Source organism: Ruditapes philippinarum, unplaced genomic scaffold (genome assembly GCF_026571515.1).
Source record: "Ruditapes philippinarum isolate M1 unplaced genomic scaffold, ASM2657151v2 ctg692_1_1_1_1, whole genome shotgun sequence".
Taxonomy (NCBI): Eukaryota; Metazoa; Mollusca; class Bivalvia; order Venerida; family Veneridae; genus Ruditapes; species Ruditapes philippinarum.
In genome coordinates, this window is record NW_026853387.1 from 43 (window position 1) to 72,131 (window position 72,089).

The window sequence follows — 72,089 nt, forward strand, 5'->3', positions numbered from 1 at the left end:
AAAAGAGTGGAATTTTGTCATTTTTCCAGTTAATTTCCACCTTTTTACACTTAATGCCACCCTTTTCAGTGGAAATAGCTGGCAAGTAGTGGCAAATCTAGGGACGGGTTAGTAGGATACAGTTTTAAATGATAGAATAAAATTGACCTGCATTTAGTAGGGATACAGTTTAAATGATAGAATAAAATTGACCTGCATTTAGTAGGGATACAGTTTAAATGATAGAATAAAATTGACCTGCATTTAGTAGGGATACAGTATAAATGATAGAATAAAATTGACCTGCATTTAGTAGGGATACAGTTTAAATGATAGAATAAAATTGACCTGCATTTAGTAGGGATACAGTTTAAATGATAGAATAAAATTGACCTGCATTTAGTAGGGATACAGTTTAAATGATAGAATAAAACTGACCTGCATTTAGTAGGGATACAGTTTAAATGATAGAATAAAATTGACCTGCATTTAGTAGGGATACAGTTTAAATGATAGAATAAAACTGACCTGCATTAACTTGTAGGGATACAGAATAAATGATAGAATAAAACTGACCTGCATACAGTTCAAATGATAGAATAAAATTGACCTGCATTTAGTAGGGATACAGTTTAAATGATAGAATAAAACTGACCTGCATTTAGTAGGGATACAGTTTAAATGATAGAATAAAACTGACCTGCATTTAGAAGGGATACAGTTTAAATGATAGAATAAAATTGACCTGCATTAACTTGTAGGGATACAGTATAAATGATAGAATAAAACTGACCTGCATACAGTTTAAATGATAGAATAAAACTGACCTGCATACAGTTTAAATGATAGAATAAAACTGACCTGCATACAGTTTAAATGATAGAATAAAATTAACCTGCATTTAGTAGGGATACAGTATAAATGATAGAATAAAACTGACCTGCATTTAGTAGGGATACAGTTTAAATGATAGAATAAAATTGACCTGCATACAGTTTAAATGATAGAATAAAATTAACCTGCATTTAGTAGGGATACAGTTTTAAATGATAAAACAAAATTGACCTGCATTTAGTAGGGATACAGTATAAATGATAGAATAAAATTGACCTGCATTTAGTAGGGATACAGTTTTAAATGATAGAATAAAATTGACCTGCATTTAGTAGGGATACAGTTTTAAATGATAGAATAAAATTGACCTGCATTTAGTAGGGATACAGTATAAATGATAGAATAAAATTGACCTGCATTTAGTAGGGATACAGTTTTAAATGATAGAATAAAATTGACCTGCATTTAGTAGGGATACAGTATAAATGATAGAATAAAATTGACCTGCATTTAGTAGGGATACAGTTTAAATGATAGAATAAAATTGACCTGCATTTAGTAGGGATACAGTATAAATGATAGAATAAAACTGACCTGCATACAGTTTAAATGATAGAATAAAATTGACCTGCATTTAGTAGGGATACAGTATAAATGATAGAATAAAACTGACCTGCATACAGTTTAAAATGATAGAATAAAATTGACCTGCATTTAGTAGGGATACAGTTTAATGATAGAATAAAATTTGACCTGCATTTAGTAGGGATAACAGTATAAATGATAAAAATAAAACTGACCTGCATTTAGTAGGGATACAGTTTAAATGATAGAATAAAATTGACCTGCATTTTCTTGTAGGGATACAGTATAAATGATAGAATAAAACTGACCTGCATACAGTTTAAATGATAGAATAAAATTGACCTGCATTTAGTAGGGATACAGTTTAAATGATAGAATAAAACTGACCTGCATTTTCTTGTAGGGATACAGTATAAATGATATAATAAAACTGACCTGCATACAGTTTAAATGATAGAATAAAATTGACCTGCATTTAGTAGGGATACAGTTTAAATGATAGAATAAAATTGACTGCAATTTTAGTAGGGATACAGTTTACAAATGATAGAATAAAATTGACCTGCATTTGTAAGGAGTACAGTTTCTAAAATGAAGAATAAAATTGACGCTGCATTTAGTAAGGGAATACAGTATAAAATGAATAAATAAAAAATTGACCTGCATTTTAGTAGGATACGTTTTAAATGATTGAGAATTAAAACATTTGACCTGGCATTTAGGTAGGAGTACGTGTTAAATGATAGAATAAAAAATTACCTGCATTTAGTAGGGATACAGTTTTTTAAATGATGAATAAAAATTGGACTGCATTTGTAGGGGATACAGTATAAATGATAGAATTAAATTGACCTGCATTTAGTAGAGGATTACAGTTTTTTAAATGCAATAGAACAAAATTGACCTGCATTGAGTAGGGAATACAGTATAAATGATATAATAAAATTTTACCTGCATTTAGTTAGGGATACAGTTTTTAAATGATAAAACAAAAACTGGACCTCATTTTACTTTGTAGGGAAATCCCGGGGTTAAAATTAAAATTTTTTGATTATTTCCAAACCCCAATTTTAAATTTTTTTTGCATTTAAAATTTAAGAGAAAAATATTATTAAAAAAGAGTTTTTACCATGAATTTATGTATTTTTCCCCTAAAAATTGCAAAGAAAAAAGGGTAAAAAATTTGACTGCTTATCTTTTTGTTGCTAAATTTTTTTTCTTTAAATTCTTTGTCAGTTTTCAATTTTGAGGAAAGGCTATTTTTGAAAATTTCCCATTTTTTTTTGGTTTTTGGTTAATCCCCTGATGTCCAGTCTATTATCTTTTAAATTACCCAAAACAGTTTCTGTATTTTAACATCGGGCTTCCATTCCATACAGTAGTTTTTTGAGGGAAAATTTCCCCAAGCAATCATTTTTTAAATGTGCCCCTTAAGAATTTTTGGCAGGCGTTTTAGTTCTTATGTTTTAAGGGGTTCCACAGGATAAAAGATATTTACTTTTTTAAAAATTTTAAAAAAAAACAAAAGTTTTTGGGTATTTAGTTTGTATTTTTAAATCCCAGGGGTTTAATAAAGGGTTAACCAAAAAATAAAATTCGAATAATATGTTTTTCCTTCAAAATGATAAAAGTTTCAAAATTAAAAAAACTTACTTAAACAATTAAAATGAATAAAGGACAATTAGTTTTTATAAAAAATTGGGAAAAAACTTTTAAACACAAGATTTGGGGAACATTGCCCTGTTTTTTTTAAATATATAAAAACATTAGTTCTCTTTAAACCCCAAACAAGTTTTATACTTTATTTAGTATGCCATTAATATTGTTTGTAGGGAAAAATTCATTTATAGAAACATGATTTAAATTTAATATATTTAAACTTTGGTCAATGCGGGGTTTTTTAAAAAGCGTGTTAAGATGTTTTTCCTGAAAATATGGTTTTCTTTTTGCCTAATTTTATTTCCCTTTAAAATTTATCAAAAAAATTTAAAAGCTAGTTTTTTGTTTTTTAATTTTAAAAATCAAAATATTTCTAAAAAAATGTGTTCATCGGACAATTTTTTCTTTTTTCATCCCTTTATTTTTTAGATTTTTTCCTTAACAAAGGTTCACGTATTCCTTGGGTCAGCTAAAGGAACAGTTTAATTTATTAAACCAATGTAAAAACCCCAATTTAAAGATAGCCAGTATAAAACTTTAGCAAAGAAACAAAACGGGTTTTGATCTAAAAAAATACATTTGTGGGGGGGAATTTTTTTGGAAATTTTCAAGTTTTTTAAAGTTTGGATTTTTGAAAGGTTTTTTTTTTATATGTTTGAAAGTTGATTTTTTAAATTAAATTTTGGGAAAATTGGAAGTTGTTTATTTTTTTAAGAAAGTGGGCAACACATATTTTAATTTGTTATGTGTTTTATAAATGAAAAAGTGAAAAATGATGCTAGTTGTTTTTTTGTTGTTGTTTTTTTTTGGTAATCAGAAATGGTTTTAATATACATGTATACCTACAAGTTTTCTGGTGAAGTAGGGCCAATTTCAGCATGAGTAAATACCAACAACACACAATCAATTTGACTGGAACAACCATCAAAATATGAATATTTTCAAGTGGGATTCAGACAACTAATATTTGCTATACTTGTGTGATGCTCCAACAGTATGAACAATTAATGTGTTGGAGATTTTTTTCTCACCTTTGTGCAGCATGCAGTACAAGAAAACAGAAAAATAAGAGAGACACAAGAAAAGATCAAGCGAGCAAAAGAGGCCAAAGAAAAGGCTGAACGAGAAAAGCATGCTAGACAGGCACGACAGAGAGCACTTGTTGATATAACCACAGGTATTAACTTGAATTTATATGTGATTCTTATTGTATAAAATTGATAATGTAACATTAATGTTTGGTAAAATGAGATATTGAAACATGGAGCTTAGAAATTATTTGATACATTATTTATGTAAAGTATTGTGTATAATGTTTTGACCTTAATAAGGCCAAACTGACCCGATTGTTGATGATTTTTTTTTAAACCCGAACTGGGGTTTTTTGTGTGGTTTTACCCTATAAATGATTGTTTAAAGGTTTTTTATTTTTGATACTGATTTTTGAGGGGTTTTTCATTCTGAACTGATTTTTGAGTGGTTTATACCCCGATTTCTGATTTTTTGATTTGGGTTATTTTTCTGAAAACTGATTGTTGATGTAGTTTATTTTGATTAAAATTTATTGTTAATGTGGTTTATACTTTTTATTTCTGATTTTTTGGGGGGTGTTTAAATTTCTTTGGGTACTGGGGTTTTTGATGTAGTTTTTAAATCGAATATTTATTGTTGATGTAGTTTATACTCCCGAACTGATTTTGATGTAGTTTTTACTTTGATACGATTGTTTTATTAGTTTATTTCTTTTATTTCTGATTGTTTGATGTATTTTTATTCTGGGTACTGATTGTTTTATGTAGTTTATACTTTGATACTGATTGGGTTTATTAGTTTAAAACTTTTTTACTGGGGTTTTGATGTTTGTTTATTTTGAACTGATTTTTTGATGAGTTTTTACTCTGATTTCTTTTTGTTGATGAGTTTATACTTTGATTCTGGGTTTTTTGATGTTTTTTAAAAACCCCTTCCCATTGTTTTATGTAAAATTTATACTTTGGATACTGAATTTTTGATGTTTGTTTTTTTAAATTTTGGGGTTTCGGTTGTTATTAGTTTTTTACTCTGATACCGATTGTTGATGTAGTTTATACCTGATACTGATTTTTTGATGTAGTTTTTACTTTTGATACGATTTTTGAGTGTTTTTTACTCTGATTACTGTTTTGATGTGGTTTTTGCTTTTGATAATGATTGTTGATTGGTTTTTTACTCTGATTACTGATTGGGTTTATGTAGTTTTTTACACTGATTCTGGGGTGTTGATGTGGGTTTTTTTACTCTGGGGTACTGGGTTTTTGGGTGTAGTTTATACCTGATACGTTGTTGAGTAGTTTAGACCCTTTTATAATGATTTTTGATGTGGTTTTTAATTTCTCTTGGGGGCGATTTTGGGTTTATGTAGTTTATACTTTGTAATGATTTTTGAAAGTAGTTTATACTCTGATCCCGATTGTTTGATTTTAATTTTACTCTGATACTGGGTTGTTTTATGTGGGTTTTTACTTTTATAATGATTGTTGATTTTAAATTATACTCTGTACTGGGGTTGTTGATGGGTTTAAAAAAAACTCGATACTGATTGGGTTTATGTAGTTTATACTTTGGAAAACTTTATTGTTGATGTAGTTTATCCTGATACTAATTTTTATGTATTTTTTCAAAGGGTACTGATTGGGTGGGGTAAATTTTTTACTCTGATAAAAGGGGTTTTTGGTGTTTTTTTATACTCTGATCTGATTGTAGTTTTTTTACCCGTGATACTCATTGTTTTAAGGTTTTTACCTGATACTGGGTTTTTGATGTAGTTTATACTGATATGATTTTTGATGTATACTGATATGGGTTGTTGATGTAGTTTATACTTGGGGTGTAAATTTTTAAATTTGATACTTATTGTTGGGTGTAGTTCTATACTCTTGATACTGATTGTTTTATTGATGATTGTAGTAGGGTTATTAACTCTGATACTGGATTGTTGATGTAGTTTTTTACTTTTATAATATTTTTTGTCGTTTATTTCTTTTATAATGATTGTTGATTTTTTGTGAGTTTATACTTTGATTACTGATTGTTGATGTAGTATTATACTCTGATCTGATTGTTTGATGTAGTTTATTACTCTGATACTTGATTGTTGATGTAGTTTATACTTTGATAACTGAGTTGTTGATTGTAGTTTATACTCTGATACTGATTGTTGATTGTAGTTTTATACTTTGATACTGATGTTTGAATGTAGTTTATACTCTGATACTGGATTGTTGATGTGATGTTTATACTCTGATACTGATTGTTGATGTAGTTTTATACTTCTGATACTGAATTGTTGATGCTAGTTTTATACTTTGATAAGGAGTTTTGATTGTAGTTTTAAGCTACTTGATACTGGAAATTGTTGATGTAGTTTATACTCTTCGATACTGATTGCTTGATGTAGTTTATTACTCTGATACTGATTGTTGATGTGGTTTATACTTTGATACTGATTGTTGATGTAGTTTATACTCTGATACTGGATTGTTGATGTAGTTTATTACTTTGATACTGATGTAGTTGATACTGATGTTTTGTAGTTTATCTCTGATACTGATTGTTGATGTTAGTTTATACTTCTGATACTGATTGTTGATGTAGTTTATACTCTGATACTGATGTTGATGTAGTTTTATACTCTGATACTGACTTGTTGATGTAGTTTATTACTAGCTGACTACTGATTGTTTGATGTAGTTTATACTGGTTGATACTGTTGTTGATGTAGTTTATACTCTGATACTGATTGTTTGATGTAGTTTATACTGTGATAACTGATTGTTGATGTAGTTTTATACTCTGATACTGATTGTTTGATGTGGTTTTACTCTGATACTGATTGTTGATGTAGTTTATACTCTGATACTGATTGTTGATGTAGTTTTATACTACTGATACTGATTGTTGATGTAGTTTATACTCTGATACTGATTGTTGATGTTAGTTTAATACTCTGATATTGTTGAGTGGTTTATACTCTGATAATGAATTGTTGATGTGTTTTTACTTTGATACTGAGCGTTGATGTAGTTTATACTTTGATACTGATTGTTGATGTAGTTTATACTCTGATACTGATTGTTGATGTAGTTTATACTCTGATACTGATTGTTGATGTAGTTTATACTTTGATACTGATTGTTGATGTAGTTTATACTTTGATACTGATTGTTGATGTAGTTTATACTTTGATACTGATTGTTGATGTAGTTTATACTCTGATACTGATTGTTGATGTAGTTTATACTTTGATACTGATTGTTGATGTAGTTTATACTCTGATACTGATTGTTGATGTAGTTTATACTTTGATACTGATTGTTGATGTAGTTTATACTCTGATACTGATTGTTGATGTAGTTTATACTTTGATACTGATTGTTGATGTGGTTTATACTTTGATAATGATTGTTGATGTAGTTTATACTTTGATACTGATTGTTGATGTAGTTTATACTCTGATACTGATTGTTGATGTGGTTTATACTCTGATACTGATTGTTGATGTGGTTTATACTCTGATACTGATTGTTGATGTAGTTTATACTCTGATACTGATTGTTGATGTAGTTTATACTCTGATACCGATCGTTGACGTAGTTTATACTTTGATACTGATCGTTGATGTAGTTTATACTCTGATAATGATTGTTGAGGTGGTTTATACCCTCTTCCTGATTGTTGATGCTATTTATAACAGAAAATGTAGGACTGATATTTACTTTTAGATGAAAACCAGGAAGGTGTTATGGATAATTTGCTAGAAGCATTGAAGACAGGTTCTGCATTTAATGTTGGTAGAGAAAAGAGAGATGGGAAAAGGAGAACACCAAGGGCAGCAGGAGGTAAATAAATTATCTACCTTTGTAGGTACAGATATTCTGTATTTTTAGCTCACCTGAGGACAATGCCCTCAAGGTGAGCTTTTGTGATGGACCATTGTCTGCCATCCATCCTTCTATGTATGTGTGTCTGTCCATGCATATCTTAACAATTTCTTTATGGCATGGCAACCAAAAGATTATTTTACAAACAATCTTAAAAATCTTCTTGTAAAAAAAACAAAAGAGTTAGAGCTTAGATATTTGGCATGAAACATATTCTAGTGGATGTCTACCTAGTTTGTTCAAATAAATGCCCTCGGGTCAAAATTGACCCAATCCCAGGGTGGTCATTGATTTTCCTTATATATATAGTAAAAACTTAAAAATCTTCTTGTGACAATCCTAAAGCACTATAGATTAGATATTTGGCATGAAACATCTTCTAGTGGATGTCTACCAAGTTTGTTCAAATGAAAGCCCTAGGGTCAAAATTGACCTGGAATCAGGGATCATTGATTTTCCTTTTATAGATTTTACAGATTTGATATTTGGCATGAAACATGTTCTAGTGGATGTCTACCAAGTTTGTGCAAATAAAAGCCCTAGGGTCAAAAATCTTCTTGTGAAAATCCAAAAGAGCTACAGCTTGGATATTTGGCATGAAACATGTTCTAGTGGATGGACCAAGGCTGAACTGTTTAATAAAATGGCTGCCAGAGTTAAAATTAGAAAACAACATCTAAACAACATCATAGCCACAGGTTCAATTTTGAAAAATTTTACACAAAAAATTTTCTTGGTGACAGTGTACAAAATTTTTCAGATTAAGCTGTCCCTTGTTTTCAAATTGTGCTTCTTGGGTGAAAAGGGGCTCCGCTTTGACCATTTGACCTATTTCTCAGGTGAGCAATCCAGGGCCCTCTGGGCCCTCTTGTTTAGATTACAAATCATGCCGCTAAGCTGAAATATGTTGCAGCCCTTGGGAATGTAGGATGACTCTTACAGGCCAATTTAGGTCTCTTGTTTTAGAACAGTTTTCAAGAATTTGTGTGATTACTGAACTTTCTTCATTATTTATTCCCCAGACTATTTGCTATTTTAATGTAATCATTAGAGTATTTTACTGCAGTGCCCAGAATAGATAGTAAAAATTGGAGAGAAGTAATTTACAGTAGTTTATTGTTCTTTATACCTGACTGTCAATTCAGCTGTGAAATAAATATAGGATAATTTGATTTACAGAATATATCTTTAGAATAGCTAAAAGTAATACAATAGGTTATGAGATGCCCCAGGCATACAATGCATGGTTTAAATGTGTGGTTCTCTTCATCTTAAAGATATTGGTTTAAATATGTGATATTCTTCATCTTTTAGATATTGGTTTGAATATGTGATATTCTTCATCTTTAAGATATTGGTTTAAACACATGTATGTGCTATTCTTCATCTTTAAGATATTGGTTTAAATATGTGATATTCTTCATCTTTAAGATATTGGTTTAAATATGTGATATTCTTCATCTTTAAGATACTGGTTTAAATATGTGATATTCTTCATCTTTAAGATATTGGTTTAAATATGTGATATTCTTCATCTTAAAGATATTGAGATATTGAAAAATGTTACTGTTTTAGTATCTTAAAATAATATATTTATAACATCCCTCTTTTATCTTCAATTTTCTTTATGTGTATTTTTTGCTCATCTGTTTGTGCTCAGAGGTGAGCTTTTTTGATGGCAGTGTGTCTGATCATTTTTTTGCCCGTCTTTGTCCAAAATTTCTTTAATCATCTCCTACTTAACCACTGGACGGATTTTGACCAAATTTCACAGGAGTGATCCTAAGGTGGTCCTCGACAAAAACTATATTCATGTAAGTGACGATTTCTGAAATTATTCCCCTTGATCTTGGAATTTATGTTAACAATGTTATTTATTTACTATAACTTAATACATAATTATACATAATTGATTTTTCTTTCATAGTCTTAATTGTCTTCCTTTCTGCGTCCAGTATTTTATTAGTCGAGCTGCGCTGTCTCCTGTGACAGCTCTTGTTATAAACTGTACAGTTGTTCTTTCTCAGTATGACTGAAAACTAAAGTTGATAAGCCTTAATCATTAATAAGGTTTTCTAAAAGAAAGTACTTGTTATAAGATTGGATGAATTTCATGGACAGGCAGCCATAAACAAATTTACATTCCCTAGCAACCAGTGACATTTATAGGAAGCATTGACTTTCAATAGGAGCCAGTAATGTCCTTGGCAGCCATTGACTTTCCTTAACCACCATTGATTTCCCTAAGCAACAAGTGACTACCTAATGCCAGACGTTTCACTCCCAAGACATTTCACTATTGAGACGTTATAGTCCCAAGACGGTTCACACCTAGACATTTCACTCCTAATTTGTAATTGTATGGACGTGTCACTCCCATTTTTTAAAAATATTTATGATAATTTAGGAGAGTGAACAAATATGTTTTTCATTTAATATTTAGGGGAAATCAAATTTTATGTTTGATTTTTATTGATATTGAGGGTATTGTTAATAAGAATTTATGAATTTGAAGAAAAACAAATTATGAAATGTTACAGAATGTGTAAATAATATAATGCAAACAGTATAGTATCAGAAAAGTGAATTTTGTTCTGTTTAAACAGTGTTTTCAATTATTCATGTTATTAGTAATAGAAAGAGCATCGAAACACGAGGCTATCTGATTTGTACGAGGGGGCGTAGCCCCCAAGTATTAATCAGATTGCCGAGTGTTTTGGTGTTCTTTCTCTTTTGTATCATTGTCAAACATAAAAACACGTTCCCTGTTGCCACATTATGAAACCCCAGAAAATAAGTAACCAATGAACGAGCGTCTGAATATCATATTTCTGTCTCGCAGCCGTCACAATAAGTAAACCCCAGCAAAAATGAACCAATCAATGGGCGTGCTCTGGAGTGCGAGTAACTAATACCTGCACTCCAGTTAACGCACTTTGCATATATATGTATACGATTTAACTCTTACACATTTTCAACAGAAAGGTCCCAAAACTATGATACAAGTAATAGAAGGAGCATCGAAACACGAGGCTATCTGTTTTGTACAAAAAAGTAACCAATGAACGAGCATCTGAATATGATATTTCCATCGCTATCCCTTTCTCTGTCGTCACAATATGTAAACCCCGGACAAAATGAACCAATCAATGGGCATGCTCTGGAGTGCGGGTAACTAATACCTGCGCTCCAGTTAACGCACTGTGCATGTATATTTATACGATTTAAAAATCTGTCACATTTTCAACAGAAAGGTCCCTAAACTATGGTGCAAGGAGTGCATATATTGGTTTCAATGAGGACATATGGTAAATTATTAGAAGATTACTCATTTGATTATGGGTTGAATGATGAGAGGTTTAAATGAAAGAAAAACTTCTAAAATTTTATTTTTTAACCACATGAGAAAATTCTATTTATAATAGATTAAAAAAGATAATAGAATAACATAAAAATGAAAATTTATTAAAGATCCTGTATGTTTTGTAATTGTGGTTGTATACCACACTTGCGTGAAATTATATATGTATATATATATAATTATGCTAATACAACAATTTTTCAAACATCGAAGAATATGTTAAATATGTACTGCAAATATTTGAACATATTAAATGTAATCATTAAATTATATGCATTCATTTCTTATTAGAATTTATAGAAAACAAATTTCTAATTTATACCTCCCTTTATTTACATGAAATGTTAAATTTGGTAATATCTTTATAAATAATGCTGTTTGGAACTTACAATATTGATAAATCTTAATTTGAGCATCATATTTTTCATACAAAACCATAAACACTGAGACCATAAACTAACAGTTTGACATCACTATTAAATCAGTTGTATAAGCATCAACAGTTTACTTATCAGTTGTTCATTGGGCTATTAAAATTGTTTTGAGACAACAGCCACATATAAAAAAGGTATTGGGAACAAAAATTTATCTAAAAGTTTTGTATTTAATATATAACAAAAAGTAAAATAATATTTTAAATCAGATAATAGGATATACATAAATTATATTTGATGATCAAATCAAGAAAAATAGCTAAATAAACTTTAACAATTATGATATACAAACTTAAAGTACTGAGTCAAAGTGAAAATTTATCCCCTTTAAGTTTTCTAATTTAATAATTATTAAATTTAAGGTATATTTTAGTATAACACAAGTATCAGAATAATTTTGGCATAAAGAAGGAGTGAAACGTCTTGGTGTGAACCGTCTTGGTGTGAATCGTCCAAATAGTGAAACGTCTGTCTACCTAAGAAACCATTTTCCTTCCATAGCAACCATTGATTTTCCTTAGCAACTACTGACTACATAAACCATTGGTTTCCTTAGCAACAAGTGACTTCCATAGCATCTATTGACATTCCACCAAATCTCAGTAATTTACTTTCGTTAGCAACAAGTGACATACATAGACACCTTTGACTTTCCAAAGCCACCAGTGACTTTCATAGGAATCATTGACTTTCCACAGGAACCAGTGATGTCCATAGCAGCCATTGACTTAATTTCCTTAGAAACCATTCACTTTATAAAGCAATCACTGACTTTCCTTAGCAACCTGTGACTTCCAAAGCAACCATTGACTTTCAATAGTCAGTGCTTTTTCATAGCAACCAATAATTTCCCTTAACAAGCATTGATTTCCATAGCAACCAGTGACATCCTTAGCAACCAGTGACTTCCATTCTTGCCATCATTTAGTGTCTTCAGTAGCAACCTGTAAGGCCCCCACAATTACACGTTTAAACGGTAAACGTTTACGATATTTTAAAACGTTAAATCGAAATGACCATATTGTCTTACAAAATTTCTTAATCATTGCCTGTAATCATAGATTTTATCATTTCTAGTGGTTTATTCCAAATTAAATAAACGGAAAATGGGTGTTTACAACCCTTCACACAGCATTACCGTGCAAAAAATGCTCGTGACTTAATACATTTTTGGTAAAAAATGTGGATACAATGCAGAAAATGTGTGCTATTCAATCGTGATGCCAAGCCCCTGAACATTTTTATTTGTAATGTATTAAAAGTAGAAATGAGACATCTTGACCACTCAAATACATGTTTTGTAATATACAATAGAGGTACCACTTTTTTAAACCGGATCTTATCGTTTCGGTTTCGTGCAACGTGTAACGTTTGCAAAAGAATGTAAATCGTGGAAGCCCTATAGCAACCTTGTGACTTCAAGCAACAATTTACTTCCCCTTTACAACCAGTGACATCCACGACAAAATTGCTTTTCAATGCAACGAACCCTGATTGTAATAACCATGACATTCATTGCACCAGGTCCATACAATGTGACTTCCCCAAAAAACTATTTCCATAGCAGCCCTTGATTTCCTTACCAGTAGTTAAATTTCCATAGCAACCAATGATGTTTTTTAACTTATCTGAACAAGTACAATTTTTGATCTTTCAGAAATAAGTAAAAGAGACAAAGATGATTTTGTTATAACTTTGAAATTTGGCCTTTTTAACAAATGCATGCTATTGAACTTTTATAACCATTGATCTAGATTAGGTCCCAGTGCTGTTTCCTGTATTAAGAGATACAGCTCTGAAATTAAAACTATGCACACTAGTTCAGATGCAGATTTGAACTATGATATCAGTTTCTTATACCTGGTTATCAATAATAATTTTTTCGTTTTCATTTATAGCCTTTATAGTCTTTATGGCTTTCTTGTCTGTATGAAAATAATAGAAGAATACTCTTTTGTGCATAAGCCATCTGCCATTTCTTTAGTGGCTTAACTTTGGTTGAAAACCTGGCTTTTTGACAATTCTTGTCACTTGTGTAATGCTTATGATAGTAGTAGATAATAATTATAGTGTTTTAAATTGTTAGACATGTACAAACTGGTTGTTAAATTGTTACTGAAAATAATATCTACATTGATTACCTCCCTTGACAGGAGGATGGAGGCAGACGGCTGAAGGTATCAGCTGAAACTAACACAACATCTACAATATGTATCATGCTTTTCTCTATACTCCTACATTATACAGTGTTGTATAGTATCATAATGGTTAAACTGCAAGTATTATTCAATGTAGCGAATTATGGCAAACTTGAAATTGCAACATGTTTAAACGCTTCAATATGAAATAATCATTTTGGTGCCTTTACCTGTAACCATTAGTATACTTTGTGGACATATAAAGTGTGGACATAATTATGTATGCTCCCCAGTACAATTTATAGAATGGTGAGCATATACATGTATTGTCACCACTTTGTCCGTCCATCTGTCTGTCTATTTAAGAGAAGTAGGGGGCCATGTAACTGTTTGTTTGGTTGATTGGGTTTTACGTCACACCAACACAGTATAGGTCATTTGGCGATGTTCCAGCTTTACTGCTGGAGGAAGACCTCAGATGCCCTTCCGTGCATTATTTCAGGCATGAAAGGACTAGCTGGATAGCTTCCTTACATGAAAGAATCCAAAGTCCCTGTTGGGATTCGAACCCACAGCGGTAAGGGGCAAGTGGCCATGTAACTGTAAACAGAACAAAAGAGAACAATAAAGTTAATTCCGTAACAATAGAATAAGGGGCCGTGGCCTTCTATTAAACAAAAGAAAATAACAAAAGAATGACGCCTTAGTCCATTTAAATGGCATGTCCGTCCGTCCGCTATTCTTGTCTGAGACATAACTGTGAAAGAACCAGAAGTATCAACATGAAACTTTGTAGGCAGATAGATCTCATTGGTTAGAGGTGCAGTGCAAAAGAACCACATCTCTGCCTTGCCTAATTTTGAAGTTATTGCCCTTTGTTCATTTTTACACTTTGAACTTTGTACGGGACATAACTCTGACACTACAAGAGGTATTCTTTTCTGTGTCCAAAACCTATTCGAGAGCATCACCTGGTTCAACCGGTTCTTGTTTAGTGTTATTCTCAACTGGCTGTATTATAGATCCAATTGTTTACAATGAATGATTTTACTATTGTAGTTTATTTTTTCAAGCAGACAAGAATAATTTATTGGGAATGGAATAAGCAACATCATTGAAAATTTGAATAATTAAATGTTGTAAATTATTTCTGTATAACATAATTATACTGCTATTATACATGATTATATACATATACAATATTTACTTCACTATTTTTGAGGAATACTGTCCTTGTGTAACACCATGTCCAATTTAGTTTTTTGTGATGCCAATCAACCACTGAAGGTACTTGCTAGAAGGCCCATAACTCTAGCTTGGATTTTGAATGAAGAGTTGCTGGTTAAAGTTTTGCCTCCATTCTTGAATTTATAATGAGTAATATGACAATCAGTTAAAATCATGGTCAATTTAGGTACTATTTTTATATGAAACAAGTGTCATACATTAATGACATTTTCTGATAGATAAATTCACTAGATTTGTGTGAAGTTGTAATCATAAGCTCAATAGGTTCATAGAAAAACAAATTACTATTTATGCAATATGATAACTCTGTCATGTATTTTTAATGAAATCTTTCCTGTTATAAATTAATGCATTATCAAGGCTCTTGTTTTACTATCAGGCATTGAGAAGAGTTGAATGTACTGTCCTACTGGCAGCTCTTGTTATTGTTTGACTGTCCAAGTCTTCCTCTATATTCTTCATCATATAAATTTGTATACAAGCTTGCTTTATAATAATGTACAGGTGTTTTAAATTTAAAGAATTGTACACACAGGTAAAACCATTAACACTGACATATTATAAAAACAAGAAAGCTTTTTTATTTCCATTGATACTGCATGTGATATCACTTAACGTAAGAATTATTTTATGGTTAAAACTATTATAAGAACTGTTTTACAATGTATTTCTCTTGTTAACTCTTAGTGTGCTGGCAGCAAAAGATGTGACTGGTACACACTAAGGTCAGCTAGAACTTCTCTCGGCTGTCTGAGCATCATGTTAGCTTTGCTAACATGATATATTTTGAAATATTTTCTAAATGTTGGTTTTCAACAGTCCAGATTGAAATAGGGAAAGACATACAGACGTACAAGAAATTCACCAGATTAAGGGTGAACCCTAAACTAATGGATTTTTCCAGCATTGAATTTGCATCAGTCCATTCAAAGGCTAAGCAATTTTGAATATCAAAATACCATAATTTAGCAACCTCAGGCCAGGGTGCAGGAAAGTTTAGGTTGGCCTTGATTTATACTGGTGGTAAAGGCTTATCACCTGTAGTTCCAACAGGTTAAGTAATAAGCTCCTGCTTAATGTACTACATTTATTTCAAACGGAAATAATTTATTTCATTATGATAATGAAATAGAGTTATTAATTTTGACAGCTCATGTCTGTTTTTTTAGCTACATCATTACAGTATAGTCATGCACTTTTAGCTTAGTATATAATGTCTTTTATATGTAAGAATACATATTCTTGTATAAACACTGTCCATGCAGGTATATATTAACAGAGAAAAAAACATGCATTAACTGAAAAATTTACTTGCTGAACATGCACAGTTGTTGCACAATTTTAGCTTGACTATTCATAGAACAGTTTAGCTATCCTATTCCCCCTGGGTATCTATGTTTGAGTCTGCAAAACTGTTTGGTTAAAGTTTTACATTCAACAATTAATATCTCATTTAATGCAATATAGAGAATATAACAAAATTCTTTGGTCCGTGCGAATTTCGTTTCCGCGCTAGTTCTCTGCAACTAATGGCTGAAATTCAATGAACCTTTATGGGAATCATCAATATCAAGAGGAGATGCGCATGCATATCCTCGGCTTGTTCCAGTCAGACCTTTTAACTCAGAGTTATGGCCCTTGATTAGAAAAAATATTCATATAGAGCAGTAATCGTTTCCACGCTACTTCTCTGCAATTACTGGCTGGAATTCAATGAATTTTTATAGGATTGTGACCTTCAATACCAAGAGGAGATGCGCATATCATTGCCTTGTTCCGGTCAGACTCTTTAACTCAGACTTATGGTCCTTGATTAGTAATACAGTATGCATATTAAATAGAGCAATAATCGTTTTCCCTCTACTTCTCTGCAACTACTGGCTTGAATTCAACGAAACTTTATGGGAACCTTCAATACCAAGAGGAGATGTGCATATCATTGCCTTGTTCCGGTCAGACACTTTAACTCAGAGTTATGGTCCTTGATTAGTTATGCAGTATGCATATAGCACAATAATCGTTTCCGTGCTACTTGTCAGCAACTACTGGCTGGAATTTAACAAAACTTTATGGGAACCTTGAATACCAACAGGAGATGAGCATATCGTTGCCTTGTTCTGGTCAGACACTTAAATCAGAGTAATGGCCCTTGATTAGTTATGCAGTATGCATATAGAGCAATAATCGTTTCCATGCTACTTCTCTGCAACTTCTGGCTGGAACTCAACAAAATTTTATGAGAACCTTCAATACCAAGAGGAGATGCGCATATTGTTGCCTAGTTCCGGTCAAACACTTCAACTCAGAGTTATGACTGTTGATTAATTATGCAGTATGCATAAAGAGCAATAATCATTTCCGCGCTACCTCTTTACAAGTACTGGCTGGAATTCAACGAAACTTTATGGGAATCATCAATATCAAGAGGAGATGTGCATATCGTTGGCTTGTTTCAGTCAGACCCTTTAACTCAGAGTCATGGCCCTTGATTAGTTATGCAGTATGCATAAAGAGCAATAATCATTTCCACGCTTCTTCTCTGCAACTACTGGCTGGAATTCAACGAAATTTATGGGAACCTTCAATACCGAAGAGGAGATGCGCATATCGTCGCCTTGTTCCGGTCAGACACTTAAACTCAGAGTAATGACCCTTGATTAGTTATGCAGTATGCATATTGGGCAAACTTTATGGAACCTTCAATACCAAGAGTAGATGTGCATATCATAGCCTTGTTCCAGTCAGACACTAACTCAGAGTTATGGCCCTTGATTAGTTATACAGTATGCATATAGAGCAATAATTGTTTCCACGCTACTTCTCTGCAACTACTGGCTGGAATTCAATTAAACTTTATGGGAACCATTAATATTAAGATGAGATGTGCATAATTTGTTGCCTTGTTCAGACCAGACCCTTCATTACAGAGTTATGGCCCTTGATTAGTTATGTAGTATGCATATAGAGCAATATTGCTATTTCTTTGCAACTGCTGTATTGATTTCAACAAAACTTTATGGGAACCATAGATACAAAAAGGCAATTTACATCTCATTGCCATGTCCAGGTATTACTATTTAACACCGAGTTAATTAAGGCTCTGTTATTGCCCTGAATATTTATAATGTACAAAGAATATTACTGTTTACGCCATGATAAATATATAAATAAAGCTTTATGTCTTCAGTTGTTGTGTTAGTAATAACCAGTACTCGGCGGGGGATATATATTCAACGAATTTGCTTGTTAATTTTTACATTATTAAAGTGTTTTAAATTATTATCAAGCACTGAAAATAGTTGAGAGACTGTCTTCACTGACAACTCTTTTATACGGGTTGACTCGGGGCTCATATAAAATAGCTTACTGACAGCCCCTTTAGTTTCATTATCAAATGAAAAATTGTGAATTAACTCTCTATTAATGCTTGCCTGTCTTAATAAGATTCAATCAACCTTTATCTTAATTACATATTTATATTGGTAACAGATAGGTACACAAATATGTCACGATCACGTGTTTGGAAACGAAGTGAAGATAGTGAGCCTGTAAGCTTCTTTCATTATCAACATCAAGGTGAAATGCCTGCCATATGCTGACAATATCCAATTCAAAATGCATGCTGGGATCATGTTAGAATTTTGCTGCTGCTTGGAGTTGACAATCAAACACAAAATAAATTGCTAACATCAATGTATAATAAGTGTACTATTATTAGTTAAAATGTAAATACTCAAGAAATAAAAATTTAAGATAGAAATGTACAAATGAAGAGGAATTGAATAAAATAACATTATCAATTTGGATGAAAATGTAGAGAGATGAATTATTTTATGAAGAGCATGCTATGTTATTGTTGGGTTTGATTGTCACTCCACAAGTTTATTATGCTTGTCAGCTCATAGCATGCTGTCAGGCTAACTTTTAATTCCATTTTGTTGTAGGCAATTTTTATTTTCCTTGTTTTGCAGTTGGCATGGTTATTATGGAAATTAATATTTATAACATTATTGTAAGACATGATTAAGTTTTTATTGAATTTTTAATAGTGAAACAATTACAACAATGTCTCTTTGTTGACAGGTGATCTTTAGTCGTAGGTTGTTATATATTGGTGAATTTGAAATTTTGGAGGTAATTAATGGAAGGTGGTCTGTTCTGAACAGATTTTACTTATACTCTCTTCCTGGCAGTCATTGTTAGATTTATGGTGTATTGTCCCCCGCCTTTTCGAAGAAAAAAGGGGGATTATTATAGAAATAGGCTCCGTCCGTCTGTCTGCACATCCGTCACACTTTCGTGTCCGGTCCATAACTTTCTCATTTATCAAAGGAATCTGAAATAACTTGGCACAAATGTTTGTTATAATAAGATGATGTGTCGTGCGCAACAACCAGACCCCTCCCTCCAAGGTCAAGGTCACACTTGGAGGTCAAAGATTAACATAGTCTGTTACAGGGTATATTTTGTGTCCGGTCCATAACTTTTTCATAGATCAAAGGTTTTTGTAAATACTTGCCACAAATAGTCACTATAATAAGAGGATGTGTCATGCGCAACACCTGCATCCCTACCTCCAAGTTCAAGGTAACACTTAGAGGTCAAAGGTTAACATAGTCTGTTTTAGGGTATATTTGTGTCCGAGCTAGACCTTCTTCAGGATTTTAAAATAACTAGGCACAAATAGTCACAATAATAAGACGATATGTCAAGTACAACACCTGCACCCCTACCTCCAAGGTCAAGGTCACACATAGAGGTCAAAGGTTAACAGAGTCTGTTATATGGTATATTTTGTGTCCAGTCCATAACTTCTTCATAGATCAAAGGATTTTAAAAATACTTTGCACAAATAATCTCAATAATAAGACGATATGTCAGGCGCAAAACATGGGTCCCTAACTCCAAGGTCACACTTAGAGGTCAAAGATTAACATAGTCTGTTAAAGGGTATATTTTGTGTCTGATCTATAACTTCTTCATAGTTCAAGGGATTTTGAAAATACTTGGCACAAACAGTTACAATAATAAGATGATATGTCAAGGTCAAGGTCACACTTAAAGGTCAAAGCTTAACATGATAGATTTTTTAATTCTGTGTTTCATTTTACTAGTATTTCTTTAATAAATTTATTGTTGCATTTGCAGATCTAGCATTGATCATAATTTTGGACTGAAAGTCCTTAGATCCATACCTCAATCTTTTGAAATAGCACAATTTTATGCTTCATATAAAACTTCCCCAAGGCAGGGATGTTGGTAACTCTGTTACAAATTCTTTTATTATTTAGTCCTTATTTCTAAATATTGAGAGATCAGTAGCATATTTTGTTAAATAATATATCCCAAACAGTAATTTTATCGCACAATAAAATCACTGTTTGGAGTTCGGATGGGAGGAATTATATCATGAGGGCGTAGCCCAAGTGATATAATGATTTGCATCAGAAAGACATGCAGTGATTTTGTCAAGCAATAAAATCACCGATTTGCATATATTATTTTGATGCTTACACGACATCATCAAATATATGCTGCCGTACCTGATATTAAGCTAAATTGCGCCTGATTTTTTTCCGTACTTATTTTCATGGTGTCACATTTTTAGTGGTTATGTCACATGTATTATGATTATGTCACATGTCTAAATATAGAACGTCAACAGTGATTTTATTCCATAATAACACACACTTTCAGTTCTTCTATATTCAAAAGGGAAAAATGCAGGTCATGTTAAAATAGTATTAGAAACATACAGAAAATATAAAAGAATTTATCTGTTCTAAAATACAAGGTGGAAAGAAATATATGTTGCTGAACTAAGTGGTAAGTCATTTCAATAAACCTTCATACAAACATATAAGTGTAAGTAAATTACAATGTATATGTTTTGAAGTATCTTGTTATGCTACAGTGTATAGAATACATGTGACAAATTCTATCTGATGAATGCCAGTCTGTATTTTCACCATTTGTTATAGAATATTATTACACTATATTCTCTTCTTAATATAGAAGATTGTGAATATTATGATCATTTATCATGACATACGATACTGGTATCAATGCAGTCTTGTTTAAAAAAAAAATTAGGTTATTTTAAAAAATATCACAGAAAAAGAAAATAATGGATATACAGAAATCAGTATGAGATATAATGTCTGCAATAAACCTTGTTTAAAAATCTTTGTATACTGTTAAATGATAAACTGATATGCAGAGTCATCTTCCTTGGTTAAATAATTTGGTAGCTTTTTTTCTGCTTTCATTTTTTTAGCTCGACTATTCGAAGAATATAAGAGCTATTGTAGTTGCCCCGGCGTCCGCGTCGGCGTCTGCGTTGGTTAAAGTTTTTTGTAAAGTCAAATATCTCAATTATTACTTGAGATATTCAATTGAAACTTACAATACTTATTTATAGTAACAAGGTACATCAGATTGACAAGTTGGATAACTCTGCCTACAATATTGACAGAATTATGCCCATTTTTAACTTAGAAATTTTGGTTAAGTTTTTTGTAAAGTCAAATATCTCAATTATTGCTTGAGATATTCAATTGAAATTTAAAATACTTTTTTTATAGTAACAAGGTACATCAGATTGACAAGTTGGATAACTCTGCCTACAATATTGACAGAATTATGCCCTTTTGGAACTTAGAAATTTTGGTTAAAGTTTTTTTGTAAAGTCAAATATCTCAATTATTGCTTGAGATATTCAATTGAAATTTAAAATACTTTTTTATAGTAACAATGTACATCAGTTTGCAAATTAAATAACTCTGCCTGCAATATTTGCAGAATTATTTGCCCCTTTGAAACTTAGAAATTTTGGTTAAAGGTCTTCAAAGATATTTTACTTGAAACTTTACACATGCACTTAGGGTCATAATTGGAGGGTCATAATTGTATGTCACTGACCAAGTTCCATAACTCTGTCTTGCATTAAGGCTGATTCATATCCCCTTTTCTACTTAGTGTCTTGGTTAATGTTTACATGCATGTTTACATTATGTTTTACATATCTCAATAACTATTAAAGATATTTATTTAAAACTTCACATATGCATTTAGGGTCATAATTGTAGGTCATTGACAAAGATCCATAATTCTATCTTGCATTTAGGCAGTTTTTTTCACCCCGTTTTCAACTTAGAAATTCATGGTAAAGTTTTGCTTGTAAGCTGTTATCTCAATAACTACTGAAGGGTTTGTGCCTTTTTTGGGACAATTTTATGCATTCATAATAATAAAGCAATGATTTATTTTATAAAAAATCTTAATAACAAGTCTTTGTACCTTTTCTGTCAAATTTATGTATTCATAGGTAATTAGTATTATTATATTCATAAAACACCCTTGTGACATTACCTTCCAAATAGTCAAGCCAATACTGTATAATTAGACTCTCTTTAAGGCCTATAATATAAATTTATAAAAAAAATTTAGCCCTTTTGTGAACTTAAAAAATTTAACATTATCAAGGCTCTTTTACTATCAAGCACTTAGAATAGTCGAGCGTGCTGTCCTACCGACAGCTCTTGTTATAATGTTACACAACAATCTGACTGATAAACACAGACTATAATGTACTCTATATGAATTATTGGTTACAGTTTAGAAGAAGACAAACTTGTCCTTAATTATAATTATAGCCTAATTAATGCACTTGTCCAACAAAAGCACATGTAATGTTCACATACAGTGTAAACACACCTGCTTTTAATATCTAAAGGTGGGATCGAATGTTTACCTTTGTTTGAAAAATATAGTTGTGTAGTAAAAAACACTAAATACCTACTCCTTTGATACCAGTATATGTAAAACCTAGCTGTGTATTAGCACAAGTGTTTTATATGTTAAATTTATTTGTTAATGTATATTTGTTATTTTTCATGCAACAGATATTAATATAATGGAAAAACAACTTATGAGACAGGTTCTTTAAAAATATATTTCACCTTCAATTTTGGCATGTGAATTGTGACACATGCATGAACTCAAAAACTTTACCTTTTAATGTGTAAAATCACTTTTAGATGTTATATGCATGTAAATTCAAAATATCAAGTACCCTATGTATACATTATAAGCTTGTAAATTTTAAGCATCTTGTTTTCTTTTGATAAGAAAGGGTGCAAAATTGATAGGTCAGATTTATTAGTCCTTGGAAGTAAGGTTAAGTGTCAATTTGTTAATGTCAGTTTGTGGCTGGAATTGAACTATTTTTCATCAACTAATACAATTTTCCCCTGAAATAAGTGTATTTTGTATTGGTTGGTGCAATTTGTTAAAACTTCTTCATTTACAATATAAACTAATGTAAGGAGATTGTTGAACTTAAGTTCACATTAAGTCATAAATCTATAATGTTATCATATAGTGAAACCTGTTGATGATCCTTTCTTTTTCATTTGTAAAATTTGTTGTGTTCAATGCTGATTGATTTAAAGACTCTCTCATTTCACTTTTCAAGAAGTTCCTAACTTCTGTATATAGTGCAGTATCATCTTCCCTTTGTCACTATAGTATAAATTTAAAACATAAGTTTTTATTTTACCCCCGAAAAAAATATTGGTGTATGTTTTTCACCTGGTCATCTGTCTGTCCACCCTGTATCTTTTGAACCAATGGAAGAAAAGCAGAAATGTTAATCATTATGAGGTGATGTGCAGAGTGAGTTTGGGTCAAGGTCACTCTTAGTCATTGATTATGTATGTATTTCAAAATTTCATGTCTGTTCTGTATCTTTTGAACCAAAAGAAGGAAGTGAGAACTATTTGGAAAAAATGTTACTCAGATAATATGGAGTATGCACTGCCTGCCTGGTTTGGGCTTTCTCAGATCAAAATCGGTCTTACTCTGGGATAACTTGATTTTATACATGTATATCTTACATATTAAAACACATCTAATTTTTTTATGTAACTTTAAAATGCTAAGAGCTCACATTTGTCTTGTGGACCTAAATCACATAACTGATAATATTCATGCCCATTGAGACATTATATTGGTCCCACCCTACAGGTCACTTGATTTATTGGCCCTAACGTACCCGGGGTCACTTAATATAGATGTATGTTGGAAAACACATGTAAGTCTTATTGTGTGAAACTGCAATGCCTAGCTAGGCCAAGTGTTCACTAAGATTAAAAGATCAGGATCAAAATCAGAGCTCCACCCTGAGGTCAAAAAGCCTGATAAAAACATATTATTTGAAATTTTTATGTAGATCTTGTTAAGCATTTAAATGGAAAAAACTGCAAATAACTGAAAATCAAGAAATATATTTCAAATTAAATTGATGATTGTTGTTTTTTTTGGTCCTGATTTGGGTGGAAAGTGGTTTGTTTTCTTTTTGTGTCATTTTGATCTTCAAACTTGGTATGGCCATTGGTCATGACTAGTTGATGAATCCTATTGTTTTTAGGGTCACTAGGTCATAGGCCAAGGTCACATTGACCTTTTTTATCAAAATAATTTCCGACCATAATAACTCAACAACCCATAGTCCCTCTGTCCTAGAAGTTCAAAAGTGCATTGGTCACGGCCCTATTTAGATTTGTGCAGAAGGGTCAAAGGTCAAGGTCACATTTACTTTGTATGTTTATATGGTTGGGACCCATTGGCCCACAAAGGCACTCAAACTTTACATAAGTATGGTCTTGGTCATTGAACTTTGGGTCAAAGGTCAAGGTAACGTTTGCCTTGTTTGTCTAAACAGTTACAGGGACAAGGTCACTGACTTGGGCAGTTTTTAGGGTCAAGGGCTCAAATATCAAGGTCCCTTTAACTTTTTATGCCAAAATAGTTTCTAAGCAACTTTGCATACAACTTCCGATAAGTTTTACAAAACATCATATTTATTATGCATGGACAAAAGAAGACTTATAATAAAACTGACATACTAAGTAATTCATATATGACCTTGACTTATAAAGAGAACCCTCATGATAAAACACTTATGTTGAATTGGTTGATAAAACCCTTTGGGACCTTTAGCCCTTTGCTTTAATTTACCCTTTAAACCCCCAAGGATTAATTTCTTTAAATTTTCTTTTAATGCATAACTATTGATTAAATTTCCCCCTTTTGCCCTAGGGAAAAAAGGGGAAATTTTTAGGAATGGGCCCCCGTCTTTTTTTTCTGTCCGTACAAACCCAGAGGTACTTGTGTGACTTGGAGAACAATGTGCAGAGCCCAATACTGTAATTGGGTTGCCACCCCCAAGGTCAAGGTCACTTAAAGGTTAAATGTTAAAAAGTCTTCTTTTCATATTAATAGTCTATATTTCGTGACCGCTTCATAACTTTTTAATCACTGAAAATTTTTTAAAATAACTTGTCACAACTGATCATCATTATAAGACAATGTGCAGAGGGCAATAATTGGCTTGCTACCCAAAAGTCAAGGTTACACTTAAAGGAATAATGTTAAAAAGTCTACTCCATAACTTTTTAACCGCTGAAGTTTTTTTAAAAAATAACTTGGCACAATTGATCACCATTATAAGAACATGTGCAGTACATTTCGTATCCCCTCCATGACTTTTAAACCTATGTTTTTTTAAATAGCTTGGCACAAGTGATCACTATTATGAGACAATGTGCAGAACACAATAATTGTGTTGCTATCCCCAAGGTCAAGTGTTAAAAGGTGTACAATTCGTGTCCGCTCCATTACTTTAAAACCGCTGAAAAGTTGTTTTTTTAAATAACTTGGCACAAGTGATCACAATTATGAGACGATGTGCAGAGCACAATCATAAATTGAATTGCTACATTCAAGGTGAAGGTCACAGTTGCAGATCAAATGTTAGAAAGTCTACATTTCGTGTCTGTCCATAACATTTAAACCGCTGCAATTTTTTAAAGATAACTTGGCAGAAATTATCACCATTATGACACCATTGGCAGAGCACAAAAATCAAGTCACAACCAAGAAGGTCAGGGTCACACTCAAAGGTCCAATGTAAAACAACATCTATTTTTCATGTCCGCTCTATAACTTATTGACAATTCAAAGGTTTTAAAATAACTTGGCACAAATGATCACCATGACACATTCTGCAGAGTTCAACATCCAGGTCGCTACCCCCAAGGTCAAGGTTATATCCAAGGTCAAGGTTATATGTTCTCCATAACTTTTTTTACTTTATGTAAGATTTAAAATAACATGTCACAAATAATCACCATCATGAGACTATGTGCTTATGATATGCATGGCATAACATCAAGGCCGTGGCTGGTAAAAGGTCAAGAAGTACACATTCATGTTCACTGCGGAAGGGGATTTAGCTGTCCTTCAGACTGCCTTGTTTATGGATTTATTTATTCTTGGACGAAAGAACACTTATAAAGAACACTTATGACAAAGCAGTCATGATTATTAATTCAATTTGTAATGGTTTTCTGGTTGTTGTATTGTTTACTTATAGATTTTTCCTCACTGTCATCAGTTGTGTTGTTATTTTATAGTAGCTATTTGGGCTGTAATTGTTGTAATATGTTGTTGTTGTTGTTATATACTCTCAGCAAGGTTTCTAATTGCATGCCAACATTTTAATTTTGTTGAATGTTAGAATACTTTCCATGGTTTCTTTTAGTTTTTTAGAACAGAAAGAATAATTTATTCTATATAAAACTTTTATTTCAAGTATGATTTACTTATGCATGAATTTGCCAAGTCATTATGTGGAAACTGTCAGAACTGTACAACTCACGAAATAAAGTAACATTGTCATATTACTTAGTATTTTATGTAGATTATAAAATAAATCAATAGATTTATTAGCTCACCAGAGCCGAAGGCTCATGGGTGAGCTATTAGTATCAAAGGGGGATACTCCGTCGTCCGTCGTCATGCGTCAACAATCGTCTTCTTCTCTGAAACTGCTGGGCAGATTTACCTAAAATTTGGTCTGTAGCATCCTTGTGACAGTCACACTTAAATTTGCTCATGTCGTTTCAATTGGCCCCTTTTAGGGGTCAACAGAGCTAAAAATAGAAAAACCTTTAAACATCTTCTACTACAGAACTAAAAGATGGATGATCACCAAACTTTGTCTGTACCATTCTTGGGTAGTCTTTTATCAAGTTTGCTCATATTAATTTCATTGGCCCCTTGTAGGGGCCGCTAAAGCTAAAAATAGAAATACCTTTAAATGTCTTCTTCTACAGCACTAATTGGTGGATGATCACCAAACTTTGTCTGTAGCATTCTTAGGTAGTCTTTTATCAAGTGTGCTCATATTAATTTGATTGGCCCCTTTTAGGGATCTCTAGGGGCTAAAAATAGAAAAACCTTTAAACACCTTCTCCTACAGAACTAATTGATGGATGATCACCAAACTTTGTGGTACCATTTTTAGGTAGTCTTTCATCAAGTTTGCTCATATTAATTTGATTGGCCCCTTTTTTTACACACAAATGGTATTAGGTTCACACACAATTGGTTAATTATTAGGTTGACCGCTGTGTTCACACACAAATGGTTAATTATTAGGTTGAATGCTGTGTTCACACACAAATGGTTGATTATTAGGTTGAACGCTGTGTTCACACACAAATGGTTAATTATTAGGTTGAACGCTGTGTTCACACACAAGTGGTTAATTATTAGGTTGACCCCAGTGTTCAAACACCAATGGTTAATTTTTAGGTTGAACGCTGTGTTCCCACACAAATGGTTATTTATTAGGTTGAACCCAGTGTTCATACACAAATGGTTAATTATTAGGTTGAACGCTGTATTCACACACAAATGGTTAATTATTAGGTTGAACCCACCTTTTCTAATTTAAAATAATTCATAAAATAAATAAAATAATTACCGTCTGATTGTCCAGCAATAATTAAAATCTCTACATGTTTTGCAGTGACAGTGCATTGATGCACTTTGTCAAAGAAACTATGATTTAAAGGAACAATAGGAAAAAAAGAGGCAAGAGCCATGTTAGAAGGATCTCCCAGTCTAAAAATTGTAACTATGATCATCCACCAGATATATAACATATTCAAAATGGGCAGGCTAATATTTTCACACAATATAAAGGTATTGTGTGACATTAGAAGATATTCATTATCACAAATTTAAATGCACAAAAATGCTCAAAAAGTGAAACATCTTAAATTGAGCATCGTTTTTTTTATAACGAAGTGTTAACAAAAAATTAATATGATACATGGATTTCAATTCCAAATTTAGATGAAAAACAGAAAATAAAAGATCTAATACAAATGAAAACAAATTAAACTTGAAAAAAGTGTTCCTACAAAGCAACCATAAACACATCTGAAGTGATATATATTCTAAGTTGTGGAGTTTTGCTGAGTTTATTATGGTTGAACTATTCTTCAGATAAAATGATAATAATTATGTGTAAAATGCTCAATAGTAGTTTAGTACTGACAGAATGATTTATTCTATCATAGGCTTGTTTGAAATTACTATAAAAACTGTAATAATTGCTTTATGATAATATTCTCTTGGATTTTAATTGACTAAAATTTTTGTTGTTTCAAAAGCAGAATGTTTAATGCAATTTTCTCTACTGGTTGGGGAGATAACTTCGGCTGGTTGATAAACTCGGCTTTTTGTAATTAAATCGAGTTATCAGAATTTTTAATCTAATCAAGCTCACCATCTCATACTATTGCTGGAATTCGGCAATATCTGGAAATTTTGTCAAGTTTGGTAAGATATTTAAAATAACACAGACTTTTACCTGTTTGTTTACAAAACATGCCTATAAAAAGTACGGGAATTCCATTGTTGTGCGCATGTGCAGCAGATGCTCATTTTGAGGCCCGCACAGGGGTACTTTTATATATTGACCGACTAGACGTTTACGTATACATTTTGTAGATGAAATTCAGACTCGCTTTTGTCTTGCTAACTCAGAAAAAAGGCTGATTACACAATTGTAATCTTTTTAAGTGGAATGGATTGAAAGACTGATGTTAAATGCTCCTTTTATATGTTAATGTGTAGGCTGAACACCACTAAATAAATTTCTTCTTCACTCTGTTAAGCTAAGCAAAAATAAATTTGAATCACTAATTCTTTAACTACATATTTCGTTAATAAATGATAATGCCTGTGTTTTTACGTAAAAATGATTTATATGTTACATAGCACGTTGCATATAAATATCGTGTTATCATAGATATTCATTATACTAACGTACGTAATGCTCAACAATTTTGGTAACAAATATTTTTTATTTGACATAAAATCATAAATGAACAGCAAAGAAATAATAAAATGTCTAAACATGTTATTTTACGTTTAACTTACTCATTTAAGAAGGAAAACAAAGAGCCGGAATTATCTATTCGCACGCATTTAAAATATCCTTTTTACGTACCTCTTCCAGGGCCTCTCAAAATACCCGTTATGTTTCTAAATATAACTTTTACGGTGATACCGGAAAATCGAAGAGCTGAAGTTTATTATGGTGCAAGATTCATCAGAATACGTAAACAAATAAATGAAATATGCCCCCAAAACACTGATTTTCGGCTGAGTTTATCTCCCAAACCAGTATGCTTTTAATTTTATATATGACTGAAATGTTTTGTTTGATTTTTTTCCTCTGTTTAATTTGTAAACAGTTTATTTATCTATAAATGTCATAACTTTAAGATTTCTTCATCTAAACATATAAAATATGGTAAAAGGTTGATTAATTTTGAAATGATTACTGTCTGTTTTCAGCTGAACGGAGGGCTCAGCTTTCCCGATCAAGATCTAGAACAAATATCTCAAATTTAGAGAACACAGTGACTAGAGAAATATCATTTGATGACACATTGTCCGACTCTCCATTACGACCATCAGGTGATAATACTGCACGTAGAAGTAGTCAACAAGAAACAGATGAATCTGAGGCAGAAAAACTGCTGGCTCGTCTGCGTGCATTATGAAATCTGCTATCTTCATACTGTAAACACTTTTATATTCATTAACATTATTGTATTTGCTAATGTATTTATGTAGCAAGTGTTACAATTATCTTGTTATAATCAAGCAATATTTTTAACAGATCTATGTAATTTTTTTTAAGTAATGTGCTACATGTAATGTATTATGTTATACTCGAAAAAAGATTTCACAGATATTTTTAAATGGTAGTCTGGAGGGAAATTACACTGATTGGAATAAGTTATAGGTTTGTTAAGTTTGTACTTTTTACTCACATTGGTTGTTTGTCTGTCATTTGTTCCAAAACATCAATTAAGTCAGATTTGATGAAAGCTGCTTGGGTTGTTCCTGTTATAAAGTTTAAGCACAGTTGTTTAAATAGTTCCAGTTCATTTCATATCTTGGTAACAAGGAATTCCATTATGTAAATGAAATTTTCAAAATCTTCCCCTGAAAACTGCAAGGCATTGAGGTTAGATAACAATGTCTCGTAGACCTTTTCCAAGTTGTTTCAATAAAAGGAAATGCTCTAAAATCTCTGTTACAAACCTAAAAACTTAAGTTTAAAATTTTTATTTTTAACATGGCTTATTGGTGCCATACCATACCGTACATATGCAGTTGTAAGACGCAGTTTTGGTCATGAATATTTTGCCAAAAAGTTATAAACTCGTCTTAAAAACGCAGTCTACTGAGTGGTGTCTGAAGAAATTATAAACCTGGTGAATTTTTAGATCATAGATGGTCATTCCCTGTCACTAGCAATCACTCACCATCTACGCTCGGTTATTCATAATTCCAAATGGAATGTCTCAATACCGGTGTATACGGTGGAAATAATTGCATTATGTAATTTTACTGTTACATACATGAAAAAAAATAGTAAAACTAATAAAAGTTTGCTCTTATAAAAACTTTGACTAAAATTTTTCTGACTTAAAATTTTCAAAATGACTATGTCCCTTCTTTAATATAATGTACCTTAGTAACCTGCCCCTACCAACGTCGCCTCAAGCTATGTCCACTTATTCCATTTTGAAACACAATTAAATAGAACAAACGTAAACAATAATCATTTGTTAGGGCATTACCTTTCTTGAATAACAAAGATGCTATTTACAGATTTTCGGAAAAATCAACCTCGTAACACCAGCTGGTGGTGTACGGACATAATCCCCTTCGGACAAAATCCCCTTCATGTATTTTTGTATATGTGGACATAATCCCCTCCATGGGTGGACATAATCCCCTTCATTTGTGAAATTTTGAAGTGGACAAAATCCCCTTCATAAAATTGCTACCTAGGACAAAATCCCCCTCGGAGGAATTTTCGGTTTATAAAGTGGGTATGAGAGCGACATACTGCATTATGCTGTGTGGTAAATATCCTAATGTTCAGGTAAACCACAGCTGATATTGATTTTTTTAGAAGAGTAATTACAGATATACAATGATAACTTGACACTTTAGTTTTCATAAAAAATATTTAATGGACAATGATTAAGTATGAAAGATTCATAAATATAATTAGAAAAATCTTAGTAACAAAAAATTCCATTATAAAAAAATAAAGTATCATAGAAAGTATGCAAGGGTCACAGACTCTGTTACAAAAAAAATGCAACTTAAAATTTTTGTCGTGTAGAACCAGTATAGATGGATACCGAAAATAAGCTATTTTTGCGAAAATAAGATTGCGTCTACGAAAATAAGATTTATTTTTAAAAAAGTGCATTTATCTGTTAAAATAATACATTATCTGTTAAAAATGTAAAAAATTTGCTTTGCGATTTATACTTCAGTTTCTGTATCATTTCTAAACTAATAGATAAGTATGAATATCTTTTTAGTCCCCTACCGGTTTAACCGGAGGGGACTTTAGGTTTACCCTCCGTCCGTCTGTCTGTCCATCTGTCTGTCAGTCCGTCCGTCCACAAAACTGGATCCCGCGATAACGCAAAAAGTACTGAAAATATTTTTATGAAACTTAATATATGGATAGATGGCAGTATGGAGATTATGCATGTCTTTTTTTTTCTACCTATGTTGAAAATTCTGGTTGCTATGGCAACAAATAGTCTGAAAATATGGCAAATTTAACACATAAACTGGATCCAGTGATAACTTAAAAAGTATTGAAAATATTTTTATGAAACTTAAAATATGGGTAGATGGCAGTCTGGAGATTATGCACATCTTTTTCTTTTCTTCCTATGTTGAAAATTCTGGTTGCTATGGCAACAAATAGCCTGAAATTCAAGATTTCTGATTTAAATTTTTCAGCCTTTTCACTATAAGTTCTTTATTTCTTAAGGTGTTTACTTCAAACTTTAAATATAAGTTTCTGGTCATCAACCACATCATATGTGAAAAGGTTTACAACTCTAGCACAAAAATTATCAGTATTACCTCCCTTGAACTTAGAATTTTTATGAAAAAAAAGTTGTCTTTTTTAAATAACTTTTTTATTTCCTAATGTATCTACTTTAAACTTCATATATATGTTTCTTATTATCACTTAACATTTTTGAGAAGGTTAAATACTCTAGCAAGACTATTTCCAGAATTATGTCCCCTTTGAACTTAGATTTTTTTCGAGAAATTGGTATTTTTCAATCCACCTTCTTCATTCCTTATAGGATTACTTTAAAATCCCACATTGTAATAATATGACAAGGTTGTATAAACATAATTTCCTTACTAGGCAGGGAAACTTAACACATTACTGTGATATAGACAAACTTAGAACTCAAAAGATATAAATAAATAAAAAAAATTAAATTCATTCATGTCATTCATTCACTGGTAAAATTGAAGTGCCAATGGCCCATCAGAATGTTGCTGGGGTTCTTACCGGTAGGGGACTTATGGATTGCTTGCAATACTATGATAATTGCTTGTTATTGTTGTTTTTACAAAACATTTGTATGCTTTAAGCAAATTACTCTCAATCAAAAATATTTTGCCACTCGTTCACACATTGATAAGCAATCTAGCGGTAAATTGCATGGACACCTGCTGACAAGAGGGGCATTTTCGATAGACACTGCTAATTGGCAATACACTACACGTTGTTAGTTGTCATAAAACTAGACTTTGATGATTAAAAGCAGCGGCCAATTTTTTTTCGCACCTTTCCTTAATCTAGATGGGTCAATAATCTGTGAATAAATTATAGGATTATTATTTACACTTAAATTTCATTGGTTTTTGATTAAGGAGGGACATATTTAAGTCTGTGAATATATAATAGCGCAAATTTTCGGCCGATTTTGCTCAGCCAAAATACGAATGCGTCTTATATGAGGGTCTTCATAAAAACCCCCAAATCATGAGCCAGAAGTAAGGGGTGCGTCTTATAAGACGGGGGCGCCTTACAATTGTGTATGTACGGTATTTGTTCAAATCATTGTTCTTTGGCACATATAAAAATCAGAGGCCTGAATTGGCCTTTAGGGTTAAAATAGTTTGTTCTTTTTTTACACCATTAAAGCACTTGGCCTATATCTTTATCATGTCACCAAGGCTTTAATTAATAAAAAAACATTTTATGCCCTGCTTAATGGAAGAAGGGTTTGGGGCATATATACATTTCCCATTGCCTGTTCTGTCATGTTGTCCATCTGTAGACTGACAAAACAGTGTAATGTTAGAGTTCTACTTGTACTCATACAGGTCAACCTTTTAGGTGTGTAGAATTCTTACATAATTATCCTTTTTTCTTTAACTGGCATTTGAGGTTACATTTGCCAAGTTATGGTCACAGTGGCTTAAAAATTGTCATGAGAGTCATGTTTGCACTGGCCTGAACATCATCATAGATGGTACAATTAAATGTCTTCTCTGGGATGAGCAATAAAATGGTCATAATGACATGGAAGGGAAAAAGTAAACCTAAAATGAAGGAAAACATTCTTACTGGACTTATTGTAATTGTGAAAAGTGGTAAAGCTGGCTTCCATATTGTAAATAATATTAACATATCTTAATCATAATGTGTTCTTACAATTATGCCTATTAAGGGAATATATATAAATTGTACATGTTTGAGTCATTTTATTATTTTTAGCTCAACTTTTTTTTTTTGAAAAAAAAAAGTAGAGGTATTGTTATAGTCTTTCGGCGTTGCCGTCCGCAAACTTGTACCTGGATCATAACTTTTTTATTTCTGGGTGTATTGTCTTCATACTTGGCCACAACAACCCTTGGGACAAGACCTTTCAGTAGACCACACTAACCTTGACTTTCATCCATAAATGACCTTGACCTTCAAGGTTAAAAGTCCAAATTTTGCTTGTTCATGCTGTTATTGGCTGTAACTTTGTTATTTTTGAATGGATTGTCTTCAAACTTGAACATAATAATCTTCAAGGATATCCCTAAAAATAACCAGACAGACCTTGACCTTCACTCATAAATGACCTTGACTTTGAAGGTCAAATTATTGAAATTTTCATTTTTTTGGCTATTATTGGCTGTAACTGTTATTTTTGAATACTTGAACATAATAATCTTCAAGGATAACCCTTAAAAATAACCAGACAGACCTTGACCTTCACTTATTAATGACCTTGACTTCGAAGTTCAAATTATTGAAATTTTCATTGTTTTGGCTGTAACTGGCTGTAACTTTGCTATTATTGAAGGGATCAACTTCATATTATAACAGAACATACTTAAGAACAAGACCTTGTTGTGACTTCACCACTGACTTCACCACCTGACCACCACCTGACTTTACCACGTGACTCCACCACATGACACCACCACGTGACTCTGACTGCAACACATGACTGCACCACGTGATTCCACCACGTGACTTCACCACGTGACACCACCACGTGACTTTACCACATGACTCCACCACGTGACACCACCACGTAACTTTGCCACGTGACTCTACCACGTGACACCACGACGTGACTTTACCACATGTTTCTACCACGTGTATCTATTTATAGAATTTTCTATTTATGGAATTGCGTGTTTCTATTTATAGAATTGCATGTTTCTATTTATAGAATTTTCTATTTATAGAATTGCGTGTTTCTATTTATATATATAATTTAGTATATTTATATAGACAAAACTTATGTGACAAGACAGACCGATTAATTTTATAAAAAGGAAACGTTAAGATTTTGTTCAAACATTTCTTTGTTTGCTTTTAGAGAAAGTAAAAAGTCGGCGGTGGCTCTTGTTTTGCAATTAGCAATAATTTGACATTTAATTTAAAAGTGACCCATATCTGAAAACAATGCATAAACTATTTAGCATGTAAACAATAGAGGGTATCACTACATGTATAAATCACTAGTATAGAGGAATGCAAGCTTATTTTACTTGCTGTCTTACTCCAAAATTTCAGCAGGACAAGGTTCAAGTTGACAAATAAATTATGAGGGTTCAAATTCAATTTAACATGTTTAATAAAAAGACAGGAATGATAAATGTTATAACTTTGCAACATGCTGTTATGCCTGTGAGACAGTGTAACTAAATAAAAAAGTTAACATGAAACACATGTACATATATTGTTTAAATTATAGAATTAGAGTTATTGAATATTTTATATCAGACAAGCATAAACTTAGTCTGACAGAAATTTTGGTATTTGACAATTATTTCATCTAATACAAGGTGCTACAGTTTTTAGCTCACCTGACCACAAAGTGGTCAAGGTGAGGTATAGTGATGGGGCTATGTCCATCGGCTGTTGTTGTGCGTCTTCAACAATTGGGTTGTTAACACTCTAGCAGTCAAAGTTTGATTGGACCATAATCAAACTTTATCAGAATGTTTGTCTCAACAAAATACAGGTCAAGTTCCAATATGGGTCATCTCCGGTCAAAAACTAGGTCACAGGAGCTAAAATTAGAAAAAGCTTGTTAACACGCTAGTAGCTGCAGTTTTGATCCAAATGTCCTGGAAATTGATCAGAAAGGTTGTTTTAATGATTTCTAGCTCAAGACAGAGTATGGGTCATCTTAGATGAAAAACTAGGTCACAGGAGCTAAAAATAGAAAAAATCTTTTTAACACTCTAGTAGCTGCAGTTTTGATCCAAATGTTCAGTTGTTTTGATGATTTCTAGGTCAAGTTCGAATATGGGTTGTCTCCGGTCAAAAACTAGGTAACAAGAGCTAAAATAATCTTGTTAACACCGATCAAAAACTAGGTCACAGGAGCCAAAAATAGAAAAATCTTTTTAACACTCTAGTGGATGCATTTTTGATCCAAATATTTTGGAAATTGGTTCGGAAAATTGTTTTGATGATTTCTAGGTCAAGTTTGAATAAGGGTAAAAAAACTAGGTCATAGGAGCTTAAAATAGGAAAATCTTGTTAACACTCTTGTGGCTGCAGTTTTGATCCAAATATCCTGGACATTGATCAGGAAGGTTGTTTTGATGATTTCTAGGTCAAGTTCGAATATTTGTCATCTCCAGTCTAAAATATCCATATATTCTGGAAAATTGTCACCAAAGTTGTTACAGTGATTTCTAGATCAAGTTTGAATATGGGTCAACTCCGATCAAAAACTAGGTCACAGAAGCCAAAAATAGAAAAATCTTTTTAACACTCTAGTGGCTACTGTTTTGATCCAAATATCCTGGAAATTGGTCTGAAAGTTTGTTTCGATGATTTCTAGGTCAAGTTTGAAAATGGGTCACCTTGGGTCAAAAACTAGGTCACACTGCCCATATGGAAAAACCTTGTTAATACTCTAATGGTAACATTTTTGACTCAATTGCCATCAAACTTGGTCTGGATGCTTATCTAGTTAATTGCTTTGGGGAGTTCGAACATGGGTCATCTCTGATGTAAAACTAGGTCACAGCTGAAAATAGAAAAAAATTTGTGAACTCTCTTGTGGCTACTGTTGTTATCCAAATATTCTGGAAATTGGTCTACAAGTTTGTTTTAATGATTTCTAGGTCAAATTCGAATATGGGTCACCTGGGGTCACAATCTAGGTCACTCTGCCCAGATATGAATAAACCTTGTTAACACTCAAGAGGTCATATTTTTGACTCAATTGTCATCAAACTTGGTCAGGATGCTTGTCATAGACATTGCTTGGATGTGGTCGATGGGTCAGGGGAGCTATCTAGGGCCATCTTGGGCCACTTGTTTTTTATTTTTGTTATTCTATTCACTCCATGAAAACATTTATTTCATTCAAAAAATGCATTCCATTTTAATTGTTTAAAAAATTGTAAAATATTTATGGTCTTGGATTTGTAGTATTGATACTTGTACTATTATATAAACTTTGTTAAAATGAGCAGAATTTGTTTGTAATGCCTATTTTATTCAATATTATCTTGTTTCTACAGATAAATTAATCTAGGTCTTGTTTAGCTAGATATAATCTTCATTGTAACATTTTGAAAGATGACTTTAACCTTCAATAGTTAGAAATTTAAAAAACAAAACCTTTGGGTGTTTTTGTTTGTTTGATTTTATACCCCTGCACAAAAAAAGCTTCTCCGCCTAATAACTTAAGAAAGCTTTGACACACAGTCTTCATATTTGGCATGGAGGTTAGTCATGATTAGTAGATGACCCCTTTGTATTTTGAGGTCACTGGGTCACAGGAACCTTGACTTCCAAAAAATTGTCTGCCCAATAGCTTAAGAAACCTTTGACCCACAGTCTTCATATTTGGCATGGAGGTTCATCATGACCATTAGGTGACCCCTATTGATTTTGAGGTCACTGGGTCAAAGGTCAAGGTCGCAGGGGCCTTGACTAAAAAGCTTGTCGGCTCAATTGCTGAAGAATGCTTTGGTCAACAGTCTTCATATTTGGTATTGAGGTTGTTTATGACTAGTAGATGACCCCTATTGATTTTTAGGTGAGTGTGTCAAAGGTCAAGGCCACAGGAATTTATACTATAATAAGCTTGTCTGCTCAAATGCTTAAGAATGCCTGTCAGCAGTGTATTGATTTTGACATTTTCTCATTTGAAGCATGTAGAATACACAACTTAGCAATGCACTGGCTTAGTAACCTCAGATTTGGCAAGGAGGTTGTCCTTGAGTTCTAAATGGCCACTGTTGATTCTGACAAAGTGGTATGCGGGGATATTCACGCCATGACAGTGGCAGTTCTAGCTTATTATGATTTTGGAATTCAAATAGTTGTGTGTTAAGAACTCGTCTTTTGTTATTTTGAATTATTTTTATTGACTTGTGTCAAAGAGCATTTTAATATAATATTATTATGGTAGAGGTAAGGATCAATATATTGTTGGAACAGTCCTGCGCTGCAACAATAGTTAAATAGTTTTACATCACTATGTCTAATGAGCTTGAAATGAGCTTATAGTTGCCAGATTATGTTACATTGCTTCTAGTGCATTTTTGACAAGGATTATTGAATCTACTTTCTATTAAAAGTTTGGTTTGTATCTATACTTATGTAGTGTTTGTTTTCAGTGAATTTTAGCTTAGAAGTCTTCCCACTATTTACAAAGATTGTGATTATGTTATTAACTGGCTTTGCTATTGTGTTATCTATTATGTTAGGTGTCATTTCATTTGTTCATGTAACTATTCAAATTATGTAAAACATGTTAGAAGGCATTGATAGATTATTTTGCAGTTCCATAAGACTAACAAAGAATACTGCTTTATTTTCTCTTCAGTGTTTTCCTAGAGTGTTTTATATGTAGATTATTATACCATATAATACAATAGAGAACTTGTGATGTCATTTATAACAATCTCAGTATCATGTCAGCTACATTTTAACTGAGAACACTTAAGACATAAACATTTCTTATGAAACAGTTGCCATTTAAAATATATGATATTAGAGTCTGTTTTTCTGACTCGTAATGATTGTTAATGTTTTAGTTATTCAAAACCAAAGTGTGGAAAAAAACCAAGAAAAAGCATCTGTTTGATATATTATATACATACTGTTAAAACAATTCATGCTTGTAGGTATAGTTAGTAATTTTAGGTTGAAAATAACAACATAAGTATATGTCAAAATAATGTAGTCATTTTATACAATGTACATTTTTCATTTGATTTCATTTATGGCTCATAAATATGATGGCAAGCATATTTTGTTATATAATGTGTTCATTTTGTTACACTTGTTAGACTGGACCAATTTAGATTAGCTGGTAGTTGCATGTTTGAAGTTCTCCTTGTTTGCTATTATATATAGTCCTGTCTATATGTATCCCCTATCACATAACATCATATATTTATTGTATCAACATCAAAAGCTGATAATTAAGTCTGTTAACTCTGGATTTATTTAAAAATAAACTATGTCAAATCAGATTCTTCTACTACTTTATTTTTGATCTGTCATCAATGAGCACTCTGTTTTTGTCTTTCATACTAATATGTTCTTGCAGTGGCAGCATTTGCACTCTATTCTATCCTAGAGCTTTTTTAATGTAAGACATCTTGGAATATTAATAAATGCAGTAGAATTTGGTTAAGTTAAAGTTGGAAGGACTTGTGTAAAAACAACGAGATATTGGGATTTTGACTCATGTACAAATTTTTTTCGAACCATCATGGTTTATGGAATTTACAAAAAGCCTTTTAAAAAATAAAACCAGCTTATAGTAAGAATATCCTGTTTGATTATCATGTAACACTGGGTTTCTGAGGATTCAAAACCAAACTTATTTGTAAAGTTCATCTTCAAATACTACGGCAGTTAGAATCATTGTAATTGAAGCATATTCTCTCACATACATGTAGGAACGCATACAAAGGCTGTTAAAACACACAGCTGTGTAAATAACACCTGTCAAACAAGTTGATCAGCAACTATTATTGTAGCTAGAAAAGGTGTGTAACATATCTCAAGATCAAAGGTGTCAGATTGTTTGAAGATCTTGTTTATGGTAAAATGTTCTTGAATTATTTTTACGGACCATGTAAAACCTTTGACACATCAACGTTTAAAAATTTGACTGAAGATAAGCTGTGTACTCACCTGGGCGTACACACGTAGGTAAGTTTTTGCATGCAAGGTACATCTCAAAAGGTGGAAACTTGACACACTAATTATAGAGCAAGATAGGCGGTCAATGTCCAAGGCCTATAACTCTAACATGGACAGAATTATAGTGCCACTTCAGACCTCATGGCTTTATAGACACGTCACAGTCAGCCTTTAACTTCGGTTTATTAAATGTTTATTGGTTCACTCATCAGCCATGAAGCCCAGTATGTGCTGTGTTCTGTTTCTTAAAATAAATTTATTCATGTTCTAAGAATCTTTAAATTAAAAAGAAGAAAATCCATTTACATGTAGTTATAATTTTCACCATGTTTTTGTTAGCTCGACTATTCGAAGAATATGAGAGCTATTGTAGTCGCCCCGGCGTCAGCGTCCGCGTCGGCGTCTGCGTTGGTTAAAGTTTTTTGTAAAGTCAAATATCTCAATTATTAATTGAGATATTCAATTGAAACTTACAAATACTTATTTATAGTAACAAGGTACATCAGATTGACAAGTTGGATAACTCTGCCTACAATATTGACAGAATTATGCCCCTTTTTTACTTAGAAATTTTGGTTAAAGTTTTTTGTTAAGTCAAATATCTCAATTATTGCTTGAGATATTCAATTGAAACTTACAATACTTATTTATAGTAACAAGGTACATCAGATTGACAAGTTGGATAACTCTGCCTACAATATTGACATAATTATGCCCCTTTTTGACTTAGAAATTTTGGTAAAGTTTTTTGTAAAGTCAAATATCTCAATTATTGCTTGAGATATTCAATTTAAACTTACAATACTTATTTATAGTAACAAGATACAAATGTACATCAGTTTGCAAAATTGCATAACTCTGCCTGCAATATTTGCAGAATTATTTGCCCCTTTGAAACTTAGAAATTTTGGTTAAAGGTCTCCAAAGATATTTACTTGAAACTTTACACATGCACTTAGGGTCATAATTGGAGGGTCATAATTGTATGTCACTGACCAAGTTCCATAACTCTATCTTGCATTAAGGCTGATTCATATCCCCTTTTCTACTTAGTCTCTTGGTTAATGTTTACATGCAAGTTTTACATATCTCAATAACTATTAAAGATATTTATTTAAAACTTCACATATGCATTTAGGGTCATAATTGTAGGTCACTGACAAAGATCCATAATTCTATCTTGCATTTTGGCTGATTTTTCTCCCCTTTTTCAACTTAGAAATTCATAGTAAAGTTTTGCTTGTAAGCTGTTATCTCAATAACTACTGAAGGGTTTGTGCCTTTTTTGGGACAATTTTATGCATTCATAATAATAAAGCAGTGATTTACTTGATAAAACATCTTAATAACAAGCCTTTGTACCTTTTCTGTCAAATTTATGTATTCATAGATATTTAGTATTATTATACTCAATAAAACACCCTTGTGACATTACCTTCCAAATAGTCAAGCCAATACTGTATAATTAGACTCTCTGTAATGCCTATAACATGAATTTATAAAAAAAAATTAGGCTTTTTGTGAACTTAAAAAATTTAACATTATCAAGGCTCTTTTACTATCAAGCACTTAGAATAGTCGAGCGTGCTGTCCTACCGACAGCTCTTGTTTAAATATATAATTCAATATAATTGTAAGTTTTATATTGTAATTAAGATCATAAATGAAGACATGAAGTATTTATGTAACATTTTACATAATATTTCTTTATAAATCACTTCTGTGTTATTTGATTAAAAGTTAAAACCAATTATAAGTTTATGGTTGCTGGTTGCTAATTGCAACATCAACTTTGACTTTTATTGCATTCAATTCCATTATTTTGTTTCCAATCGTGGGACTTTCTCCCTGATTTGAGTAATTATTGCAATATTGCATTGCTATTTAATTGAGTTCTCTTGTTTTAGAAACTTCATTGCCATTTAATGGAATGTAAGTGACTAACCATGTCTGATTAATTTATTCTTCACTGGGAAAGGAATGTTTATTTTAAAACTGTTGGAATGGTTTGAGAAATTGAATGATGTAACTTAGTAATCAGTATTTTTATTCAGATTCCCAAGTACTTATGCTTATTTACTTTCAATTACAGTTTGAAATTGTTTTATTTGAGTAGTTTATTACATCTGAAAGTTTCATGTATCAACTGAAATGGAGTTAACTGGGGCTTATTTGTCAGTTTAAATCTAATATAAAGTATAATGTTTCTTTATCTTGACTGCTGATGTATGATAGCACAAACATAATATAATTATCTTAAACTAAAGTTTAAAAGATTAAAGGTTTAGTCTAACATGTTATGTGTCCACTCTAAAAAATTAAAGGTGGTGGGGTTTTGTCCACTCTATAAAACTGAAGTGGTGGGGTTTTGTCCACTCTATAAAATTTAGTGGTGGGGTTTTGTCCACTCTATAAAATTTTGAGGTGTGGGGTTTTAACTGGTAGGGTTTTGTCTGTCTTCCGTGCAAGATGTATATCCACATGATAATTGAAGTTCACAATCCAATACCCATATATTGTGCATGTCAATTTAATTATAGCTGTTTGTAAACTTGGAAATTCCTGGTAAAAGTTTTGTGTGTAAGATTAATCTCCAGGGCTACTCAAGATATTCAGCTACTGGAGATATTCGCATGTCATTTAATATAACTAAAAGTGGAAGAACTCTAACATGAGTGAAAACCATTTGGGAACTACAATAGTTTAGCATGCTAGTTCAGTTCCTTTTGATAATCAGTGTCAAAGACCTATAACTCTAGAATGGACACTGAAGTTTAGCCCTTTGCGAATTTAGAAAAATTAACAACAGTCCCTTAGATCATATTAGAATTCCTACATTATCCAGGCTCTGAGAATTGTGAGTAGACTCTCCTACTTGCAGCTCCTGTTATAAATCAATATGAATAGGTGATGAATATCTTCATTCCTTTGTCTGTAAATTATGTTTCATTGTTCTTTAAACAATGGTAGAAATATGGGCACTTTATCAATTTTTATTTGTCTCAATACCATAATTATAAAATATTTTAGTATTTTCGGATAAATTATATATATTACGTTTTATATCAAAAATTAGGGCAATAAAGTAAATGCTATGTATTTATGAACTAGAGTTGAAACACCTGCTATTTATGGACAAATAATATTGTTTTATAATGTTTCATAATGCTGTATATAATAATGCACAGTTTATCATTCAAATGCTTTATAATTAATCTCTCGGGCCTATAAGCCTGCATGATTATATTTCTGTGCATTTGAACTAGAACTGTGAATTATTCTACAAAAATGCACTTAAAATTGATAAAAAAAATAAAAATTAATCTAATAAAGAGAGAATTGATAAAATTATGTTCAACAACATGAGTGTAGAAATATTTTATCGTACATAATTTATTGATGTCATATGAGTATAAGCTGTGCATATATCATGTAATAATGCACTTGATTGCCTTATTTCTTTGATAGTGGAAAAGTTTGAAGTGTGTACATTTTTAACATTGCATCTTAATGTTTATATCTAAACCTTTACACATAGCTATGTCAGTTTATGAAATTTTTGTTGTTTTTCCTGTACTGTAAAGTAAATTTGCTGTATTATGGTTGTTTGCAGTACAACTCACTCATTGATGCTAGGATATGTTATATAAGCTAACAACAATTTATACTAGCCCCTAAAACCAGTCAAATTTGTTGATAACTAATAATTTACTGTAGAACTTTCAGTCTCGGGTCTTCTAGCTAGAACTGTCAACTGAAATTCTGAATTCTCTTGTGTTTTAAAAGTAAGGAAGTATATATAACAGTTTAAGATAACATCATTTATAATATTAAAGTTTTATTACAGATAGTTTAATACTCCAGTATTTTGTTACAAGACATTCCACTAAAGTAAAAATTCAATGTAACACCAATGGAAAATCTAAATGTTTTCATGTTATATATAACACAGTGCATATCCATATTGGTACCCTCTTTGCGAAATCTGCTCAAATGGTACCCTCTTTGAACATGCACAGGTCATTCTCTGTTAAAAACAAACCAGCGATGGATAACAAGCCAGTAAAAATTCATTGTAATAAGGAAAGGAAGTATGACACGTAGAAAACATGTATACCATATTTACATAACAGTGAGAAATATAACATACTTAATGATTAACGCAAATAAAAGCATATGTCATGCCTTGAGGGTACCTATGTGTTAAAAAATGAGAGGGTACCTGTGATATAAAAATTCAAATGAAGAGAGGTAGCCCGTGCCGCTGCAAAACCGGAAGTAGGGTGTTTTTATGAATTTTACATTTATTTTTGACAATATAATGCCATTTGTCCAAAAGATGATATGTAAATGAACATATTAAATATGTATGATGCTTATATAACCAAGCCACAGGTTCATTTCAGCCCGAAAAATATGTCTAGGTGATGGGCAAGGCAAGACATGTCGATTTTTTGTAGCTTATTGTGAAGTTGCAGTACATGAAAAACGGGCAAACGACAAATCAGCACATAAATAAAACATTCTAGTGTTCCGTGGTATACATCTTTTCCACGTGTCGTACCTCCTTTCCTTATTACAATGAAATTGTACTGGATTGTTATCCATCGCTGGTTTGGTTTTAGCAGAGAATGCCCTGTGCATGTGCAAAGAGGGTACGGTTTGAGTAGATTTCGCAAAGAGGGTACCGATATGGATATGCACCATGTATAAGAAGGGAGTAAATTTAACTCTGTATATTCAGTGCAGAAATTGAATTTTACTTTATTCATATTAGAATGTACATGTATAAAACTTACAGGTGAAGATAACGAATTTTATATATAAAAAATTATTTACCAATGCTGTTATCAACAATATAGTATAATTTTTCTGTTTGAATATTTGTTTTACTGTTCTTTACTTGTAAGTCAGTAATTTTGCCTTTATAATAAACACATAGCATGTATACTGCTATTTATTGAATGTCCCAGGTTGATGAAAATAAATTAAGAATAAGTATATGCCATGATTTAATATGAAATTTAGTTATATATAAACTGTTCTGCACAGTGTTAAAACTAGTAATGTACTGCTTCTGTTTAGATGTATGTATAGTTGATAAGGATAACTAGTCGTCTACATTATTACTTGTTTATATAACTGATATATATAGTCGCAATTTTACTCTGTTCCATTATCTAAAAACGATGTAAATTTGATGCTTTGAGAAAATGTGTTTCATTTACTCAACTTGACACAATGTTTTATTTAAGCTTAGATTATTGATTTGCTTTGCTTATTAAGTCATGCCTTTTTGTGAATTTTTATCCTTACTTTTTGTTTCAACATATATCTTACAATGCATGGGCCTATTCATATCAGAGCATAAAAGAAATTTAACAGACTAGCATCTAAACATTCAATACAAAGTTATTGTAAACATAAAGGACATTAATTTTAAGCAATGTAAGGGAATTTTTAATGCCTATAATTACTAATTGCTTTAGAGGAATATGGCAAAAGATCTAATTTGAGTGGTTTTATTGTAAAAATATACATGTATAATGATACTAAATGAAATTAAAGTAATTATTTGCTGCTTAAATTCCATTATATAACTTACTTTAAAATAAATGAAGAGGTTTTGAACTGTTGCATGTTACAAAACCATTTTTCTCGGCACATTGCCTCTATTCTGTTAGCCTATTGTTTTAAGTATACAATTTTTTCTGTTTTGTTCTGATACTATTAAAACTATTAAAGCAATTATATTATTCTATTTGTTTGTTTTGCTTTATTCCTATTATATATTATACAATGTTATATTATATGTTACACAATATTACTTTTTGTCTATGATGATGTGAGAGTGACGTTTCATTATTCCTGAAACAGGGTTTGGGGGGTATATAGGAGTCCCCGGTGTTCGGACTGTCGGTCCAGCGCTCCGTTGCATTTTCCTTGTCCTGAGCATAACTTGAAGACTAATGGTTGGAAGTCAAAACAACTTGACACATTGAGAGGAAGTGCAATGCACAAGAACCATAACTCAATCTTGACTAATTATAGTTATTGCCCTTTGTTACTTTCCCTTGTCTGGAGCATAACTTGAAAACTACTGGTTGGAATTCAAAACAACTTTATACAATGGTCAACCACAATAAGAGGAAGTGCAGTGCACAAGAACCATAACTCTATCTAAAGAAATTACAGAGTTATTGCCCTTTGTTACTTTTCCATTGCTGTTCTCTTATCTGGAGCATAACTTGAGAACCACTTGTTGGAATTCAATACAACTTCATACAATGGTCAAGCACATTGAGAGGAAGTGCAGGGGCAAGAACCATAACTCCATTTTGACTAATTACAGAGTTATTGCACTTTGATACTTTTCCTTGTCCGGAGCATAGCTTGAAAAGTTTTGGTTGGAATTCGAAACAACTTCATACAATGGTCAAGCACAATAAGAGGAAGTGGAGTGCACAAGAACCATAACTCTATCCAAAGTAATTATAGAGTAATTGCCCTTTGCCACTTTTCTATTACTTTTTTCTTGTCTAGAGCATAACTTGAAAACCACTAGTTGGAATTCAATACAACTTCATACAATGGTCAAGCACTGCACAAGAACCACAACTCCATCTTGACTAATTACAGAGTTATTGCCCTTTGATATTTTTTTCTTGTCCGGAACATAATTTGAGTATATTGCCCTTCATTACTTTTCCGTTGCATTTTCCTTGCCTGGAGCATAACTTGAAAACCACTTGTTGGATTCAATACAACTTCATACAATGATCAAGCACACTGAGAGAAAGTGCAGTGCGCAAGAACCATAAGTCCATCTTTTCACAAAGTTATTTCCCGTCATTACTTTTTTTTGTCCAGTGCATAACTTGAAAACTAATGGTTGGAATTCAATGCAATTTCATACGATAGTCGAGCACAATAAGAGGATGTGCAATGCACAAAACCAAAACTCTATCCAAAGTCATTATAGAGTGATTGCCCTTTGTTACTTTTCCTTGTTGCAGAGCATAACATTAAATCTACTGGTTAGAATTCAATACAAGGTCGTACAATGGTCGAGTATATTGAGAGGAAGCGCAGTGCACAGGAATCATAACTCTTTCTTGACCCATTTAAGAGTTATTGCCCTTTGTTACTTTTTATTGTCCGATGCATAACTTGAAAATTAACCCTTTACCTCATGAGCATATTGTAAAAAAATGGCCGTTTTCATTGAAAAGCATCGTGTTACAAGTTCAAACTGCTATGAAACTATGAAAAATGCTTTAATACTGATGAAACTTGGCACAAGTGTTGACTGGACCATAGCCTCTGTAACGGCATGCTCAATCTTAAATTTCCTGTTACTATGGCAACGGAGGGACGTCTCAAAATTGCCAAAAATCACTATTTTGCATTGTTTTTTTTTTCATCAAAACTGATTTCAAAGTGCTGCAACTTCTCAATGGATTGAGATGGAGTAAAAGGTTTTTGAGCGTTGGTTACACATTACCTTACGATCGACCTGAGGCCATTTTTAGCCTGTCACATGTCCAAATTTTCTTGGCGATGAGGTCTTCAAACCCCTGATCTACCTTTTTGATAGGGGCGACGCCGAAAAAGTGATCACTTTTTTTATCAACATTTCACAAACGAAAAGTAGTGTTTGGGGCCTAAATAGGGTATTTTTTCACTGTTTGAGGCCTCAAAAGGGAGGGGGGTCGAAAAGCCGTCAAAACACGTCTATATGAGGTAAAGAATTCAGTGCAACTTCATACAATGGTCAAGCGCAGTGAAATGAAGTGCAGTAATCAAGAACCGTAACTCATTTCAGACTAATTACAAAGTTATTGCCCTTTGTTACTTTTTGTGCCCCCACTTTCATGCATAGCTCAAAAAGTATTTGACCTGTAGGCCTGAAAGTTTACAAGAATGTTGGTCAGCATGTGTACTTATGTACCTTGGGGTTCGCTTGTGGATTTATTCAGTATTTGTAAAGTTCTTGCCCTTTACTTAGTAAAAGATTTTTAGTTTTCAACTTGTAGCACATGTAGCCCAAAAAAAAGATTAAAACTGGCACATTTCTAGTTTTGTCCAGTGCATTACATGAAACACTAATGGTTTGAATTCAATGCAACTTCCTACAATGGTCAAGCGCAGTGAGATGAAGTGCAATACACAAGAACCATAACTCTATTTGGACTAATTACATAGTTATTGCCCTTTGTTACTTTTTCTTGTCCAGTGCATAACTTGAAAACTAGAAGTTGGAATTCAATACAACTTCATACAATGGTCAAGCGCAATGTATTGAAGCGCAATGTACAATAACCATAACGCCATCTTAACTATTTGCAGAGTTATTGCCCTTTGTTCCTTCTCCTTGTCTGGTATATAACTTCAAAACTGTTTGGAATTCAAAGCATCAAGCGCAGTGACGGGAAGTGCTGTCAGGCTGTGCTTTTATCTGGACTTGGAGAAATTCAATAAAACTATCAATGGTGGAAATGCAACGTACAAGAACCACAACTATCTTTAATTGTCCACATTAATTATTTTACAATGTATTCTGTTACTAGTAATTTCCTCATGGTACGATGGTGAAAACACGATGGTACGATGGTAATATCGCGATGGCGCGATAGCACGATGGTGAAAACGCGATGTTACATTCGCGTCTTCACCATCGTACCATCGCGATTTCACCATCGTACCATAGCGTTTTCACCATTGCGCCATCGTGTTTTCATCATCGTACCATCGCGTTTTCACCATCGTACCATCGCGTTTTCACCATCGTACCATCATGCATCGCCGGTAAGGACGAAATAAAAAATCACTATTGTCCAAACGGAACATAGTAATATGTGGATAGACCCATATGGAAATTATGCATGTTATTTTTTATACGCCTGAACAAAAATTTGGCAAATATTGTTATGCTCCATGTGCTTAACTATTCCGTCCGTCTGTTCGCAGTTTTGTGTTTTAAACTGGTGGAAGAAAATTGAAACTACTTGCCAGAAATATTAGTTACATTATGCAGGATCTTTCAACGACTGTAAAGGTCGAGCAGGACATGAATGGAATATAAGAGTTTCTATGCACATGAATGGTAAATGCCTGTTTGGTGAACTCGGTAAAGTCGTTGAAATTTCACTTAATTAAGCAAACATTTTGTCATGATGTCGAGCTTGACAAATGTCTTCTTTTTTATTTATTTTTTAATATTAGTATTTTTTGTTATTTTTTTACATCTGACGAAAATAAAATGTTATACATAAGTTGGGGTTTTATATTGTCTTATAAGATATACCGGTAATAATGACTAATTAATGCCAAAAACAAGTAGCATTAGTTCAGTGCACAAGTATATTGTACCAACTAATCTTTAATTAATGCAATGTGTGTACAAGTATGCATTTCATATACAGTAGTATATAGTGGCACCAACTTGTTAGATATACTTAATATACATTGAATTAATATCTATACCATCAGTATGTCAAAGTGTCTAAGTAAATTATTCATCGTGTAAAATAGGCATCGAATTTAATGTAATACAATAATGTTATTTAAAAAAAAATGAAAAATAAAATAATTCGAAATATGCATAAAAATAATAGTTTTATTATTCTTACAGGCGAATTTCTCAAAATATGGAGCTCTTTCAACGTAGTCTAATTTAGTACCGCATCTAGAATTTTAATCGCCTATTCAAACTATAGACCACAATATAACTGGTATTAATCATGTCCCTTGGGTCAATATTGGTATCATCCAAGTGGACTTTGAATTTATTTTCAAGTCTAAATTACAATATCTTTGTTAATTTGGGTCCGATCCTCTTCTCTCTCTATTTGAATATTTGAATGACCTACAATCCTATCTGGAAGGTAACGGTGCCGTCGGCATAGAGCTAGATGACGTTTTCAGTGACGAAATTTGGCTTAAACTATTGATTCTTCTCTATGCAGACGACACTGTTATAGTTTCAGATAACCCCTCTGATTTTCAAAACATTTTAAATAATTTTAACGAGTACTGTGATCAATGGAAATTACAAGTAAATCCTAATAAAACAAAAGTCATAATATTCGGATGTAGAAATCGTAATAACTATAATTTTACCTTAGGAGAACATAATCTGGAAAAAACCGACAGTTATCACTATCTAGGCTTAACTTTTTCAGCGACCGGATCTTTCCTTAAAGCCAGACAACACATCAGCCAACAAGCTAATAAAGCAATGCATCTTTTATTTACAAAATTAAACAATGCCGACTTACCCCCGGATCTTGCTATGAAATTATTTGATAATACTGTTGTTCCTATCTTAATATATGGATCTGAAATATTCGGTTATGAAAATCTTGATCTGTTAGAAAAAGTACACAACACCTTCCTAAGACGCTTAACTTATGCACGGAAAAGCACACCTAAGTATATGCTACATGGAGAACTGGGCCGATACCCAATTTATATAAACGTTTATATCCTTCTGGACACGTTTGCTTCTTGCTAAAGAAAATAAACTATCTTCAAAAATCTATTACTACATGCTTAACCAAACAAACACTAATTTTAAATGGACTAATAAAATAAAAGAAATATTGACGCAAATTGGAAGACCTGATATTTGGCTAAATCAACAATTCATTATCAATAAAAACTTGCACATTACTGTCAAGCAAACTCTAATAGACCAATATAAGCAACACTGGGCAAGTCTACTACAAAATTCAAATAAAGGGAGAATTTATAATTCATTTAAACATGCGCTAGAATATGAGAAATATTTTAATATTCTTCAAAAAAAAAGATTACATTATACTTTTCAAATTTAGAACTTCCAATAGAAACAGCGCGATGGTCTCGTGATAACACAATAAATAACATTTGCAAGCTCTGCAACTCTAGAGAAATAGGTTCTGAGCAACATTATTTATTAAACTGTCATTTTTTTAATTCTGAAAGAAATCTGTACATTCCCAACTTAGTTGAAACTTCCTACTTTTTTCAAAATATTCTATCATGTAAAAATGAACATACTCTAATGAAGTTGTGAAAATTTGTACGCATAATAATGTTAAAATTTGAAGGAATGTCCTAAGATGTATATAATTGTTATTTTGTTTCCCTAATGATATCTCTGCGTGTGTGTAGATATGAACATGTCATTTTTTGTTTTTGTTTGAAAACATAGTCGGTACCTGTTTAATAGTTCTAATCAGTATTTAAATCAAAACAAAAAACTTTATTTACCTGTCTGACAATTAAGTGAAAATCCATCATGAGTTGTCTACGGTGGCATAGAGGTGACATTTGCAGTTTTATTTTATCTCGTGGCCACGACTTATTATCTTGAGGCCTCAAGATATTATCTCGTGGCCACGACTTATTATCTTGTGGCCACGACTTATTATCTCGTGGCCACAAGATATTAACTCGTGGCCACGACTTATTATCTTGTGGCCACGACTTATTATCTTGTGGCCACGACTTATTATCTCGTGGCCACGGGTTATTATCTTGTGGCCACGACTTATGATCTTGTGGCCACGACTTATTATCTCGTGGCCTCAAGATATTATCTCGTGGCCACGACTTATTATCTCGTGGCCACAACTTATTATATTGTGGCCTCAAGATATTATGTCGTGGCCGCGACTTATTATCTAGTGGCCTCAAGATATTATCTCGTGGCCACGAGTTATTATCTTGTGGCCACGACTTATTATTTCGTGGCCACGACTTATAATCTTGTGGCCACGACTTATTACAGCCAATTAAAATGGTCGTTTCATCTTGAATAAAAGTTAATATCACAACGACCATCACACTGGCCAAAGTGTCACAAGAGCGGCGGGTCAAACGCTGCAGCGGTGAATAAGGGGGACGTTTTATAGTTGTTAGTACGGTGGCATAGAGGTGACATTTGCAGTTTTATTTTATCTCGTGGCCACGACTTATTATCTTGAGGCCTCAAGATATTATCTCGTTGCCACGACTTATTATCTCGTAGCCACGACTTATTATCTTGTGGCCTCAAGATATTATCTCGTGGCCACGACTTATTATCTTGTGGCCACGACTTATTATCTCGTGGCCTCAAGATATTATCTCGTGGCCACGACTTATTATCTCGTGGCCACGAGTTATTATCTTGTGGCCTCAAGATGTTATCTCCTTGCCACGACTTATTATCTCGTGGCCACGAGTTATTATCTTGTGGCCTCAAGATATTATCTTGTGGCCTCAAGACATTATCTCGTGGCCACGAGTTATTATCTTGTGGCCACGACTTATTATATTGAGGCCACGACTTATTATCTCGTGGCCACGAGTTATTATCTTGTGGCCACGACTTATTTTAGCCAATGAAAATGGTCGTTTCATCTTGAACAAAATTTAATATCACACTGGCAATAGCAGTCACAGGAGGGGCGTGTCAATCACCACCATATATTTACTTAAGTTCACGCATTTTCCCAGAGACGTGCTGAATTTCAGTAAGGCTTATCAGCTAGTATATCACTATAAACTGTATTGACCACATTAACACGTCCACTGAGTAGAGTCTTGTCATCACTAATTGGCCCTCTGTATTCTTATCTTATGGTCCTAACGTTTAAGGATCAAGTTTCTATAGATGTAGTTTTTCATAAAATACACTCACTTTTATAAGTGGTCATCACCAGTAGGAAGTTAGCAGTAGCATTGAGCAGTAGCAGTAACAAAATTATAAAACATGAAGTTGGCAGTAGCAGTAGCACAGAAGTAGCAGTGACAAAATTATAAAACGTGAAATTGGCAGTAGCAATAGCTCAGAAGTAGCAGTGACAAAATTATAAAACGTGAAATTGGCAGTAGCAATAGCACAGCATAAGCAGTACCAATCAAAGAGGAGATCTTAAAAGAATTGACATATGTCTTTGAAACTTGTATACTAGTATGTCAGTTTTTATAATGAAAAAAAGAAAAAGATTCAGACAACCCGTCAAAGTTAGTCATTTATCATTGTGACATTGTAGTATATCTTCAATAATAACTATCTAGATACAAGTCTTTAATGTGATTCGAATCCACAGGGAAAAGGGGCAAGTTATTTCCATGAACGACCTTAAAAGTATACATCAACCGCATATATTTCTTAATTAAATCTCAATTAAATTAGATATACCGTGCTCATCCTTGAAAATTAAAATCACAGATTTTTTTTAAATCTATGGTATTCTAACTTAATGCGTCTAACTTGAATAAAGAAATCAATAAACTATGTACAGGAAGCTGCGTTCCCTATAAGATATACTTTGCTTAAATTTGATATTAGAAAATATTGATAATTGTTACACTGTCTCTTTGTAAACATAAAATAAACATGTTTTGACTTCACATTAGATAAACCTTGCTCACCATTGAATATTAAAATCACAGACATTTATTTAAATCTATGATATTCTTACTTAATGCGTCTAACTTGAATAAAGAAATCAATAAACTATGTACAGGAAGCTGCATTCCCTATAACAGGTCAAGTAATCTTTACTTAAAAAAACTGACACAACATAAATTCATGGTTAACACCTATATTGTGTAGAATTTTAAACATAACATATCAACTATCTGTTAAGTCAAAACATGTTTATTTTATCTTTACATGTACAAAGGGACTATGAAACAATTATCAATATTGTCATAGCGTTTGACCCGCCGCTCTTATAGTGTGATATAAGGTCTAAGTGATATTAACTTTTGTTCAAGATGAAACGTCCATTTTCATTGGCTGAAATAAGTCGTGGCCACAAGATAATAACTCGTGGCCACGAGATAATAAGTCGTGGCCTCAATATAGTAAGTTGTGGCCTCAATATAATAAGTCGTGGCCACGAGATAATAAGTCGTGGCCACAAGATAATAACTCGTGGCCACAAGATAATATCTTGAGGCAACAAGATAATAAGTCGTGGCCACGAGATAATAAGTCGTGGCCACGAGATAATATCTTGAGGCCACGAGATAATAAGTCGTGGCCTCAAGATAATATGTCGTGGCCACAAGATAATAAGTCGTGGCCACAAGTTAATAACTCGTGGCCACGAGATAATATCTTGAGGCCACAAGATAATAAGTCGTGGCCACGAGATAATAAGTCGTGGCCACGAGATAATATCTTGAGGCCTCAAGATAATAAGTCGTGGCCACGAGATAAAATAAAAGTGCAAATGTCACCTCTATGCCACCGTAGTTGTCAGTACTTGCATTTATGACCTACTTTTGTTGTTTGTTTTTTTCTTCCTCTAAGCAGTGAAGAACTACTTTTGTAAAAGTCACAATGACCGACTAGAAAATCCACTGTAAACCCGGCGTTATTGTGCAAATGCACGATTTTCACGAGCTCTTACTTTTATTTTAGATTTACTACTTAGAATGCAGAGGCGTACCTTTGTGCGAACATTCTGTTTGTTTCTTTTTTTCTCTACTGTTTTTTTTCCCTAACATGTCATATTTGAGCAGTATTTTTTTTCTATAACCAGTGATGGTAAACAATATAATCCCCCACAATCGGATGAATACTTATATATACCTATTGTATAATTATTGTATCATTCATGTTATAGACCTGTTTTTTATACCAGGACACTATTATTGCTACAAAATATTGTTAAACCTCATGTTGTATACTTTGATATACCTGAGTGAAATAAAGTTATCTGTCTGTCTGTCTGTCTAATAATTATAATGGACAAAGTTAGTTCAGTAAATAATTATAGTTCAGTTAATGATTATAATAGACAAAGTTAGTTCAGTTAATGATTATAATAGACAAAGTTAGTTCAGTTCATGATTATAATAGACAAAGTTAGTTCAGTTCATGATTATAATAGACAAAGTTTTAGTTCAGTTCATGATTATAATAGACAAAGTTAGTTCAGTTCATGATTATAATAGACAAAGTTAGTTCAGTTAATGATAATAATAGACAAATAATTATGATAGACAAAGTCAGTTCAGTAAATAATTATGATAGACAAAGTCAGTTCAGTAAATAATTATAATAGACAAATTAAGTTCAGTAAATGATTATGATAGACAAAGTCAGTTCAGTAAATAATTATGATAGACAAAGTCAGTTCAGTAAATAATTATAATAGACAAAGTCAGTTCAGTAAATAATTATAATAGACAAAGTCAGTTCAGTAAATTATTATTATAGACAAAGTCAGTTCAGTAAATAATTATAATAGACAAAGTGAATTCAGTAAATAATTATTATAGACAAAGTCAGTTCAGTAAATAATTATAATAGACAAAATTAGTTCAGTAAATAATTATAATAGACAAAGTTAGTTCAGTAAATGATTATAATAGACAAAGTTAGTTCAGTAAATGATTATAATAGACAAAGTGAGTTCAGTAAATGATTATAATAGACAAAGTTAGTTCAGTAAATGATTGTAATAGACAAAGTCAGTTCAGTAAATGATTATAATAGACAAAGTCAGTTCAGTAAATGATTATTATAGACAAAGTCAGTTCAGTAAATGATTGTAATAGACAAAGTTAGTTCAGTAAATGATTGTAATAGACAAAGTCAGTTCAATAAATGATTATAATAGACAAAGTTAGTTCAGTAAATGATTATAATAGACAAAGTTAGTTCAGTAAATGATTATAATAGACAAAGTTAGTTCAGTAAATGATTATAATAGACAAAGTTAGTTCAGTAAATGATTGTAATAGACAAAGTTAGTTCAGTAAATGATTGTAATAGACAAAGTTAGTTCAGTAAATGATTATAATAGACAAAGTTAGTTCAGTAAATGATTGTAATAGACAAAGTTAGTTCAGTAAATGATTATAATAGACAAAGTTAGTTCAGTAAATGATTATAATAGACAAAGTTAGTTCAGTAAATGATTGTAATAGACAAAGTTAGTTCAGTAAATGATTATAATAGACAAAGTTAGTTCAGTAAATGATTATAATAGACAAAGTTAGTTCAGTAAATGATTGTAATAGACAAAGTTAGTTCAGTAAATGATTATAATAGACAAAGTTAGTTCAGTAAATGATTATAATAGACAAAGTTAGTTCAGTAAATGATTATAATAGACAAAGTTAGTTCAGTAAATGATTATAATAGACAAAGTTAGTTCAGTCTGAGAGGAAACGTCACGTGAGACTACACCGCCGTAAAATAATTTAAATATGACCTTTATTTTTTAAATGACCTTGACTGCTAAGGTCAAATATGAAATATAAATGATATTTTGTACAAGAAAATGATGATTTCTTTATTGTAACAATATTCTACCTTAGATGTGTTATACTTTTGAAATAAGCGAAAAAGTCGGACATGTCCCCACTTGGCAGTGGCTCTTGTTATAAAATGCACGTTGTTATTATTTATACTTGTCATTTAAGGAAAAAAAAACATGCAGTATATTTGTTAAAAAAAGGAAAGAACTCGCGTACGCCCGCTTGTAGACATGGAAATCTGAACTCTCAAAGCTTATTATAGATCAATTACTCTACTAGAAGAGATAATGGGAAAAAACTAAATGTGAGTGAAAGAGAATTTGAACAATTGGTAAAAAATGTTTGTTAGAATTTTTATTGCGTTTGTTTGTTTTAGTTTTGATTAAAAAATGGATTTATATGAAGACTTGTTAAGAAATATTTGAAAAGAAAATTGAATATAAAACTTTGAAAATATAAATTTTGTTGAAAGAAAAAGTTGATTAGGTTGTTAACAAATATGATATAGAAGTATAAGACAATGATAATTTCATACGTTGATTTACAATTGAAACTATTATTAGCAGACATTATTTTTATTCCAAAATGAAATATTTTCGGACCTTTTACATGAGAACCTTTAGTACATATTTAAGATAATTGTGAAATTCCTGGTTAGAACACCTTTCTTATATGCCGGAGGACATTTTAGTAAATAGAGATAGTCTACTATAAGATTATTCTGTAAAATGAATGCAGTGATTCACTACTTGCAATTAATGTATTTTTTAGTTATAATGTTAAGGACGTACATGAAAAGAATATTTCCGTTCAAAATATCTTTCTGAAACACGTTTAAGTATGGCACCGGGATGTACTCCTATTTCAATCATAATCTTTTCTTCTTGCGCAAGAAATTTTAGTGAGATGTCTGTAATTCATAAATATTCTTCAGTTATGATATGGGATCGCCAAAGGAATACAATCAATCTAATTTTGACGTTCAATTTGTTCTGGTGATGCTTTGCTCAAATACAAATAGTATTCAGTCGTGTTAGCCATGATTATGACAGTTCATTATATCTTCTCACAATGGATCATATCACAGTGGCAGAAATTTAATTCACTTCTTCACTTTATTTATTATTTCATCACCCATATCTGACATGATGTATACAGCTTCATTGTCGTAAAAGGCACCAGGAATAGGAAATAAAAAAACATTGTTTGATTTGAAGATTAAACTTGATTTTATTAAAGACCATCAAAAATCTGAATGAGTGATGCTTTCATATAAAAAGAATAAATTAAAAATAACTGATTTCATAAGACAAAATGTGTTTAATCGTATATTTATTTTAGAGATTTGCAAAAATTGTTCATTTGTTAATTTAGAGACGAATACATGTCGTTTTATAAAATAAAGAATTAATTTAACATTTCTAAAATTTAAATTTGATATGCTACAAACTCGCCCTTAATGTGCATTACATAAAATTATTTTATCTTATAAAAGATGGAAAATTTTCATAAAATAATTTTAAAAACTGTTGCTGTTTGTAAGCTTCTAACAAAATATATGGCTATATTGTTTGATTCACTTTCATAAAATACAAACTTCATCTAATGTTATCTCATAATAATGTTGATTATAGTTGAATGTACATGTACTGTAGATATGTCTAAAGTTATAGGAACAAGTTTTTTCTATAAGAACAAATAGGCTAGACATAGTGTCCTCACACTGTCACAATCAATGATCTTCTTATGTCTAATGCTTCAAATAACCACTCTCTATAGTTAAACTTACTGAGTGGTAATCTTCATACATTGCATTGACTGAAAATGAAAAATCTCCCGCTAGTTATAATTTACCCAAATTGTTCTTGCACACACGCTTATAGTTAAATGTAATAAAAACCTCAAATTTCTGACAGCCATTTATATCTTGACAACGAAAGTTATGGCTTGACATGAATTTTATTAACATTTCTACTTAATCTGTTATTTCATCTCACATTAAAATCTTTTTATCAATTATAGCTGAAACGACCATCTGGAGTGGAGAAATGTTTATTTAGTATTAAAACAAACATTCACTGGCATTTATGAAAGGAAGTTGCAATAAATCGTCACAAATGTAGTGAAACAAGATTTTGATGTTTTTACATGTTTGATGTAGTTTGTTAGATTTGTATGTATAGTACAGGGGCTAAGAATGTGTAAAGTTTTCAAAAGTATAACGTTTGTTGAATAATCAGCAATGATTTGTACAGAACTTTCAGCATGCTTGTTTAAAACGTTGTAGTTGTTATGTTTATATATTACAATGTTAAGCATTGCTCAATTTCGTTCCCACAAAGTTTTCATGTTTGAAAAAATTGTATACATTTGTATAATAAATACAAGAACTTATTTAAAACAGATGTAGTAATTGATGTCAATGTTCATGTAACGATGAGAAACCTCTAACCCATATCAACTGTAGATAGCTGATATTATTGAGTGATGATACTAGAATGCAATCACTTTTGTTATCAGATTTAGCGTTCTTAAGCTAATAACAGATAAAGAAATTCAATTTAAATGTGTGTTTTAATCAACATGTTAAAACACGCTTTTAGATAACGTCTTGTTTTATCATGCAATAATTTACATTTTTGTAAAATCTCACATTAATGTTTTAAATGTGGAATCTAATGATTAACTTGGTTAATGTGGGAAACAATCCATTTACTAGAAATGTGACCAATGATAGATAAAAAATAACAAAATTAAAACAAGAACCATTGATTGTCCCGCGGCTTTCAGCTGAACTACTCTAAAACCATTGATTGTCCCGGGGCTTTAAGCTGAACTACCCTAGAACCATTGATTGTCCCGGGGCTTTAAGCTGAACTACTCTAGAACCATTGATTGTCCCGGGGCTTTAAGCTGAACTACCCTAGAACCATTGATTGTCCCGGGGCTTTAAGCTGAACTACTCTAGAACCATTGATTGTCCCGGGGCTTTAAGCTGAACTAACCTAAAACCATTGATTGTTCCAGGGCTTTAAGCTGCACTACTCTAGAACCATTGATGGTCCCGGGGCTTTAAGCTGAACTACTCTAGAAGCATTGATTGTCCCGGGGCTTTAAGCTGAACTACCCTAAAACCATTGATTGTCCCGGGGCTTTAAGCTGAACTACTCTAGAAGCATTGATTGTCCCGGGGCTTTAAGCTGAACTACCCTAGAACCATTGATTGTCCCGGTGTGCTTTAAGCTGAACTAACCTAAAACCATTGATTGTCCCGGGGCTTTAAGCTGAACTACCCTAGAACCATTGATTTTCCCGGGGCTTTAAGCTGAACTACTCTAGAAGCATTGATTGTCCCGGGGCTTTAAGCTGAACTACCCTAGAACCATTGATTGTCCCGGGGCTTTAAGCTGAACTACTCTAGAACCATTGATTGTCCCGGGGCTTTAAGCTGAACTACCCTAGAACCATTGATTGTCCCGGGGCTTTAAGCTGAACTACCCTAGAACCATTGATTGTCCCGGGGCTTTAAGCTGAACTACCCTAGAACCATTGATTGTCCCGGGGCTTTAAGCTGAACTACTCTAGAACCATTGATTGTCCCGGGGCTTTAAGCTGAACTACCCTAGAACCATTGATTGTCCCGGGGCTTTAAGCTGAACTACCCTAGAACCATTGATTGTCCCGGGGCTTTAAGCTGGCGAAATATGAGTCTTCTATCATTTGCATTATTGAATTTTGACCAAATATGAACGTGATGAGTGATATAGTCATTCTAGTATTGTAACGGATTTTGAAAATAAGTTAGTAGTAAAAACTGTGCATAAAAACATATTAACATCATACTATGTCCAACACCTTGTTGTGACCTTCACCTTTAACATATTAACATGGGTCTGGCTCACGATATATGGTGGTCATTTGTACCAACCAATGGTATCAAATGGTATAATGTAATCATAAATGCAGTAGTTATGGACCAGAAAACTGGAAAAAAAGAAACAGCCAAGTTCCGTCCCTTATAGATTTGTACATTGTAAATGTCGTGTGGATTAATACATTTTGAAGTTCCATAATACAGGCAGAAGTTATAAATGGACACGAATTAAAACTGCACTTTAATAAACTAAGTTACATGTAAATGTACTGCTGTGATCTTGACATTTGTCAAAATGACAATTGTATTGAACGCGTCGTTTGTACCGATTACAAATCCCATCATACAAAGCTATGAACCAGCTGTACTTGGGTACATGTGCATGTTACAATAAAATTAAATTTTGACACAAATTGTTCTGCAATGATATTTTTATAGAAGTAACGAATGAAGCGTAAGATTTTAGACATTTATTTGCGGGAGATTGGAGCCAGATATTAGTGTCTTAAGAATAACTGTAGTGTGCTATATAGTCTCAAATTGAAATGAGATTTATCTCTTACCTCAGATATATTTTAAAATCAATCATTGGAGATAAACTTACATAAAAATAGAAAGCTTACATAATGTAAATATCAAGATAAATAAGCTTATTTTGCATATCACTGTATATTCTACTGTTTATTAATGTTCTCAAGGGTCTTAGAGTGTTGTAAAATAATGAAATCATTTAGACTCGTTTCCCGGTCGTGCAATAAAATATACAGAATGGTTTGATCATCAGCATAAATTAAACGTTTTTATTCTATAAAACTGCGTATAAAAATATACAGAATGGTTTGATCATCAGCATAAATTAAACGTTTTTATTCTATAAAGCTGCGTATAAAAATATACAGAATGGTTTGATCATCAGCATAAAAACACCTGTAACACATTACATGTTTGTTATTGTTATATTTATTCATATGCTATGTGTGGCGCCGTTATATGTCGCAACGCCGCTAAATGTCGCACTTGCCGCTAAATGTCGCACCATTGACGCTAAATGTCGCAACCGCCGCTAAATGTCGCTAAATCATTTGCCGTTAAATGTCGCAATGTTAACGTTAAATGTCTCACGAATTTCCCTTACCGTTAAATGTCGCAACACTACCGTTAAATGTCGCAATATGTAAATTCATGTTAAAATCATGTTTAAAGTAGAATATTATTACTTTTTAACATTCTCATAGTTATTTTAATTGTAATTGCCATTACCAAAAAATTATCTTTGTCTTACTTGGTTTCTTTAACGAACATAAAAATCAAGGTTTTGAGCTACTATATAATGTAATCTTTAGGCTAGAAAGGATAATTGATACTAAATTCTCAATAGATAAGTATTTTTCTTTTGTTTAACATTTTCATTTGTAACCCTGATTGACAACAGATTTAAGGTATTATGGTATTGTCACTCTCAGAATTTGGTTTAAGTAATTTCATTTATTTTCTCAGAAACTACCGAATTTACTTTAAACGTGGTTTAGTTGTTCACTATGATCATATGATGCAATATCAAAAGGCAGATAATCCTAGATATAGTTTTGCAAAGTTATTCCCCTTATTTCTCTAAGATGTTTTCGCTCTGATTGACCTTTTGGTTACGGCTAATTTCAAACATATTCACTTTAAACTTAAAATACTTATTTTATATTCATGAAAGTACTAATGCATTTCTAAAGGAAAGATGACCCTGAAAGGTATTTTTTTTAAATATCTCCCTTTTTATATTTTCAAAAAAAAAAAAAAAACATCACAAATATTCACTTCAAACGTGAAATATTGATTGAATATCAAGGCATTTTTTTTTATTTTAACAGAAACGGCAAATACGTGAAAAACATAGTATAAAATGCACGGTCAATACGAAAATCGAAAAAAATATCATGTAGTACTCCTTGATCATGTAGTATTCGATACGCCGTCGGGTGCTAGATATGAGCGAATTTTACGATTATATGCACCGGAATTTTTGTAAGCAGCCAGCCCGCATAGAGCGCGAGGCTTGTAACCTCGACCTTGTTGGTTCTATTCCCGGGCTGGCCAACTAAAATTACTGATCAGTCTTTCGGATGATACTTTAAATCGAGGTCCCGTGTATGGGTGCTAAAAACAACTTGGCGCGTTAAAAGATGGGGAAGCTTCTGGAATCGGGGCATCTTTCTATATCTGTAATTGCACTATCCTCCAAAATCTAAAATGACTTGTACTCTTCTGGAGAACTCGCCCATATGGGCAACCGGTGGCGAGTATAAATAAACGCAAATTCACACACAGTAAGCAGATGTCAAAGTTAAAATAAGTACACAAGATTTAGTACATTTTACGAATTTGTCAAACACTATTTACGCTTTGACATTGTGGCAAGTGATATTTTTACTCGCCAAGTCGCTTTATACTATGAAGGATTCTCAGTAACTATCATATAATAAGAATACAAATAATTGATTAAGCTCAATATTGGCCTTGCTGTTTGGCTGAAGACAGCTAGCCGTTTTGGCCAGAGAATTTAGGCTTTTTATATCATTGCGCTTTGCTGTAATGAAAATCTTAATCTGTAACGCTTCATGATAAATATTTCAATGAAATTAAATCTGACATTTTTCGAAAAACACAAGACAGGAATTATACTCGTACATATGTAACGACGATATTGGTTAGATATCTGTAACCACTTTTATGTTCTTCCTAAAATGCGCATGTCGAATACGTCATAGTGAAGTTCAAATGACCATAAATACAAACATACGCACAATAGTGTATCTATTTTAAGATAATTTTAAGAGCTTTATTTTTCAAAACAAAAAATGGAACAGATGTGTAAAGAAAAACATCTTTTTAATTTATTGCAACAATAATATGAATGACCACTGCCTTTCTGGCGTTAAAATGGAAATAAAAACACGCATACGACTAGCAAAATTGATAAAAGCATAAACTGTTTCTGTGAACTTTATCCTGCAAATTAAAATCTATTTTAGCATTTGTGACCATGACCATTGATCCCTTCCTCAATAAAAAGGAAGAATACCATGCAAGTTATTTACCTTCCAAATATGAAATACATTTGTCAATAAAAAAAGGCTGTAAAAGTGTAGAAATCTATTTTAGAACTGGTGACCTTCACCCCAACTTAACCATAACTCCATCCAAAGGAGAAGACCTCAATTCCATGATCCTACCAAATATAAAAGACATCTTTTAAAAGAATAATGTTAAAACACCTGTAAAAATGTTAAAATTTATTTTGGCATTGGTGACTTTGGCCTTTACCCACAGGAACCCAACTAAAACCAAAAGGAAGAGGACCTCCCTTGGCATGTTTTGTATTAAACATGAAATACATAATCTTTAACAATAAAGGCTTAATGAGCAAAAATGTTATAAAAAATTCACACCAGTGACCTTGACACTAGAGACCCCTTACTCCATAAGAAATACACGGCCATTAATGGTATCCACCTACCAGATATGGCAGATATCATTAAATAAATTTTTAAGATAATTCCAACTTACCGGAATAGGTTAACCATACAAGGTCCTATTTTCAAAGTGAAAAAAAAGGAATATAACTTGGGAAAATAGATGGCAATATCATGAACTTTTTCTAAATAAGTAAGTGTGGAAATTATGAAGCCATAAGTATAGACAGTTCTTAAATAAATCTAACTTGCCGGTTTAGGTTAACGATATTCATTCTCAAACTGCTGAAAAAGGCAATAACTTGATTAAAATTTATGCAATAATTCTGTTACTTGCCATGTTCAAGTTTATTGTATTGATTAATAAATGTCTAAATTATGAAGCCCTTTGTACTAGTAGATTTTAGGAAAAATCCAACTTGCCGTTTTATTATTTTGATCGTTCCATTTTTTTTATAACATGACACCAATGTTGGGCTGCCAGGCTCCTAGACTGCCAGCTTTAGGCTATTAGACTACAAAGTAAGAGCCCTAAAGGTAAAGGCGGTTTTTTTCCATAATCATGCATGTGTATGTGCTTTTGCATGACCTTTATAGTGATTTTTACTGTATTTTAAATTGTTTCCATATTTATAATATAAGTCACTAACTTTAAGCTACTAGGCTGCCAACTCTAAGCTGTTAGATTGCCAACTTCAGGTTGCAAAGCTGAAATCGATAGGCTGTTAGGATGTTAGGCGGCCTCCTCAGGATACTAGGCTACCAACGTTAGGCTTACAGGGCGTTAGGCAAAACTCTTAAGGTTCAGGTCGTCAGCAATTTAGGCTTCCTCTTCCGACAGCGAGACAATTTGCCTCCTCAGTCAACTAGGCCATCAGACTGCCACCTCAGGCAGCCTGACTTTTCTGCCATTTTACAGACACAGTTGTACTTAACTATTTACAGAACAATGCCAATTTTGCAGTTTCATACAAATAGTAGACAATTGTATAATTATCAATATGTACTTGCATAAGATCAGCTAAAAATCAAACGCAAAACAATATACATTTATTTACAAGATGAGTATTATCGTCGCCTAAATTGTAGCGCAGTTCCATATATAATAAATTCACTCGCTTTCAAATTGAGTAGGCAGATTTAATTTATATGATACAACAATAAAACTTGAGTTCAACATAAAATTACATCTTGCGACATTTAACGGTAGTGTTGCGACATTAACGGTAAGGGAAATTCTTGCGACATTTAACGTTAACATTGCGACATTTAACGTCAAATGGTTTTGCGACATTAAGCGGCGGTTGCGACATTTAGCGTCAATTGTGCGACATTTAGCGGCAAGTGCGACATTTAGCGGCGTTGCGACATATAACGGCGCCACACTATGTACAAATACAATCAATGTGCGGTATAGAGTAGGATGCCCTCGACCTACATATACCTATTGACGAGGAAAATAAATCACATGGAACAAAAACAAATCATATTACAGGTATGTCCGTATAGGTATTAGGTCAATGTTAAAATATTTTAAAGATCGTTGTCAGATATACTCCGTGCATCTTATCATTCATACTAATGGAATCACGAAGCTCGATACTTTGCAAACCTATGTACTATGTTTTAATATAAATTCAAATCAAATAGCGACGTATAAGGTGTCCTAAGTACTAAAATATATTTGTTTAAACATTACCTGAATGGTAGTCAATTTATTCATAGTTTTTATTGAATCACTGATTCGTGATGGTCCGTTATTTAATCTCAAGTGTTATAGGGTACGAAGTACTACATTATATTTCTTTTATTTTTAAGGGATGCCTTAAACCCTTACCTAAGCAAATAAAAAATTTAAGTGTTTTTAAAAAATTATGCGGGTTTTTAAATTTAAAGTAAAGTTAATTTTAAAAACCTGAATAAAGTTTAAATTTGTTTTTAAAAATAGTTTTAGTTGTAAATTAAAATAATAAAAATTTGTTTTACTGTTTTTATTACAGTTTTTTTTTACTTACTTTAATTAACCTTTTTTTATTATTGATAAATTAATAACCAATTACAACTTTTTGCAATACTTTGCCATATTTATAAACATAAACATAGCCTTATTGTGCTAAATATTGTATATATATCTTTATATGTGTACAGGACCGTATCTGTCGTTAATATACCTTACTACTTACACGAGAGTTTGTTTTATTAAAAACCCGCTCTACCAAAGGCATAGCCCGCGACAGTGGCGCCCAACGTTTGGTTATGGTCCAAGATAATGGTAAAGCACAGTAAACAATATACTTTACTACTTACACAACAGTTTGTTTTATTACGAACCCGCTCTACGTAATAGAAAGAGCACCGAAACACGAGGTTATCTGATTTGTACGAGGGGGCGTAGCCCCCCGAGTATTAATCAGATTACCGAGTGTTTTGGTGTTCTTTCTCTTTTGTATCATAGTCAAACATAAAAACACGTTCCCTGTTGTTACAATATGAAACCCCGGCAAAAATGAACCAATGAACGAGCATCTAAAGATGACATTTCTGTCGATTTCGCTTTCACTGCCGTCACAATATGTAAACCCCAGCTGAAATGAGCCAATCAATGGGCATGCTCTGGAGTGCGGGTAACTAATACCCGCACTCCAGTTAACGCACTGTGCATGTATATGTATACGATTTAACCCTGACACATTTTCAACAGAAAGGTCTCAAAACTATGATACAACAAAGGAATAGCCTACAACACAAGTATAAGTTAAATACCTGCATGTAGTAAGTAGTCAGTCTGTAGTCAGTACGCTAGTCGCAGTTGTAGTAAGGATGATAGAAATTTGTCTTATTGTTTCCCTTCTAGTCCGTCATTTACCTCGATAAATTTCTTCCATATAAATTGATAACAAATTGACAACAGCAAGCATATATATCCTATTTCCAATATAAAACAACAACAACAACAACAACAGAATATGCATAGGTAGAAAAATGAATGTATAATATGTGTAAATTTTAGGATAAGACAACTCATATTCTCTCGACAGACACTCAATAATGTGTTTAAACATATATGCACATTGCATCATTCGTTCGTTCGTTCGTTCGTTCCTTCGTTCATACATTCATATGAAAGTCAAGATATTTTTTTGTAGTTTTCTTTGGTTATCAACATTGCGAATATTTAAAGGTATATTGTTCCAAATGTTTATGCCATAATAAGAAAATGTGTCTTCTATATAATTTGTTTTAGGTCTTATCCATAATACAATATATTTTCGTGACCTAGATCTTAAGTTATATATTTTGTTGTCTAATAAAGTCATCAGTTCTGTCATATAAGTCGGTGCCATGTTATCTAAAGTTTTAAAAACAAGAACCGCCGTGTGGTATTTACATCGTAGCCAGTTAAGAGCTTCGAATAGCTTCATTGACGGAGATCTTTGTGGTTGCTGTAAAATGATTTTAGCAATTCGTTTTTGTAATTAACAAAACTTATTTATGTAGTTTGTGTTTCCTTTACCCCCATATAATACAACAATAGTCCATATTTAGCAATATATTGTAAAACATTAATTTCATATCAAAGTGCATAAAATGCGATATTTTTTTCAATAAAACAATTATTCCGTTAAGTGTTTTACAAACATAGTCAATTTGCAAGTGTCATTTTAAGTTGTTATCTACGATCTATGCTAATACCCAGAAGGACTTTTTTTATCAATTATATTTTCAAGAAAAGAATTTCATTTATTTAAAATACAATTATCTCATAATTTTTACTTTTGGTCTCGTCCTATCACATTTTGATTTTTCTGGGTTTAAGGTAATATTATTGATTTTGCACCATTTATCAATGTTTTACTTCTACTTTTAATATATTTTCTCCGGACTCATAAACAGTAGAATCGTCTGTGTATAAATCAATTTTTATATCATTACCAATGAAAGCTATGCCATTTATGTATATCTATTAAACTAATAAGTGTCGTATTACAAAAATGATTATTGCGAAATCCTGATTGTTTATTATGAATTACGTTTTTTTTCCAAAGAATAAGTGTATTTGGCAATATGGCATTCAAATATTTTGGATATAGTTGACAAAATTGATATTGGTTATTTGCGTCATACTTATCCCCCGATTTTAAAATAGATATAACTCGAGATATTGACAAAATTCTTGTTTAATTCATTTAAAATATTTATATTTCCGTAAATATATTTATAACCTGTCACAAGGTTGTCTTGCTTTGTAATACAATCTTCTTTATTTATTATAGTTTAAATTTTATTACTTGCTTTTTCTAATTGACGTAAAATGATAATATTGTGTTAACGGAAGAGTATACTGACCCCCTTATATATTTTAAATGCCTGTTAAAAATAAGACAATATATGATTAATAATAGTTAGTAATGTTTTTTTTCTAGTTACTAATATAGTCCATGTTGATCTTTTTTCTCTTCTTTGGCTACAATACTGTTAAAGATACGTATTTTAAACTTAAGACTTTCTTAAAACCTTACTTTTATTTAATATGTTTTTCTTCCTGTCATCGAAATTCTACTGAAAAGCAAACCGCTTCTATTTATTGAACTATCGTCTAAAAAACTATGCATTTTGTGATTTAAGGGTGTATAATAAAAGATACAAACTCTTTAAGATCTACTTTATATATCATATAAACTGTCAATTCTTTAAGATATGTGTTATACAAATGTTTTTTTTTTGTTTAAGGCATATGAAATATATAAAGGTGTTCAGTGTATCCTTCCGGTGTTAGTGATAGACACTTCGTTTCAAAGTTCATGCTCAATAACAAATAAAGCCTACGGCAACATTTACATTCGCAATGGTACTAAATAAAATTCTATTAAATCTTCACAAAATATTTCTTGGTATAAAATGTAAATATTCATCTTTCGGGTACATTTCTTCTATGCCAGATGTCTGTACATTAATTTATATTTTCTAAACCCATTTAAAAAAAAAGTACATTTATAAGAATTATGTGGCAAATCTATCAAATCTTTGTAATGAGAATAAAAAAATAAAGATTATCACCATTGAGAATTACTCAGAGACAACACTGGCATATTGTTTCCATAAAACTACGTTTAAATGACATGTGATCATAGCATCATCTCATTACTGTCTAGTTACTGCCTTAACTAGCGAATATAAAAACAATTAATCAGATATTAAGCACATGGAACGCATAATAACCTAATAAATATTTCTTGAATTCACAACGATTGCGTCATATTATAAGTTTAAAAGATCTGAAGCTGACATAATCAGTTAAAGATTTAAAACAAATTATTTTGTTATTCTTTAACACAGTTACAAAATATACTGCATGAATCACTGGAGCATCAAACGTTTAACATATTTATGACGACGTTACGACTTGGGCAATACAGTGTGTGAAATACAGGAAGTATAGTTGAAATAGCCTCAATTTTTATATATATATATACATAATATTACACATGAAACTCTATTTAAAAATGGACTTTTCTTTTCTGAAAGATTCTGTTCTATTTGATGTACTGATTGTGTGAAAAAACCGTTTCTGTTTCCTTTATTTGTGCGTATTTCTTGTGAAGATATTATGTCCATTTTGATGTGATTATAACTCTAATATGTTATCCATTTTGCCATGTAAACAATGTACACATTACGTTGCTGGCATGGTTTTATAACTTAAAGTATTGGTTTCATTATTTTAACCGGGCCTCAATTTTGACATTTCACTGATTTCTAATGATTATATATTTAACATTTATCACCTTACATTCAATATTTATCGATAACTATTCGCTTAATAGTCTTATTAAAGTAATTTAATGTCTGAGCCCCTAGTGAAAGAGCAGGGTCACGTTATACAAACCATCTAATCAGCTTGATGAATGTGGGGACGACCAAACAAATACACACATACATGTACTTCAGTTTCTACTCTGGCTTTTCAAGACAACACGAAGAATCGTTTTTAAAGAACATTATTTTGCATTGCATTAAGCCGTGAATGCCATAAATATTTTATTGCCATAAAAAGTTACATTAATAAACAGTTACATGCATTTAAATAAAGGTAAACACAAATATCTGTCATGACAAACAGTGGCTGATAGACATCTAATTTGAGAAATATCTCGTTACTGCTATTAAACCGTAACATGCATGCATTAAACGCGACTTTTATAACAGCTTTATATGTGTAAAACACAGAAATCGCGAAACAAGATCGTAAATACTTCCTAAATTAATTGAAATAATGGCAAATAATTTCTATGGGACAAAAAAAAAATTAAAAAAGAACATCACTTATCTATTATTACCATGCAGAGTGAAAGTTTCGGTTGTCTAAAACAGAGTTTTTCGTATATCGCGCGTGCATCAAGCAAAAAGCGTTTCTCAAGACTAGCGTTTATCGTTTTTCGTTGTTATCGTGCGTTTGAAAGCGTGCGTTTGTCATCCCCAGAAACGTTTAGCGTGCGTCTGCGTTCGTCATAACGTAAGTATCGTGTTTTGCGTCTGTTACAAGTGAAAAATTAAAAACGAATATCTGAAATAGATCTATCTTTTAAATGTCCACGGGGTTCCTAAAGAAATAAACAATGGTCAGTGTCTCTTACGAAGATAAAAAATAATAAAATGCTGTGATTTCACCTTTCTATATTTGTATTAAAGTGTGTGACCTCATGATGAATACCGGATTTCGACGTGCTTTGTTCACGCCAGAGATTAGAGATTGAATCTTTTTTTTTTACATACCCTTATTTACGGATTTAAATTTTTGATACATGTATGTATATGCGTACCAATCTATCCGATACTAGTATTAGGTTCGCCAGACATGTAATGGTTACCAATTTCTCCCTTACCATTTTCTCTTCTGACGTTTCCTTCAAGACTGCCCGAACCAAATTTTGGAGTGAATTGATTAGTCTGCATATATGCACATTGTTCCCTTCCTTTCTATTCTTATTAATATATTGCTATTGATATGTCACAACCTGACAGGAACTCGAACCCCTGGATCGTTTATCCTTTCGTTCGTTTATCGATATCAGCTCAGTTTGCGTATATTCAATTACAAGAGCAAGAACATTATATAAATAAACATACAAAGTTGCAATGATGAACAGCATGCAATATCTCAACTTAAATAATGAGATTACATATGGTGAACATTATATAATATAGTTAGCTATCTATTACATGATGAAAAAAATGCGTAAAATTAACAGTAAAGGAGAGAATAATAATAAAAATGACTATATCTAAATATATGAAAATCAGTGTCAGAGATAGTATATAATCTAGATTTATACTACTTAGTAAATTCTGAAAAAAGAAAAAGAAAAATATGCACAGAGCGGAATCGGACCGCAGAGAAAGAAGACTTTGTTGGCCTTCCATAGTTTACCTGTGTTACTAATTACTGATTGGTCAATATCTACCTTTAAAATTACGTCATGTGTAAGATTGATACGAACAGAACAGAACAGAACAGAATTTTTTATTAACGTATACAATACATGTATCTTGTTAATACATCAAATTAAATACATGCAATGATACTGACAAGTAGAGGTTTTGATGCTAAAGCATCAAGTCGCCGGATAGAAATATGATTGTATTATCGTAAATATAAGAAAATATCAGTTTTATGGTTCAAGTATAAAGAAAAGAGGAACAATAAGTTGATGAAATGTTTATTCATAATAAAACATCATATTTGAAGCAAACTTGATTAGCAATATTGTCAAGATACTGTTATCATTAGTAAATTAGCAAGTATTGACCTGAGACTTATTAATTTTCGGGAGGTATTTCGTTAGTTTCCGTAACTTATTATGATTAATGTTGAAGACTTTATTGTAAATATAATTATATATCAATTAATACTGCTCGATGGCCAAGTGGTAAATATGACGAAGTTGTGACCTAGTAGGCGCAAGTTCGAATCGTAGATAAATCCTGTTTGTATTCATATATTAATTTCATTATATCTTTTAACTACATGTGTATATGAAACATAAGTTGATAAATCATGTGTTTCGTTTCTAGCAACTTTTTTATTTCATAATTTTGATAATTTTTTATTGCCATGTGTGCGACTTTAAATACATTGTGATTTGCAGGCCTACCATATAATGGTCAAGTTTTGCAAAATACAAAAAAAAAAAACATAAAAGAAAACATAAAAACCACTTTATTGAACTTTATCAGTCTTCAATTTGAAACTAACTGAAAAACTAACACCTTGTCATCGAGGCTTGTAAGGGCCTTACAAGCCTTAGGCAAGTGGTATGCTGGTAATTCTACTTGTAATTCTACTTTATACATATACCGTTGTACCATACATTGAAGTCCGTATGGTTTACTTCAAAATCCGATAATTACCGGCAAATAATTACCGAATATTTG

At 32.1% G+C, this 72,089-nt stretch overlaps 1 protein-coding gene across 1 annotated transcript; it reads left to right on the top strand.

Moving 5' to 3' along the window:
* Positions 1-4,098: 4,098 nt before the first annotated feature.
* On the top strand, positions 4,099-36,230 carry LOC132736727 (uncharacterized; the record flags this gene model as incomplete). Its single annotated transcript, XM_060723923.1, is given in 4 exon segments — positions 4,099-4,234; positions 7,818-7,934; positions 18,647-18,733; positions 29,876-36,230. Coding segments are annotated over 3 exon segments (393 nt in total). The 3' UTR covers positions 30,085-36,230.
* Between the last annotated feature and the right edge of the window lie 35,859 nt (positions 36,231-72,089).